At 51.6% G+C, this 70,654-nt stretch overlaps 1 protein-coding gene across 1 annotated transcript; it reads right to left on the reverse strand.

Moving 5' to 3' along the window:
- Window positions 1–4,691: 4,691 nt before the first annotated feature.
- RASGEF1C (RasGEF domain family member 1C) lies at window positions 4,692–43,925 on the reverse strand. The gene is made up of 13 exons (XM_077746316.1): window positions 43,788–43,925; window positions 42,058–42,240; window positions 41,780–41,902; window positions 40,444–40,581; window positions 32,470–32,670; window positions 31,336–31,410; window positions 20,319–20,408; window positions 18,683–18,785; window positions 18,133–18,212; window positions 17,954–18,049; window positions 13,379–13,474; window positions 11,425–11,548; window positions 4,692–4,768 (listed from the first exon to the last, which is right to left on the reverse strand). The coding sequence occupies exons 2-13, from the start codon at window positions 42,232–42,234 to the stop codon at window positions 4,692–4,694; spliced, it is 1,380 nt and encodes a 459-aa protein (XP_077602442.1). The 5' UTR covers window positions 42,235–42,240; window positions 43,788–43,925.
- Between the last annotated feature and the right edge of the window lie 26,729 nt (window positions 43,926–70,654).

Raw genomic sequence — 70,654 nt, forward strand, 5'->3', positions numbered from 1 at the left:
CATCTGGGTGCCTGGGTTGGACATCTGACTCTTGATTTGGGCTCAGGTTTGTGAGATGGAGCCCTGCACCAGGGCATGGAGCCTGCTTCGGATTCTGTGTCTCCCTCTCTCTCTGCCACTCCACCACTCGCATTCTGTCTCTCTCAAAAATAAATACATTAAAAAAAAAAAGAAAAGAAAAGATTTAGCTCACATAATTATGGAGGCTGAGAAGCCCCAAGATCGGCCGTGTGCATGCTGGACACCTAGGAGAGCCGATGGTGTAAATGCCAATCCAAATGCAGAAGACAGGCAGAGAGCAAATTTCCCCTTTCCTCCACCTTTTGTTTTGTTCTGGCCTCTAGCTGACTGGATGAGGCCCGCCCGCGTTGGGGAGGGCACTCTGTATTACTTAGTCTACAGACTCCCATGTGAATCTCATCCAGAAACACCCTCACTCACACACCCAGAATCATGTTTGGTCAAATACCTGGGTACCTTATGGCCCAGTCAAATTGACAGCAAATTAACCATGACCTCGCTCCCTTAAATTCTTCAATGCCCACCCTGCTCCCTTGCTCCCAGAGCCTTCAGTAGTATAAACTCGGTTTCATCACTTACCAGATGGGATGGGGACAGAGGGCAGTTGTTAGGCTGTGTGTGAAGAGACAGGCTTGGGGCATCTGAGTTTCTGGGTGAAATGAAGCTTTCGGCTGAGGCACTCCCTGACTGGGACCCTTGACTGAGTTACTTGGCTTCTTGCCCCCTTGGCCCATCAGTGGCTATGCCAGCAGTTGAGAGTTAGAGACTGGGGCATTGCTTGGGGTTATCCATTCCTCAGGAACCTCAGATGGCCCCTGCAGTGCATGTGTGGTGGTGGTGGTGGAGGGACACAATGGCCTGAGGTCTGATGACTGCTTGAGAGGTTCCAAGGACCAGGGGCCATGCTGGCGGCCATCAGTCCCTAAGTTGTCAGGGGAAGGGAAGGCGGGGGAGGGGGGGAATGTCTGTGGGATCCTCTGGGATGGCTTTGGCCACACCTCTAAGAACCACGCTGGGTTCTATCTTGGGGTCCTGCCCTGGAGGGCTGCGGGGTGGGACAGCCAGGCTTTTGCAGAGGCCTAGATGTGGCTAAGTTACTGGGATAAGTTGCTGGTCATGACGGAGATGCCCTCACCTCAGGGACTGTGGGGGGCTGGGGGTATTGGGGCACATCTCCAGTGACACAGCGATGCAGGGTCAGGGGTCTCAGCTCTCCCACGGGTCCCCTATGTGAGAATGAAATGATTCTGAATCCCAGTCAGGCCCAGGGGCCTCTGAAACAAGCCGAGTCAGGGATATCTTCCTGTCCTCCCCCACTTTGCCCTCTCTGGAGGGCTCGAGAAAAAGCGCTGGAAAGAGACCACAGCCATGCCCTTTCCGTGGCCTCCTGGACACAATCGGGCTGCTGGCTTCCCCAAGGCCCTGATGCCTGACTCACGGATGAGCTGGGCAGCTTCAAACCCTGGGCTGCATGTTGGGGGCCTGGGTCACCCACCTGGCACTGTGCCAAACCCACGGCCATTAGCCATGGGTGCCACCTATCATGCTGACACTCACCCCACAGGTGGGGCCCCACCCTAGGGACCCCCTGTGGGTCATCTAACCCAGCGGTAAGGACTGAGGCCGGATCGGCAGGAGGACAGAAAGGGCCTCTATGGGGAAGGGCCATAAGTCTTGGTTGCAGCTAAGGAGCTATCTGGGAGGCTGTAAGCAGGGGACCATCCCTTTCCGGGCTCTGAGGTGGCACCTGGAGAAGGGCCACCACGATCCTCGCCTCAGGGCTCCCAGGCAGGTCTCTGAGAGAAAGCCCCTCTCCTGGCTGCACTAGGGCCTCGACCCAGCAGGTTCAAGAAACACACTCAGCCTGAGCCCCCTCTGGCCCTGCGTTTTCTGTGGGGCTGGTCCTGGACTTCCTCCTTCTCACCTGCCCAGCAGGGGTGAGTCCCGGCCTCACCCTGCCATCCTCCCAACACCCACTCTGCACTGAGCCACTGAGGGGCTGGTGGGAGCAGACATGGAGACAGGAGCTGCGTGTCAGGAATCCCTCCCCTGAGGCTGCACTTCTGACTAGATGGACAGGGCAGGGAACAGCATGCCAGGCAGTGGGAATAGCATTCACAAGGTCACAGAAAACAGGGAACAGTGTGTCTTTTGCCTTGGGGCTGCGGGCTTGGGGGCGGTAGGGCCAGCCAACCCTCTATCTGCACCCACAAGCTTGATTTGCCTCCTGTCTTACTGCTGGAGTTGCAACTGTGGTGCTGTCCTGCTCTCTCCAATGTCCTTTCTTCATGCTCCCCGCAGCCTGGTGGGGGAGAGGCTGCTGCCATTTCCGAGCAGGAGAGAGCAGGGACTGAGGTGGGCCTTGGCTATGGGGAGGCATGGCTGTTGGGAGGCATTTGGGTGCTTGGCTTTGGAGAAAGAGCTGGAACCCTGGGGCCTGAGGCCTCTGCCAAAGCTTGGGATTCTGGGGTTTCCTCACAGATCCCTGCAGCAAGTCACTCGGAAACCAGGAGATGGAGCTGGGTGACTGGCAAGGGCTGGGGTCCAGACCATCCTGTCTCCCCGTGGCTGGGGTAGGACACAACCTTCTAGGGGGGGACCTGGACCCTGAGTGGGCCTCCCTGAGCTTCATGGGCACCAGCCCCGGACCTGCCATTGTGTGTCCCAGAGGCCACTAACTCTGTGACACTTGCTCCCCGCCTCTGACGGGCAGGACTCAGTGTGGCCAGGAGGCAGGGATGGTCCCTGCTGATGCATGCAGAAGGTCCTGTCTACTGTTGCCCAGGGATACCAGGGAGCGAGGGGATGAGGTGCTTCTAGCCAGGACTCCTTGAAGGCTCCATAGAGGCTGGATGTGGCCTGAGGCAGGGCGGGAGCTGAGCCCAGCTGCTGGCTAAAGCCCATGCCTGCTCTGATCCCTGCACTACTCACCCTTTCTGGGGTCTCAGATGAAAAGGGGTGGGCTGGGCAAAGAGCAGTTCCTGCCCACCCCTAATGTTCTCATGCCTTCTGTGGCCTTGCCGACATCCTCAGTTCACCGGGCAGATTTCCCTGAGTTATATTGTCTCTGCCTGTCCCTCAGATGGGACCCAAGTCCATGCCACCATGCCACCAGGTCTGGGACCGAGCGGGGCCCAGGAGCTGGCCAGGGTGGGTCCGTGAACTCCAAAACACACCCCCCTCGGCACAGTAGGCCCTGGCTGGGTGCAAGGTACACATTATAACCCTGACCTCTGGCTGGGTGACGTGGTCACATGCCAGGTGGGGGCTCAGCAGCTCCGTGGCCCATCTGCTTCCTGGCACAGAAACATGACTGTGTATGAGGGTCTGGGGGGTAATGGGAGGAGCCTCATGTGAGTTCATCAACCCCATCTCACCCTCCACCCCTCCTTAAGAGAGGTGTCTGGTCATATGCAAGGCTGCTGATGTCCATTCCCCAGGCCCTGTCAGCATGACATGGGGTCTATGGAGTGGAAATGGCTACCACATCCCCCTCCTGACCCAAAGCCACCGTGTCCCCAGGCCTGAGCTGGGAAACGGGCCTGCAGCCTAACAGAAGCTGATGCCGGGCCCACGAGTGAAAAGCACCAAGTGGACATGGTATAGGGTGTATGAACATGTTTATACCAACTCTAGAGTTTACAATGTACTGTACATGGTGTCATTTTTGTGACTCAAATTTGTCCCATGACCTTGTCACAGCTGTCACCAAAAAGCTATCCCCTGATACCAGCAGGATCCAGAAAGGGAGTGAAGTGGGCTGCAGAAACCAGCCCATCTAGGGGTGGGGGATGGGGGGCAGGGTAGGGTCCATCGAATGGCAGGGGTCAGCGGCGGGGTGTCTGCCGGAGATGCGGAGGCTCCCAGGCCACCTGGTGACAGACTGGGGGGCAGCCTCTGTGGCACTCATCACCCAATGAGAGCGACACTGCAGTCACCCGGCCCTCTGGGGTGGTGCCCTGTCCTTGCTGAGGTCACAACAATGTGACCCCCACCATCCTGAAGGCAGGACCCCTGAGGCACGCGCTGCCCACGTGTCAGGAGACCCCTGGGCCTGCCGGGGCGGAAGTTCCACAGAAGGTGGAGGAATGTCTCCTGTGCCGCGTGGTCGCTGGGGCTGAAGCCAGGCCGCGGGGTCACGGCTTGCAAAGCAGGGAGGCGTCAACACCTCTGCTTTCTGCTGGGCCGGCAGAGGCAGGGCTGCGGAGGCTGNGCAGATTTAAACATGCCCGGGGTGGTGATTTTACTTCCCTCCAGCGAGTCACCTGCTAGGTAGGCGACTCCCACCCCAGAGGGTCTCGGTACACCCCTCCTGGGTTCATCCTCAGAGCCCACTGCTGCGGGTTCCGGTTCCACCTGACCTCCGCTGGGCAGTGTTATCAGGCAGGAGGTGGTGTCTCACTTTCTGGCATAAGAATACGGACCGGGGTTTCCTGGACCTCGACTCGCATCCTGACGGCCCACAGGGGCAACCTCCAGCCGGGGGTGGGGGTTGCAGTACTAGCCTCCCTCCTACCCAGTGCTTGAGTCACGCCCCAACCCCTAAGAGCCTGGCCTGACCTGCCCCCTCCGGTGGACCTGGGTATCAGCTAAACCCCTTGGCCGGCATGGCCCGAAGCACCCACCTGTTTCCCCAGAGCCGGTCCTCACCCCTGCCTTCGCACACAGACTCACCTTAGAGATTTCCACCTCTCTTTTTCTGTTTGGTTCTCTGGGCTCTCACTTTCATAAGAAGCCAAATAAAGACCTGGTTGGAAAACAAGGTGAAATCACACAGTTACGCCTACGATCATAGCCTGCTCTGCCTGCCCTACACTGGGGTTTGACCTGCTTTTTATTCTTAAATTGAACTTGTGGGGAGGTAATTTGTAGAGTCACATGCAGTTGTATGAACTAATTAATACAGAGAGGTCAGTGTACTCTTTCCCTAGTTTCTCCCTCCTCACCACCAGGATCCCTTAAGCTGCCCTTTTAAGGCCCACCCGCTTTCTTAATCCCCACCGCTTTCTTAATCTCCGGCCACCACTGATAGGTTCTTCGTGTCCAGATTTTGTCATTTCAAAAAAGTGATACTGGACCGCCTGGGTAGCTCAGTCGATTAAGTGTCCTACTCTGGATTTCTGCTCTGGTCATGATCTTGGGGCTTGTGAGATTGAGCCCTGCGCTGGGGTCTGTGCTGACAGCATGGAGCCTGCTTGAGATTCTCTCCCTCTCTCTCTCTGCCCTTCCCTCACTCTCATGGTCTCTGTCTTTCTCAAAATATACATAATTTTAAAAGAAGAATGTGATATAAATCAAATCAGCATGTAACATATAGGATGGGCTCTTTTCACCCAGAGTAATTCTCTAGGTTTCATCCAAGCGGTAGTATAAATCAATACTTCATTCCTTTTTCTTGCTGACGACTACTCTGCGGCATGGATATACCATAGTGTTTTTAGCCGCTCCCCCACTGAAAGACATCTGTGTTGCTTCCAGTGTTTTGCTAGAATGAATTATGCTGCTGTAATCACTGGAGTGTGGGTTTTGTGTGAACATGAGTCTTTGTTTCTCTGGGATAAATAAACGCCCAGGAGCCACAATTTGCTGAGTCGGACAGTAGGTGCATATTTAGTTTTATAAGAAATTCGTTATCTAGTTCTACATCCTGAAGATTTTCTGTTACTTTTATTCTTCCTAAAAGTTGTGCAGTTTTACAGTTTACATTTGAGTCTGCAATTCATTCTGTATTTTTTGTATAAGGTGAGGTCGAGATTCATTTTTTGGCTTATAGATGTTCAAATGCTCCTGCTCCATTTGTTGCAAGGGCTCACTTTCCCCCACTCAATTGCTTTTGCACCACTGTCAAAAATCCCTGTGTGTGGTGGGGCACTCGGGTGGCTCAGTCAGTTGAGCATCTGACTTGGGCTCAGGTCATGATCTCGTGGTTCATGAGTTTGAGCCCCGCATCCAGCTTGCTGCTCAGAGCATGCCTCTGATCTTCTATCCCCCTTGCTCTCTACCTGGCCCCTGCTCATGCTCTCTCTCTTAAAAATGAATGAACATTTAAAAAAATCACTGGGCATATTTGTATGGGTCTATCCTTGGATTCTGTATTCTGTCCCATTGATCCATGTATCTGTTTTACCAATACTACACTGCCTTGATTATGGCAGCTGTATAATATCAAGTTTAATATTGAGGAGAGTAATCCCTCCCATTTTATTCTTCTTTTTCAAAATTGTTTCAGCTATTCTAATTTCTTTGTCTTCCTGTATATATTTTATTTTTTAAAATATTTATTTATTTTTGAGAGAGAGACAGAGCACAAGTGGGAGAGGGGCAGAAAGAGAGGGAGACACAGAATCCAATGCAGGCTCTAGGCTCTGAGCTGTCAGCACACAGCCTGACATGGGGCTTGAACTCATGAACCATGAGATGATGACCTGAGCTGAAATCGGACACTCAACTGACTGAGCCACCCAGGTGCCCCCCCATATACATTTTAGAATAATTGTGTCTTTATCTGCAAAAAAAATCCCATTTTTTGATAGGAAAATCCTGGATTTTGATGGGAATTGCATTAAATCGGTACCTAAATTTGGGGAGGAGAATCGGTATCTTTGCTATGTTGAGTCTTCCAATTCATGAACATCATGTCTCTCCATTTATTTAGATCTTTTTGATTTCTTTCATTAGCATCATGTAGATTTTGGCATGCAAACCTTGGACATGTTTTGTTAGATTTATACCTAAGTATTTCATGGTCATTTTGAGTATATTGAGTGATGGTATTGTAGTTTAATTATGGTGTCCACATATTCATTGTTAGCACATAGAAATAAGATAGATTTTTGCATCGGGGCGCCTGGGTGGCTTAGTCGGTTAAGCGTCCGACGTTCGCTTAGGTCATGATCTCGCGGTTCGTGGGTTCGAGCCCCGCGTCGGGCTCTGTGCTGACTGCCAGCTCCGAGCCTGGAGCCTATTTCGGAGTCTGTGTCTCCCTCTCTCTCTGACCCTCCCCTGCTCGCGCTGTCTCTCTCTCTCTCCTAGAAATAAATAAAAATATTTAAAAAAAGATAGATTTTTGCATCTTTTCTTGTATTCTGCAACTTGTGCCAAACCCACTTAGTTCTAGGAGTTTGGGAGATTCCTTGGGAATTTTTACATTTTCTGTAAATAGGGGCAGCATTAATTTGTCCTTTCTGATCTGTCTTTATTTTCTTTTCTTGCCTTATTGCATAAACTGGCTCTCCATTACTATCTTGAACAAAAGTGGTGAGAGTAGATATCCTTGCCTTGTTACTGATCTTAGTGAGAAAGTATTCAGTCTTTCACCATTAAAAAATGATGTTAGTGTAAAGGTTTTTGTAGATGCAGCTTATCAGATTGATAAATTCCCCTTGATTCTTATTTTCCGAGAGTTTTTCCCATGCATGGGTATAGAAATTTGTCAAATGCATTTCTATATCAGCTAATACAATCAAGTCATTTTTCTCTGTTAGCCTGTTAATACAGTAGATTGCACTGATTGATTTTCAAATATTGAACAGCATTGGATCTCTAGAATATACAACTTGGTCATGATATGTAACTATTTTTCAATATTGCCAAATTCTATTTGCTAATATTTGTTAAGAAATTTTTTCATCTATATTCACAAGGGATCTTGGTCTTTACTTTCTTTATTTTACTGCCTTTATCTGGTTTTGGTGTCAGGGTAATACTAGCTTCATAAAATGAATTTGGAAGTTCTGTCCTCTTCTATTTTTTGAAAAAGATTGTGCAAAATCAGTATTAAGTCTTCCTGAAATGTTTAATAGAATTCTCTTGTGTAACTGTCTCAGCCTAAAGATTTCATTTTTGGGATGTTTTAAAATTACAAATGCAATTTCCTTAATGGTTATAGGGCTATTCAAATGATCTATTTTGTGCTGAGTTTGTGGGAATTTGTGTTCTTTAAGAAATTGGTCCGTTTCATCTAATTTGTCAAATTAATGGGTCTACAGTTGTTCACGGTATTTTCTTATTAGTCTTTCAATATTGGCAGAGGCTATAGTGACATCTTCCATTTTATTCTTCATATTAGCATTTTCTGTCTTTTTTTTTTCTTTGTCAAGAGGTTCTTTGCTGGAGGATGGCAAAGTTACAATTCTTTTCAAAGAACCAACTTCTTGTGGGTTACTTGAACAGTTTTTAGAATTCCATTTTGATTTATCTATAGTAAATTCCTGAATGATATTTTCACTGGATCTGCAGTTCTGGGTTGGCAGCTTTTTCTCTTTCAGTATGTGAAAAATATGCTGCTGCCTCTGGCCACCATGGTTTCTGATGAAAAATCTACAGTCATCCAAACTGTTCTGCCACTATAGGTAAAGTGTCATTTCCCTCCCAGTGCTTTCAAAATTTGTGTCTTTTTATTTGGTTCTCAGAAATGTGACTATGGTGTATCTTGGTATGGGCTTCTTTGGGTTTATCCTCTTTGGGATTCACTTGGCTTTTGAATCTGTAGGTTTACATCTTTTCCAAATCTGGGAACTTTTCAGCCATTACTTCTTAGAGTATTTTTTTCAACCCTGCCCATTTTGTCCCCTTCCTTCCCAGACTCTGATGACAAGAGTGTTAGATCTTTTGTTAGAGTCCTATAGGTCCCTGACACTCTTTGTTCAGATCGTTTAGTTTCTATTGTTCTATCTTCTAGCTCATCAGTTCTTTTCTTTGTCTTTTCCATTCTGCTGTTGACTCATCCACTTGGTTTTTTACTTTAGTTATTATATTTTTCAGTTCTATAATTTCCACTTGGCTCTTCTTTATCTCTTCTGTTTCTTTGCTGATACTTTCTATATTGTTGCATGTTTCAGGGAGCCTCAAGGCTGACTGGACTGCTAGTCGGATCCTGCCATGGGAAGTCTGGAGCTGAATGCAGGGCAGGACTTTGTCAGAGGCTGTGACTGACCCAGTTGGGGCTCAATATAGCTTAGGTTCCTTCTCTTGCTTTCTCCAGTTATTATTCTTATCATTTTTTGGTAGGGGGAAGGGAGAGGAGGAAGAGAGGGTCACTAGAAGAGCTCCTTTCTTTTTTGTTTTGTTTAAGTTTATTTATTTATTTTGAGAGAGAGACATAGTGCGAGTGGGGGGAAGGGCAGAGAGAGAGGGAGAGAGAGAATCCCAAGCAGTCTCCATGATGTCAGTGCAGAGCCTAACACAGTGCTCAGTCCTATGAATCGTGAGATCATGACCTGAGCCAAAATCCAGAGTTGGACACTTAACTGACTGAACCATTCAGGCACCCCTGGAAGATGCTCCTTTCTAAGGGCATTTCATAAGGGCTAGGTTTTTTTGCTGTATACTCATGGTAGAATCACTGCCTCACACACAACAGGCTCTCTAGATGTACCATTGGCTGAAGGAGTGAATAAAATGCCCTTCTCTTGGGGCACCTGGGTAGCTTAGTTGGTTAAGCCTCCAACTCTTGATTTTGGCTCAGGTCATGATCTCACAGTTGTGAGATGGAGCCCCGTATTGGGCTTTACACTGGGCATTGAGCCTACTTAAGATTCTCTCTCCCTCTGCCCCATCCTCTGTTTGAGCCCTCTCTCTCTCTGTCTCTTTCAAAAAAAAAAGAAGAGAAATGCCCTTCTCTCACTCCTCTCCCTGCCCGGAACTCTCTCCCCCCTTTCCTAATATGCTTTTGACACATTTCATTGCCCAAGTTCTATTGGCTAATGACAGCAGTTATCACAGTAACTAGTGGTACAAGTTAAATAATGGTCCCCAGAGGTATCCAGATCTTAATCCCTGGGACATGTGAATATGTTAGCTTCCATGGCCAAAAGGGACTGGGCAGATGAGATTAAGTTAAGGATCTGGAGATGGGGAATTATCCTGGATTATCTGCAGGGCCAGACAGAAGGAGACTTGACCACAGAGAGAGAAGATGATGTGATGGTGGAAGCAGAGGTCGGAATGATGTGCTTTGAAGATGGAGGAAGGGGCCACAAGCCAAGGATTATGGGTGGCCCGTAGAAGTCATAACAGGCCAGGAAATAGTCCTCCTCTCAGAGCCTCCAAAAATAACCAGTTCTGCCAGCACCTTGATGTCAGCACAGTGGAACTGACTTTGGACTCTAACCTTGCAGGATAAATCAGTGTTGCTTCGAGCCACCAAGCTAGATGCAGCAGGTGAGGCTCAGAGAGGGCATCTGCCTAGGGTCACACAGCTTGCTGGGATGGGAGCAGCCCAGGCTGGCTTATCCATCAGTCCGGGAAGCTTTTTGGTGCCGGGAGGGATTCTGTGAACACTCCCTTGCCCTGCCCCCACACCTGGAAAAAAAGTTACTGACTCCAAAATGTAACAAATAAAATGGGAAACTTGAAAGTATTAACAATTAAGAGCAAAATCATTAAAAAATCCTTTTCCCTTAAGTTTTTGTTTCTGGCAGAAAAAGTTCTCCCGGGCACGGGTGTGGGTCCCTTTAAAAAACACTTGCTGTGGGGGTGCCTGGGTGGTTTGGCTCAGGTCATGATCTCACAGTTTGTGATTCAAGCCCCACGTTGGGCTCTTTGCTGACAGCTCAGAGCCTGGACCCTGCTTCAGATTCTGTGTCTCCCTCTGTCTCTGCCCCGCCCCTGCTCACTCTCTGTCTCACCATCTCTCAAAAAAAATTTTTTTAAATGTTTGCTGTGATGAGGAGTCAGGCCTCCTTTGTACTGAGTGGGGACCTCCCAGGGTAGGTTAAGGGTCTTGGATCGAGAAAGCAGCCAACCATGGGGCCACATTGCCTCCCCTGGGATGATCAACTCAGGACCAGATGACCACTTGCTTCCAGCACTTTCTCTTCCTGGGTTATGCTTGCTTAGCAAATTCACAAGCAAATTTGTCACGTTTGATAAATGATCAGATGGGAATGCTGATTTACCGGAGGGCACAGACACTAATGGGACTCTGAGCAAAGATGCTTCATCTCACACACACACACACACACACACACACACACATGCACACACACGTGCGCGCGTGCATGCAGGCACTCACACAGACATGCAGACATGCACACCACCCAGCTGTGGAAAGACCCACAGGGAGCCCAGGGCTCCGCCTTCCCTATGTGAGCACTGGGAGAGTAGTTCTACTTACATACGTTACCAGTGAGAACACGGGCCAGATGTTTTCAATTTATGATGCCCAACATAGCCCTCTGTGTCCAAGGGGAAGCCTGAACCTCCAGGGTCCCCAGCCTGCAGCTCCTCGGGCCCTGTCTGGAGCTCAGCCACAGGACACAGCCTTCTCTGCTCCCTCTCACATCCAGCAAACATGGGTGTGGTGCGTCCCACTCGCAGGAGGAGCCCCATGTGAAGATGAGACTGGGAAACCACCCGAGAGCCCCAGAGCTGGGGGTGACAGAGCCCATGGGGCCACCTTACCATCCTCGCTGAAGATGGGGGCGGTGTGCAGGTAGTGGGTGATGCTGGGGTCTTGCTCAAAGGGACACTCCACTTGTTTCCATGTGATGAACTCTCCAACCTGCTTGGCCAGCTCCAAAAATTTCTGCCAGGGTCATAGAGATATGAAATGGGACACCCCCTCCCCCCCCGGTGTCTGGAGGTCACCTGTGAGAGTGGGCCAGTCTCACTCATCTGTCCCTGGGGGCCCACTACTGGGAAGGGCAGGGCAGAGCACTGGGCAGTAAATGACAGACCCCACCCCTCATCGGGCAACCTGGGTGTTCCCACATCTCTTCGTTCCCTCTGCAGAGTCTGGGGGGAGAGCATCTAAGGTCAGGTCATTGACAGGCAGCACATGCAGGAGAGGCGAATGTTACTCTAGTTTCATTCTTTTCTGTGATTATCCCTGCAGGTTTGTTTATCTAGAGAATGATGCAAATAAATTTAAATAAATGTATTTAAGGAAGATTTAAGTGAATCCACTTAGAGCAGAATTTTATTTAAGTAAAATTTAAATACATTCATTTAAATGAAAAAAATCTGTGCTGATTTAAAGAAGCGTTTTAAATAAATTGTAGCACCAAGTCATGACCTGGTGGGCACAACACTCTGTGGCATCTTTCATCAGTCCCGGTGGCCGGCTCCAGCCCGCTGTGGCCACAGGAACACTTTGGAGCCTTCCCTTCCATCCCTCCGTCTCAGATCTGAGGACCAGTTCAAGAAGGGAGCGATACAGAGCTTTCCACAGCTGGTACGTGTGGGGTCACCTGGAGAGTGTGATCTCGGCCTCCTGGGCCCCCATGCAATCTTACCCAAGCCCAGTCTCCTCCGCGTCACCTCCAGCCTGGACTGCCCTGGGGACGGGCGCCCAGGCCGCCTGCTGGGGTGGACTTCTGCCTGCTACACAAGCCCTCAGGGCTAACCAGGGCTGCAGCCAGCCTGGGAAGGTCTGCAGGGGTCTCTGTGTGAGGCCACACAGCAGAGGCAGCTCAAGGCCAAAAGGACTGGGCATTGGGTGGTAGCCCCATCAGTAGGGGGCGCTGTACCTACAGAGCCCTTGGTGGGCTCTGTGCCAGAGTCCCCTTTTACAGAGGGGGAGACTGAGGTTCAGATAGAGCAGGGGCCCAGCCCAGAACTGACTGCCCTTGGTGTTGGAGGCTGGGTGGGGCCAGCACAAGGGTGGGCCAGCCCTCCTAGGGAGAAGAGCCTCCTCCTTCCTGCAGATTTGGGGGCTGCCCCTGATGCTTGGCTTGTTTTGTCTGTCTGACTCAGTGACCACTTGCTGTCACTACCCAGGGCTCTCAGGGCTCCCGGGCCTCGGCCCCCACCGTACCTAGCCCACCAGCCACCTTGAGACATGTGTGCTGGGTGATCCCATGCGGGGGGGTGGGGGGTGGTGGTCAGCCTGTCTTTGCTTCTAAGGAGCTCAGGGACTGGAGAGCTGTGACCAAGGAATGCCGGTCCACTGAGTACAGGCCTCCCTCTGTCTGGGAGGTCAAGGGGAGCTTCCTGGAGGTGGGGGACACTTGAGCTGATGGCAGTGAGTGTCCTCAGAGGGAGCGGAAATCTTCCTCTCCTCCTGCCCACGCTACTTGCCCACCTCCTCCTGTGCCCAGGGCCCCTCCTGCAGGAGGCCTCCCCTGACACATGTTCTGTGCCCTATGCAGGTCATAGCACCTTGCTCGTTGTCACTGTGGGTCCGTGGGGCTTTCTCACAGCCTGGGGCTCTTCCAGGGCTAAAAATGAGTCTGCCTCACCTGTGGTGGGCAGTGGGGGACCAACACCTGCATGAGCCTCAGTCTCCTCCTGTGGAAGGGGTGGGGTGGGCTGGGGAGACCCCGACAATTCCGCCGTAATGTCTTGTGAACTGTCCCCCATTAGTCCAGCACCCCTGCCCTGGGGGCTTTGATTGTCAGGGGCCCCTGGACCCTACCTCAAAGTTGACGTGTCCGTTGGGGAGGCGGTTGGCACAGCCCTCGTTCAGGAAGTAGATGTCCTTGATGAGTAGGCTGAAGAAGGGAATGACGATCTGGAAGGGAGAGGGTGCAGGTCAGCCCTCAGTCAGCAGGAAGCACAGGCCCCTTTACCCTGGGGCTAGACTCTTTCCTCCCTGGCCCCATCAGACTCCAGTGCTGAGCACGTACTGTATACGGCACCACTCCCCCCACCCCCTCCGTGTTGGGGCTGAATGAAAGATGCACGGTCTCCATGCCCCTTGAACATTTCTTCCACTGCCCGTTGGGAGAGGCTGGTGGCAGTTCCCCCCAGACCCCCCACAATCCAGGGGTCCACAGATCTCTTGGTTCAAGTGCACCAGGAGGAATTCAGGTGCGTGCCGAGTTTACCATGAAATACGTATGGACAGTGAGTCATCTGTTGTGAAATTCTGTGGCCTACTTTTAAAAATACATATTTCATGATTTGTCATTTTATGCCTTTCTTGATGCCTGAAAGGACAGACTTTGGAGCCCAGCCTGAGCAGGGTGGGGGTCTCTGTGTCTCACTGCTGGGTGTCTTGTTTCTCCCTCCCTGCTCTGCACATGCCCACTGCTGGCCCCTAGGGAAGGGACACCCACTGCTGACAGCTCAGGAGACCCGAGGGGAGCTGGCTGGGTGCACTCGGCTGCTGTGGGTTGGACTGTGTCCCCCCAAAAGATATATTTGAGTCCTAAGCCCTGGTGCCTGTGAATGGGACCTAATTTGGAGATAGTCTTTGCAGACAGAATCAAGTTAAGATGAGGTCATACGGGATAGAATGAGCTCTCCTCCAGGGACTAACGTCCTTGTGAAAAGAGGGAAATTTGGACACACAGAGGAAAGAGAGCCGTGGGAAGACAGAGGCAGAGATAGGAATGATGTGGACACTGGCCAAGGCCCCCCCTGGGCTGTCGGAAGCTGGGAGGGCAAGGAAGGGTGCTCCCTCTGGAGGTAGCACGGCTCAGACTACCTTGATTTTGGCATCTGGGGAGATAATATGTTTCTTTTGTTCTTTTTTCAAACACTCTTTAATGTGTATTTATTTCTGAGAGAGATAGGCCATGAGTTGGGGAGGGGCAGAGAGAGAGGGAGACAGACTCTGAAGCAGGCTTGCTGTCAGCACAGAGCCCAACGCGGGGCTCAAACCCATGAACCGTGAGATCACAACCTGAGCCGAAGTCGGACACTTAACTGACTGAGCCACCCAGGCACCCTAGATTCTTTTTTTCTTTTTTAAGTAGGTTTCACACCCAGCACAGAGTCCAACACAGGGCTTGAATTCATGACCCCAAAATCAAGACCTGAGCTGAGATCAAGAGTCAGATGCTTAACTGACTGAGCCCTCGGGCGCCCCAACATTTCTGTTGTTCTAAGCAGTCTCCGTTGCTGGGCATGTGCTGCTAGTCCGGCCAGGAACAGCCTCCAGCCTGTCACCCGTGGGACCCAGCACCGGGCCCTGGAATTTCTGGCTCACCCCTTATCCAAGCTGATAAAGGCTTTGAGGTCAGGACCTGGGCATGACCACTCTGCACAGTACAGATGTGTGGATGGTCCAGCGGGGCAGGGCAGACGGGAAACTGAGGCCCACAGAGTGGCAGGGCCTGGCCCAAGGTCACCCAGTGAGTGAACGCTGAGGCTGGGACCAGAGCCAGATTTAGCAGGGAGATGAATTGCCTGGTTTGTCCAGGACTGAGGGGTTACATGAGATGCAGTTTCAGTGCTAAAACTGGAGCCATCCCAGGGAAACTGGGACAAACTGGTCACCTTAGATTTATGTCAACTCCTTAGACATTTGCTCAGGTCTTCACTGCGCTGGGTGCTGGGGCTTGGGGAAGACTGAGGGTACGTCAGACACATCCACTGTAGTGGAGCCTTTTCCCAGAAGTCCTTGCTACCTACAGACTGGGTTTAGGTCCCATTTGTGACCCCCCAAAGAGCCCTCCACTCACGCCCTTGTCGCAGGGGCATCAGTGGCAGGCTGGAGGGCTCTGCTGTGCCAAGCTATACAAGCACGGGGATCGAGTTTCATCCTCAGCAAGTTCCGTGCGCAGGGTTCTATTACCCCAACTTACAGACAAGGAAGCCGAGACCCAGAGAGGTTAGGCACCTCACAGAAGCTCACACAGCAGTAAGTAGCAGAGGCAGGACTAGCCCCTATCCTGCCTGTTTCCTCCCTGTGCCAGGAGGCAGGGTGGTCTCTGTGCATCTCCCTTCCACCTCCCATCATGGCTGCTGAGCCCCAGACTCAGGGTTGGGTTGGAATGGGGAGATGTGCCAGGACAGGGAGAGGATTAAGGGCAGCGGGACTCTGTGGACAGAGCGGTCCTCAGGGACTCTGTGCAGGCTTCCTAGAGGGTGGGCATTGGAGCTGATCCCCAAAGAGGTAGCATTTTCTGAGAACTTCTCGCCATTTCTGCCTGCCCACGTGGGCCCATCCCATCAGGTTTTAGCATCCTGGCTGGTCTTCCTGCCCCCGTGGACTGACTGTGACCCACTGCCCTTATTTTCTGGAGCTAAGCAGTGCCATCAGGGAAGGCTGTGTGGAGTGGGCCCCATCACAGAGATGGGAACAGGGAGGGGCAGACGTGGGAAGAAAACACAGAATGTTATCACCACTGAGACCTCCTGGCCTCAAAATTTCAGCTGTAGCAGTGAGGAACTGCGAGAGCATCTGCAAATATCCTTCATTCCTTCCGTCCATCCATCCATCCATCCATCCATCCTCCAATCTCCCATCCATTTATGAAGCACCTTCCTTGGGCCCAGCCGATGATCCATATCTCTTTGGAAGTTCGAGGAGAATGCAGCGAAATGAAACGCACAGCTCTGTAAATCACCCACCTTGAGCCCCAGACCTAAACCACAGCGTCCCCACACCCCAGAGCTGGGAGAGGGCTCAGCGTGCAGGAACAGACATCACTGTCCACCCCACGGCCTCCTGGTGAGCACGGATGGAAGAAAAACAGTGCAGGGCACCTGTGCCGTATTGACATCCCAGACCAAATGCGGCAGCCAACTCTATACGCCCCCACTCCTGGGTCTGACACAGGACCCCAGTGACTGCCACCCAGCACCTGCTCTCTGGGAATAAAAGGCAGCCTGGTGGTGTACTGGAGAGGCTGATTCCCAGCTCTGCCGCCAACTTGCTGTGAGACTGGACAAGTGAGGTCTCCTCACTGAGACTCAGTCTTCTAATCTGGGAAATGGTACTGTTAGAATCCGCTTCATAAGTAGTCATCAGAATTCAATGGAGGGGAGGGACAGAGTCAAGTGGCCCTCACATGGTAGGTGTTCAGTGAGGCACGATCTCTGTCCCTGTCTCTCTGGTTTTGCAGCTTCCTAGCTCCTGGGGGAGAGGCTTGCCTTCCCGGAATTTTGAGGTCCTGTCCCATTGAATGCTGCTTCCCAGCATCAGCCCTCCTCGGACCAAGAGCGGCTGAAGGGCTCGCAGCCTGAACAGGAAAGGCCAGCTGGATAAGACATGGCCATCCGTGGGGCCAGGGTCTGTGAACACCCCCACCACCCCTAGGTGGGGTGTGGGGGCCCAGGAGGGCCTGCTGGGTGGCATAAGTGTGCAGGTCTTGGCTTCTCCCCAGACTTAACCCCTGGTACCCATCCCATCCAATTCCACAGTGACTTTGAATTTCAAGAACAGCAGCTTGTTCTCAAGCTGGAAACAGACCCCCCAAAATCACAGCAGAGACCTAATTGTACCAATATTCCTGCCAGGAGACCAGGCGGAAAAGGTCTTCGTGTTTCCTCCCCATGGATATGATCACTCTAATCATTGGGCTGGTGACAGGTTTTAAGCCAGAGGCTCCCTGCAATCCCAGGGCCCAGTTTCTTGTAATCGAGGCCACCAGGAGAATTTGGGAGACAAATGCAATTCATCAGGATCACGAGGCCCCCCAAATGCAAATGTATAAGAACAGAACCCGTGAAAAGGTGGTTTTAGTGAGCAAGAAGCTTGGTTCAGTCATTGCCAAACCCGTGGATGTGATCTGAAGCTATATTAATGAAGGTATTGCATTTAGAGTAAAGAGGTGTAAGATTCTATGTACTTGTGAACGATTTGATCTGAAACAGAAGGGACTCTGACAAATCACACTGTTCAGGGACCAAAGAGATGCAATGGGGAGGGGACTGGAGACTGAGTTTGGTGGGGCAGGCCTAGGCTGTTGAGTTAGGAGGGAGGGGAAAGGGGATCTGGGGGCACTGAAGGACTGGTGGGTGGAAGAAGGAGTCTCACTCTGCGTGGTCCTCCAGGGAGGACAACCCCAGCCCCATGAGGGAGCTCTTCCTACCGGTTAGAGCTGCCATGGGCTTATCTCTTCTGTAAGGTGGTGAGTTCCCCAAATTGGACGCATGCAAGGAACACAGCTGCCTATACGGATGCTGTAGAAGGGCAGGGTGTTGGACCCGGTGAGCTTGGAGTCGGCATCCAGGCCCTCTGATACAGCCCACTGCGCCAAGGTAGGGAGTGGGAAGGAGTAGGGAGGAGCCCTAAAGGCCGGGCAAGCCTCTGACCTACCTTCTCCCGGCTGCTGTGGGCGGTCAGGGAGCGGTGCGCTGCCCCTCGCAGGGCTGTCCTGTAGTTACAGAAATTCCCTGTTGGGTCCATCTGGTGCTGGAAGGAGACAGGGAGGCATGTGGGGGAGCTGTGTCCCAGGGCCGGCCAGTGCCAGCCGGCAGCTGGGCAGCCTTGCTCACCTCGAGGATGAAAAACTTGGCTGTCTTCACTTTGGCCCAGGTCTTCTTCAGCCTGGAGACAGGGCTCATGTTCATGCCGGCTGGAAGAGGGAGGGTGGAGCTAGGGGCATGTCTCTGGGCTGCACAGTCTGCTTATTTCCCTGGGGCGGGAGGCCTGGGGGTGGTCCCACATGGCCACCTGACCAAGGTTAAGGCTGCTGCAAATGGGTCCGATGGGCATGTGTGGGTGCTGGGTACACTGTGTCCGGGCCAGCCTGGTTTGTGTGTGCACAGGCCCCTGTCCCAGTCCCCACCAAACTGGCCCCACACGGTGACCAGGGTCTGCTCTGGGCCCCCGCTGTCCCTGGTTCTGGGGACACACCACAGCCCTCACCGAGCACCCTGGGAAGGAAAACCTCAAAGGGGGCATGTCTCCAGGACCTGTGGGACAGGGGAGCATGGGGTCAGCAGCACCGATCTTGCTCAGAGAAGCACCCTGGCTTGCACCCCACCTGTGTGCATGTGCGTCTGGGGACACTCCCCAGGGCCCAGGCCTGGCTGGCCTACTCACAGATAATGGCCATCAGGGAGTTGAAGTTGCCAATGTTGAAGCACTCACGGGCCACGTCGATGAAGAACTCCACCACCTGGGCCCTCTGCTTCTTCTTGGCCGGCTGGGGACAAGGCATCTGAGCCTCAGTGGTGACATGTCCCCACCCCATCACTAGGCCAGTCCCTCATCAGTGTTCTTTCAACCCAGTTCACGGTGGAGATGCTTGATGCCGGGCAGTCTGCCACCGGGGAACTCGGATCTCCACGTGTCCTCAGCAGAGCCGGCAGAGCCTACTGCCACGGAGGGCTGGGGGTTGGGGGGCCCGGCAGGGCTGGGGAGTGCTGGCAGGTTGCCACAGGGCATCCGTAGTGCTGATGGGCTCCCCGTCCAAGACACTGCTCCTCCCTGAGGCCCAGCTCCGGCATCCTCCATGGCTCCCTCGCCTGTCCCTGTGCATCGAGCTTGCTCTCCCCACACTGGGGCCACACTGACCCAAGCGCTGTCCCAGGACCAGCCCCTCCACTGCTTCCTGTTGACAGACTGCATGACCTCACCTCCAGCTTGTGGCCAAGTGCTTGAGACCTTCACTTCTCTGATGGCTCCAAACAATGTCATCCCCTGGCCTGTCCTGGGCTGAGGCACTAGTGGCCCGACTCCCGGGAGGGCTCAGTCCAGCTTTGCCCACATAAAAACAGCCACCTGAGCTGCCAGGCCAGTGATGCAAGTGCAGGAAGCAGGTGGGGCCCGTGGAGCCCTACCCTGTGTTCTTCCCATGCGGATTTTGCTGTATGTGCAGCAGTGGTCTTGGCTGCCACCAGGAGGCAGGAGAGGTGCTGTCCAAACCCCGTTCAGAAAGCCTCCCACCCAAGGTCCTTCCCGTCCCACCTGGGCCGAGCAAGGTGGGGAATGGAGACCAAGCGTTTCAGCCACTGTGGGCGCCCAACAGGGAGCACTCCCAAGGCTGCACATCACAGGCCAGCTCCTCCCTCTGAGCAGCGCTGCCTCTGCCCCTTTCTCTGTTACCCCAGTTTCCATCTAGTATTTGCTTCTGGAGAGCCCAACCTGGCACCTGCACTGCCTTCAGTCTTTCCTTCCCTGACACCAGTGGCCCGGGGCTTCACCTGTCGGTAAGAGGGGGCCTGGAAGGGACTCCTCTAAAGACGAGAGGAGGGCTGGCAGGGTCTGGCCCCGAGGGACTGTGACTTGGTGACAAGGGCGCCCGGCTCAGTGTTGACAAGTCTTCCTGCTTTCTGGGAGAAGCTGGCGACCTGAGCTTTGCATGTACAATCTCCCAGTTCTTAAAGGTTGGGGCACTTCTACTCTACATCCTGAGAGAGCCAACACAGCATGGGGGAGGGCCAGGCCACCCAAGGCAGATAGGTGGAGACAGGGGAAGCAGAGCCACCTGGCAGATCTGACTCCTTTGGCAATCCATCTCTGACACCCTCCATCAGGGTCCAGTGGAGACGTGCCAGGCTCTATCCAGAGGGAAATGTCACTGCAGGCAAGCTGTGTGGTGACACCTGGTGTCCCAGGGAGGTGCCCAGCCTGGTCCGGGGCTTGGACATGGACAGGCTCAGATGCTCTTCTGGTTCCCTCCCAGGCCCCCCCACCTTTGGCTAAGCCAGGTCACGTCCCCCTGCTTTCTACGCACCATGCAGATCTCGGTCGCCACGAGGTAGCACAATCTGTTGAACCATTTCACGTAAGCCTCCAGGTTGTTAGTCTTGTCACTGAAACACGGCTGGGAAAAACACAAGGACCGTACTCAGTCTTTCTGTCAATAACTTCTGGAACATGGAATCAGTTCATCGATCATCATTGAAGATAATCTGGAAAATGTTGAAACCTCAAAACCATCCATAAATAGCAATGCTTTGAGGTGTGTCCTTCTGGTCTTTTTTCTATACACTCAAAGATGTCATTTAATATGATGTACATATATAAGTATGTATGTATCTGCAAACTCCCGCACACAGCTGATTGTCATTATTCATGGATTCTGTATTTGTGAATCTGTCTGCTTCCTAAAGACGTATTTGTAATCCAAAATCACTACTCATGTCACTGTCACTCACTGTCCTTCATGGATATGTGCAGAGTGGAAAAAAATTTGAGTCACGTGGGGCCCCTGGGTGGCTCAGTCAGTTAAGCATCCGACTTCGGCCATGATCTCACAGTTCGTGGTTCGAGCCCCACGTTGGGCTCTGTGCTGACAGCTCGGAGCCTGGAGCCTGTTTCAGATTCTGTGTCTCCCTCTCTCTCTGCCCCTCCCCTGTTCTCCCTCTTTCTTTCAAAAATAAATAAACGTTAAAAAATTAAAAAAAAATTGAGTCACTCAAAGTAACTTTTTGTTCCCAGCAGAGGTTGAGCTAAGGGACACCTTGCCTTTTTGTTTCATTCCCATCTTGTGAACAACTGTCCTTTTTGGTCGTCTATTCAGCATGATGAAATAGCAGGCTGAGTTCCCTGCTGAATGTGGCTCCAAGCACAGTGTGGCAGTTCCTGAGCACATGAAGGCTGCGATGTGCCCTCAGGAGAAAATATGTGTTAGATAAGCTGCACTCAGACATGAGTCATGGTGCTGCTGGCTAGGAGTTCAATGTTATGGGAAGAACACTATATATTAAATACAGTGTCTTTGAACAGAAACACGCTCAGTGCAAGGCTATGTATGGGCTGCTCGATGCAAATGTGGTGAGAGGCTTGCAAGGAACTTACCCCTGTATTTCCCTCGGCAGCAGTGGCATTTGCTAATTCTGCGTTCAGGATGACTTCATGGATAAAACATGTTAAATAATGAGAGTCAACTGTATGTATCTTTCTATCTATACATAACTATATATACATGCTTCCATATTTTTCCACATGAATCTTTTCATGTGCCATAAAATATCCTCTGGAAATGTCATTTTCAATTGATGTAGAATATTCATCTGTATAAATGTGCCAAAGTTTAAAAGATTTAACTTAAGTTAACTTAAATATCCATGTTGAAATTGCCAGGGTGACTTGCAAGAAGTGGAGGGAGATATGGAATTCGGGATCTATTAACCCGTAAGAAGTAAAGAAAAGAGGAAAAAAGTCAAGGAGGAGGTGGGAAGATAAGTCAAAGGTGCACAGAAAGTGGTAAAACCTAATCCATATGTGTCAGTAATTACAATTCCTACAATTTTATTTTATTTATTTTTAAGTTAAATTAAACTTAATTTAACTTATTTTATTTTATTTTTATGTTTTAGAGAGAGTGTGTGTGTGAGCAGGGGAGAGGGGCAGATGCAGAGAGAGAGAAGATTGTGTTTTTAGTGTTTGTTTATTTTTGAGAAAGAGAGAGACAGAGTGCAATCAGGGGAGGGGCAGAGAGAGAGGGAGACAGAGAATCCAGGCTCTGAGCTGTCAGCACAGAACCCACATTGGGCTCAAACTTATGAGCTATGTGATCATGACCTGAGCCAAAGTTGGATGCTTTAACTGACTGAGCCACCCAGGTGCCCAGAATGTTTTTGTTTTTTTTCTTTTAATTTTTATTTATTTTGAGTGGGAAGGAAGGGCAGAGAGAGGAAGAGGGAGAGAATTCCAAGCAGGTTCTGTGCTGTCAGTACAGAGTCCAATGTGGAGCTCAATCCCACCATGAACTGTGAGATCACGACCTGAGCTAAATCAAGAGTTAGATCCTTAACCGACTAAGCCACCCAGGTGCCTCAAGAGAGAGAATCTTAAGCAGGCTGCACGCTCAGTGTAGAGCTTGACTCAGGGCTTGAACCCATGGCCAGGAGAAATCAAGAGTTGGATGCTCAACCAACTGAGCCAGCCATTTACCCCAATTGCTATAACTTTAAAACTCCAGCTGCTTGTTCTTTTCAAGTGGCATACCCCAAATCCAAAGATACAGGTAAAAAAAGGAAAAATATATATGAAAAATATCACATAGCTGTACTAATATTAGCCAAAATAGATTTTAAGGCAGAAAAAAAGACTCTAGGGCAAAAAGCATCAGAAGAGATTAAAGGGTAACCGCATAATGATAAAGGTTTGATTAATCGAGAGCATGTCACAAAGCCAAACTTGCATACGCCTAACAGCATAGCTTCAAAATATGGAGGCAAATGTCATCAGAAAGTAAACCTCTTTATAGGGAGAAATCACATCTTACCACAGTGGAAGATTTTCACACATTGGCAGTAATCCTTAGGTTATGGAGATAAACAAGACAGTATAAATATAAATTTGAGCAACACAATTTACATAGTCGAGGTAATGGACAGATAGGGAAGTTTGTCTACACTCAATCCTATGAAAAAGAGTATTCCTTTCAAATAGTTGGAAATCTAAAAACATATTTTAAAATAATCTAATAATTTCAGAGATGAAATCATCGTGGAAATTAAAATGAGAACGAAAATGCTGAAAAGCAAAATGTGGAGGATGCAAATAAAAAATATAGTTAAAGGGGCACCTGGGTAGCTCAGTCAGTTGAGCATCGACTTTGGCTCGAGTCATGATCTCACGGTTGGTGGATTCGAGCCCTGAGTGCTAACAGCTCAGAGCCAGGAGCCTGCTTTGGATTCTGTCTGTCTGTCTCTCTCTCTGCCCCTCCCCTGCTCGTGCTCTGTCTCTTTCTGTCTCTCAAAAATAAACAAGAGAAAATATATTTAGAAAGAAATGGATATTCTTTCATACTCTTATTAGAGCAGGGGCTCCTGGGTGGCTCAGTTGGTTGTGCATCTGACTTTTGATTTTGGCTTGTGTCATGATCTCGTGTTTTGAGATTGAACCCTGCATCAGGCTCCATGCTGAACGTGAAGCCTGCGTAGGATTCTCTCTCCCTGCCCCTCCCCCACTAGCGCCTGCACGTGTTCTCTCTCTCAAAACGAAAAAAAAAAAAAAAAAACAGAAGAAAGGATAACAACAGGTTGAACATCCAACATACAAAATAATTAGAGAAAGAAAGAATCCAAAGAAAGAAAGTAGATGGAGGGAAATAATAAAGATTAGAGAAAAAAATGAAACAGTAAAGAAAGATGCAACATAGACAATCAAGGAAGCTAGAAGCTTTTTATTTGAAAAGACTAATAAAATTGACAAACAGCAAGAGGGATGAAGGACAAAGAGAGATGTAAATACAAAGAATATTAGAGGTGACTATGACTTGTTTGTCAAAACAAGGAAGGAAAATCTTGAATCGGTACGTAAAAGTCTTCCCTAAAAGGAGACACCAGGCTCACATGGTTTCACTGGCAAATTCTAGCCCAATGATCCAGGAAGAGGAAATTCAGTCTTTTACACAGAAGAGAGAAGAGACAAAGAGAAAATAAAGACTAGAAAGAACAGGGACAGGCAGGAAAATAAAGAGTCCGTCTCATGATGACAGTTGCAAAAATCCTAAACAAAACAAGAGCAAACAGAATCTTAGGATGTACAAAAAAGATAATAATCATGACCCACTTTCATTTATTCCAGAAATGCAAGGTTGGCTCACACACTGGGGAAAAAAGAAACAACTACTACAGTTGTTCCCCACTAATCTGAGTTTGTTTTCTATGGTTTCAGTTGCTTGCCATCAAACACGTCTGGAAGCAAGATGATCCTCCTTCTGACATGAGGTCAGCAGTGGCCTAACGTTACATCATCATGCCTATGTCATTCCCCTTCCTCCATTGCCTTGTGTAGGCATTGTGTCATCTCACATCATCACAGGAAGGGTGAGCACAGTGTAATAAGATATTTTGAGACAGAGGCCACATTCACATAACTGTTGTTATAGTATGTTATTATAATTGACCTATTTGACTATTAGTTGTTTTTCTCTTACTGTGTCTGATTTATACACTTTATCATAAGTGTGTATGTATAGGATAAAACATAGTATAGAGTTCAGTACCATCTATGGTTTCAGGCATCTGCTGGGATTTTGGAACATATACCCTATGGATAAAGAGGGCGACTACTGTATAAATAATCACTTAACAGTTTTTTTTAAATTTTTAATGTTTTTATTTATTTCTAGGAGAGAGAGAGAGACAGAGTGAGCAGGGAGGGTCAGAGAGAGAGGGAGTCACAGACTCTGAAACAGGCTCCAGGCTCTGGGCTGGCAGTCAGCGCAGAGCCCGACGTGGGGCTCGAACCCATGAACCGTGAGATCATGACCTAAGCGAAAGTCGGACGCTTAACCGACTAAGCCACCCAGGCGCCCCCTCACTTAACAGTTTTTAAAAAATCTTTTGTAGTTTATTTGTTATTAAGACAGAGAGAGACAGAACATGAGCGGGGCAGGGGCAGAGAGAGAGAGAGGGAGACACAGAATCTGAAGCAGGCTCCAGGCTCTGAGCTGCCAGTACAGAACCCAATGCAGGGCTCAAACCCATGAACCGTGAGATCATGACCTGAGCCAAAGTTGGACGCTTAACCAACTGAGCCACTCAGGTGCCCCTGCTTAACAGTTTAAAAGAGAAGAGAACATACGGTTAATCAATACAGAAAAGGTAGTCGAGAAGGGCACCTGGGTGGCTCAGTCAGTTAAGTGTCTCGCTTGATTTCAGCTCCAGTCATGATCTCATGGCTTTGTGAGTTCAAGCCCCATGTCGGGCTCTGCACTGACTGCAGAGCCTACATGGGATTCTCTCTCTCTGCCCCTCCCTGGCTCGCACTCTCTCTGTCCCTCTCAAAATAAATGAATAAACTTAAAAAAATTTTTTTAAAAAGAAAGAAAAAGTAGTCAATAAAATGCAACAAACATTCCTGATAAGAACCCTCTGCCACGTAGGACTACGGTACTTCCTTAAGCTGATAAGGGGCATCTAAAAAAAAATATAGCAAACATCATACTCTATTGTGACATGTTGAAAGCATTCTGTTTGAAATCAGGACAAAAGAAGGATCCTGGGTGGCAACACTTCTATTTAACATTTTACCAAATGTCCTAGTCAGCACAAGAAGCAAGAAAGAGACATTCTTCTTAGTCAGAATTAGCAGGGTTATTCTGCAGTAACTAATAGTCCCAACACTTCAGAGTTTAAAAAACAGGATCTGTCTGTCATGTTCGTCTCCTATCAGTGGAGGATTCTTTGCATGATTGCCACAGAAATAAAAAGAATAAGGATTGTAAAGGAAGGAACAAAACTGTCATTATCCCTGGATGATGTAATTGTCTACATGAAAAACACCAAAGAATATAGAAAAACTGTTAGAATTTACAAGAATGTACAATACTGTCAGACACAAAGTTGACCTACAAAAGTTAATGACATTCCTTAAGCTATATAAGCAGTTCAGACACAAGTACTATAGAAGATGCCATATAGAATAGTAGAAATAGGCATAAAGTGGCGCCTGGGTGGCTCAGTTGGTTAAGCATCTGACTTTGGCTCAGGTCATGATCTCATAGCTTGTGAGTTCGAGCCCCGCGTCAGGCTCTGTGCTGACATTGCAGGGCCTGCTTGGGATTCTCTCTTTCCCTCTCTCTCTGCCCCTCCCCTGTTCACGCTTTCTCTCTGTCTCTCAAAATAAATAAATTAAATAAATAAATAAATAAATAAATATGCATAAGGTACTTAGAGGAAAAGATCTAACAAAATCTGCTTAATATTTTTATGGAGTAAGTATAAAGCATTAGAAAGGTACTAAAGAGGGGCACCTGGGTGGCTCAGTCGGTGAAGCGTCCGACTTTGACTCAGGTCATGATCTCACAGCTTGTGGGTTCAAGCCCTGCATCAGGCTCTGTGCTGACAGCTCAGAGCCTGGAGCCTGCTTCAGATTCTGTGTTTCCCTCTCTCTTTGCCCCTCCCCTGCTCATGCTCTCTCTCTCCCTCAAAAATAAATAAACATTAACAAAAAGAAAGGTATTACAGAGTAGACCTAAGTAAATGGAGGGACTCAACATTTGTATGGGTTGGAGGACTCATCATCACGAAGACGGTAATTGTTTACAAATTGGTCCACATGTCATATATCTTAACAAAATCACAGTAGGATTTTTCATTGAATTTGACAAGGGATGTAAAAAGTCGAATAGAAGAACAAAAGGCTCAGTCGATTAAGCATCTGACTCTTGATTTCAGCTCAAGTCATGATCTCTCAGTTTGTGAGATCGAGCCCCATGTCAGGCTCTGCTGACAGTCCAGAGCCTGCTAGGGATTCTCTCTCTCTCCCTCTCTCTCTGCCCCTCTCCCGCTTACATGTGCGTGCACACACACACACACACACACACACACACACACACAGAGTCTCTCTCTCTCTCTCTCAAAATAAATAAGTAAAATTAAAAAAAAAAGAAAAACAAAGGGCCAAGAATAGCCAAGTCACTCCGAAAGAACAGAGTTTGCTTCACCAGACAGTGAGACTGAGCACACAACCATAATAATGAAGACTGTGTATACTGTGACACAGGAGTAGAAAGTTTGACCGGAGGAACAGAAAAGACAGTCCAGGAATGGACCTACACGTGTGTGGAAACCTGACATATGATAGTGATGGGACTGTCTGGGCCAAGGCAACCCATAAATCATGGTGTAGGAACAATTGTTATTTATGCGGAAAACCGTGAACATGGATCCCCACCTTAATCCACATCCACAGAGTGAATTTCAAGTCCAAGACATAAATGTGAAGGGCAAAAATTTTAAAACCTCTAGAGGAAAACATTGGAGATTATCTTCATGACCTGGGTAGATAGTAGAGAGGAATTTCTTAACAACCACCCCAAAACCTAACTGACAAAAAGTAATCACCTACTACATATTAAAAAAAACCCAACAACACAGCAACTCATTAAAAAAAAAAAAAAGCTCTTGAAAATCCTTAAGAAAAAGCCAAATCACCAAAAGGAAACTGGCATTTCATAGAAAACAAGAATGTGCAAAACACATGAAAAGATACTCCAACTTAATAGTTTGGCATTTAAAAGTCTGACAATTTCAGGGGCATCTGGGTAGTTCAGTAGGTTAAGTGTCCGACTCTTGGTTTCAGCTCAGGTCATGATCTCGCAACTCGTAGGGTTCGAGCCCTGCATCAGGCTGTGCTGATAGAGGGGAGCCTGCTTGGGGTTCTCTGTCTCCCTCTCTCTCTGCCCCTCCCTTGATCTCTCTGTCTCTCTCAAAAATAAATAAGTAAACATTAAAAAAAAAAAAAAAGTCTGACAGTTTCAAGTGTCAGTAAGGATATGGAGCAAGAAGAATGAGTGGAACCTCACCTGGCACTGCCCCGTAAGGCTGGCCATGGGCCCAGCCTGTGACCCGGTGATTTCCCTCCTAGGTATGTGTGACGCGACAGTTCTCCAAGGGCACAGCTATTTTCATACTCATACAATGTCACTGTCTTTTCATTGTGTTGACATTTGCACTGACGTGTAAAAGAAAAGCATGTAAAATGGCTTCCCTCTTAGCCTGCAAGGCAGAGTCAGCAAACCATACTCAGTGACCCTTGTGTTCCTCACTATCACACGCATATAGTCAAAGAAAAAAAGTGAGTGTGACTTCAGAATGTCCTTGAGGAGGCAAACACTTCAATTTTATTAAATCTCAATCCTTGTGTACACATTTTTGTTTTTTTAATTAAAATTTTATTTTTATTTTTATAATTATTTTTGAGAGAGAGAGAGAGAAAACATGAGCAGGGGAGAGGCAGAGAGAGGGAGACACAGAATCTGAAGCAGGCTCCAGGCTCCGAGCTGTCAGCACAGAGCTCAATGTGGGGCTTGAACTCCCGAACCATGGGATCATGACCTGAGGTGAAGTTGGAGCTTAACCGACTGAGCCATCCAGGTGACCCTCTTTTTGGTACTCTATGTAACGAAACACAAAACACGTCTGCTGCATACAGAAGTCAGGTCTTGAGGAAAAGTACTGGTGTGATTTGGCTTGTGAGCAGAACTGGCCACTGTTCTGAGGAGACAGCATTTTTACTCAAAAGAAGGACTGACCAGCTATGGTTTTCCAGACTTCTGTATTTGGCTGATATTTTCTTGAAATCAACAAGATGAGCCTGTCACTTCAAGGAAGCAATTGATAGCATTTGTTGCCAATGATAAACTTCAAGTTTTTAAGAGAGGGTTGCAAACTTGTAGAACATATATCTTGTCTCTGTGACCTTGACAGTTTCCCAAGACTTAAGGGCTGTTTGGAAGGATGAGATCAGTAGTGATATTAATGGATATGACTTAAAAATATTGTATGATGAGGCCTGCCTGGGTGGCTTTGTCCGTTAAGTGTCTGACATTGGCTCAGGTCATGATCTCATGGTTTATGAGTTCAAGCCCCAAGTTGAGCTTTGTGCTGACAGCACGGAGCCTGGTTGGGATTCTCTCTCTCCTTTCTCTCTCTCTCTGCCCCTCTCTCCTTTCTCTAAATAAACTTTAAAGAAAAAAAAAGATTTAAAAAATATTGTATGATGAAAGGTTATCAACATTTGAAAGATTTGCCTGATTCAGCAAACTCCTATTTTCCAAATGACCAATGTATGATGTTATAAAATCACGCATGAGCAAAAGATACATTCAAGATGCAAGATGAATCAATAGATTTTAATATAACATAGAAAATCCACTGTTATATTTTTGGATTCCAAATTGCAATTAATCTTAAAAAAACTACCACCTGCTGAGTTTTAGCATAGTATCAAGGAAAAATATTCAGAATTATCTGAAAAAGCTGTAAAATACAATCCCCTTTTCCAACTACATATTATTTCTGGGGGTTGGATTTTCAACCGAAATAATGTATGTTAAGAGATTGAACGCAGATGCATTCTCTGATACGAGAATCTAGCTGCCTTTCTGTTACATTGTCATTAATGAGATTTGTAAAAATACTGTAAAACATCACTCTTCTCATTTTTTTTTACTTGGAAAATCTAGTTATTTTCATAAAATATATTATGTGAACCCATACTAGGTTGTTATCGATAATTTGAATAAATAAATATCTTTAAAAGTTATCATTTCTTTCAAGTTTACTTATTTTGAGAGAGAGAGACAGCATGAGCAGGGGAGGGGCAGAGAGAGAGAGGCAGAGAGAGAATCTCAAGCAGGCTCCACGCTGTCACTGCAGAGCCCAATACAGCTCACAAACCACAAAATCATGACCTGAGCCGAAGTCAACCGCTTAACCGACTGAACCACCCAGATGTCCCTAAAATGTATCAATTTTAATGGCTAATATGATGAATATCGGTAGATACAATCTACATGACCAAAAGTTCTTTGAGGTCCTTCAAAAGTTTTAAGAGCATAAAAGGGGCTGTAAGACCAAGTCATTTGAGAACTGAGGACCTAGAAAAATATGCCCCGATGTACATGGAAACGTGTAGGAGTGTTGTAAGCAGCAGGAGGCTGGGAAGACCACGCACGTCCCTCTACCATAGAGTGGGTAAGGAGAGGTCACCTGCAATCTTGATGTCATTCTGGGAGATGGCCAAAACCCAAACCCAAACCCAAACCCAAACCAAATGTGGAAAACGATCTGCTAAGAGGCAGTCTCCTTCCACCGCCCTGCCCCACCCCGCAGGGCTTCCTAGAGATTGTCTAAGCGCATGTGCAGTGCAAACAGACGTAAATTGCGCAGCCTCCTTTTTGTTGTTTCACAACAGCCACATACTCTTTGGCTGCTCTTCACTCTCGGTTTTTTTTGTTTGTTTGTTTGTTTTTTGTTTTTGTCTCTACAGTCGATCTGCGGGATCATTCTATACTTCTTGTCACTCTTACTCTTTGTTAAGAGTCGCACAGCATTCCACGTGTGGATGGACCGTGATTTGTAATTGAGCCCCCATGGTTGATAAGGTATTTCGCTTCCAGCCTTTGGCCATAACAGCCCCAGTGTATCCCAAATATCTTAATGCATGTGCATACAACTTTGTGTACATGGGTGTGCACGTCTGTAGGATACGTTATTAGGCGTGGAAAGATGAGGTCAAGGGTGTACATGTCAAGTGTTGATGCTATTGCCAAGCGGTCCCCCAAGGCGGCCGTGCTAATTTCATACCCTACCAGCAGTGTGTGAGGTTGTTCCTACATACCCACAACGTTTAATCCTTGCTTGTCTGAGAGGTGAAAATGCATTCTTATTTAGTTGCTCTTCTTTTATTGGGTCAGAGAGCAGATGACAGTGTTTCCAGTTCTGATTCCAATTGACCCCGGTTGATAAGCCCCAGGCACCCTGCTGGTTGGGCTGTAAAGGACGAGGGGCAAACCCGAGATCCAGTGTGCGGATGCTGTCCCTAGTGCGCGGCCCAGGAGCCATCGCACCACTTAGAGGGAGAGCACATGGTTACCTTTCCTGGGCAGGCAGCGGGCACTAGCACGCGATACCCCGGGTGGCCGCTGGAGGGCACCAGCGCCCACCGAAACGCGCTGGGAGAGCATGTGGGGCTTGGAGAGCCTCCGGTGTGCCCTCCCCTCTCCTTCTCACCCGGGGCCTTGGCTCCCCGCCTGACCCTCCCCTCCACCCTCGCTGGGTGGGTGACCAGCTGGCTTCCCCCGGACTCAGGGACTGTCGGGGTCTGAGGCCCTCAGGCTGGGCGGCAACGTGGAGGGACACAGGTGGAGTGGACAAAACCCCTCCAAGCCCATCTGCTCTGCTCTGGGCCCCTCCGAAGCTCCTCCAGCTGACACTCGTGACACTCTCCAGAAGGGCCAGTGGGTGGGGGTGGCTGCTGAGACAGCCCGTCTAAGGGCCTTCTACCTTTGTGCTGGCCAAAGCATCCTTGTTCACAAAAGCCTGGACAAACTCCTCAGGCCCGATGTGTCGTAGGCGTTCCTGCACGAGAAGGGAGAGGAGGCGTCGGGAAAGGGGGCAGGGATGGAGGGTGTCCACTGGGGGCCTGGCATGGTGCTCCTGTGGGCTCCCTGCCTCTCAGCCCAACCCAGAGGGTCTCTGGACACCTGTCCTCCTCACTAGGGGTCCACATTCTGGGTTGTCACGGAGCTCAAAACCATCCTGAAGGAGGCACCCACCTTTCCCATGCCCAGGGGCTGCCGTAGTTCATGGGGGGCAGGAAGCAATGTCCCCAAAGGGACCACTTGGGGAGTGTGGTACCCAGGAAAGTAGCCTCAAAACCGGGTAATTGAAATGACTAGCTCCCTCCAGGGGAGGCCTAGTAGCTCAGAGCATGGGGTCTGGGTCAGAATTAACTCCCTGCTCTGTCCCTTCTACTGTGTGACTTCTGGCAAGTCACTTAACATCTCTGGACCTTGGTTTCTTCATTTGTGCAAAGAGGAGAATAATAGCGCCTATGGGGCAGGGTGGTGGGAAATGAAATGCAATGGCACACCTTACGTGTTGAGTCTAATGCCAGAAAGTAAGGGAGACGTACACGGTGGAGGTTTAAAAGGGAGGAAACCTACTCCCCTACCTCCCCCCACACCCGGGGCAAGCCCCTTACCCTGCATCTACAGGGAATGCACCATGCTGAGGTATCCCCCCACAAGCAGGAAGGCCTGTCTGGACTCCTCCGGAAGGCTAGGGTGGGTGCGGTATGTCTGAGTCCTGGCTGGGGAAACTGAGGCCCTAGTAGGGAAGGCACTAGGTGGCGGAAGATCACGCAGCAGGTGGTAGCAGAGCCAGGATTTGAACCCAGGGCCTCTGCACTAGGCCCAGACTCTCAGGAGGCCGAGCGTATCCAGCCCTCCTGCTGGAGTGGCGAGACTGTTCCAGAGCTAGGGAATCCTGGAGACACCGGCCGGCCCTGCGGTGACAGGCTCAAGCCCTGGGTTATGGTGGCACAAGGTGGAGGGGGGGGGGCGGGGATCAGGGACAGCCGGTTGTCAGCTGTTCCCGGCTCTGGGTCTGGGTAGAGGATGGCCCGGGCCTGCTCACCAGCTCCACGTGGGTCAGCTGCTGGGCCAGAGTGTAGGGGTCACTGCAGACGCCAAGGAGTTCCCTGTGGAAGGAGGCCGGTGGCTTGGTCCTGTAGGAGATGGGCTTGTCGGCCCCCGGCAGCCCTTCCGGGCCCTGGCCCTGGGCCGCCAGCTTCTGGTGCAGAGCCTGCAGGAGCTGATGCATCCTCTTTCTGTACGCCTGCAGAGGAGGCGGAGAGAGAGGAGCTCGTGCCTGGACACCTTTCTCCCCACACCCAGCGTCTGGGGCTCCGGGCTGGCAGGGATGAGCTGTTGCTAGATGTGCCCTCACCCAGTCCAGTGGAAGCTAGAAGATCACACATCGGGGAGGGTGACTGGGGTCCAGGGCCACCCCGGCTTTCTGGGAAGGGGTGCACACTGCCAGGGAGACAGGCAGGGAGAGAGGAGGGAGATTTGGAATGGGCCCTGCCGCAGGTGCTGGCCTTTTGTTGGCTTCCACGGGTGCCCCTCCATCGGGGGCCCCTCTACCGGGTGCCCCTTCCTCCTGACTCAGAGCGGTGCTCCTGACCAGCTGTGCTGTCCTATCTCTGCTCCGACAGCACTTCTCCAGGTCACCCCCTGTGACTTCTCTATGGGGCCGCTGTGGGAGGTGATCAGAGTTGTTCACTGCCCCATCAGAACGACCTCGGGCGGAGGCAGGGAAGCCTGAGTCGCCACCTCTGTGGTGTCAGGGCTGGGCCAGGCTCTGGGCACACGGTGGGCCGTTCGTAAGTACTGCCTGTACCCACAAAAGTTCTCAGAGACGCCTTCTTGCTGGGCTTCCCTGGATTGGGGAAGAAAAGGCCGTGGCCCCACCCTGAAGGGGCACCCATCCTCCCCTCCCACAGCCTCAGGGAGACTGATTATTTCCCCCCATCAGAGACCCCTATTTCCAAGGAAGGCACCATCAGACTGGCTGTGCTTACCAAGTCTGACATCCACCGTTCCCCAGGGCTTGCTCAGTAATCCACAGAAGGAGCCCCTGAACTTGTCAGCAAATGCCACCCCCCCCCCCCACCAAGGGGTTGATTCAACCCCTGAGCCAGCTTGAGAGTGTCTGGAGCGATCAGGCAGGGTGCCCAGAGGGCCCAGAGAGCTTGGAGAATAACGGGTGGTCAGTCGTCAGGACTGCTAAGTAATCTCATACATTTTTTTTAATGTTTATTTTTGAGAGAGAAAGAGAGAGAGAGAGCATGTGCACGAGCAGGGGAGGGGCAGAGAGAGAGAGGGAGACACAGAATCTGAAGCAGGCTTTCCACACTGACAGCACAGAGCCCGATGTGGGGCTTGAACTCTCGAGCCATGAGATCATGACCAGAGCCTAAGTCGGACGCGTAACCAACTGAGCCACCCAGGCGCCCCGGGCCCTGCCAGGCCATTTCAGATGGCAGAAGTGTAGTTTCTTCGTGCTTCCCTGATGCACACAGATCCACAGTGTTTTGCAGGTGGGGCATCCGGCAAGCTGGGCTGAGTGCACATGGCAGGCCCTCAACACTGAGTCCGACGGGGCTCCAGGGGGGCCGTTGAGGCCTAGCACTGCTGTGGCGCCCAGGGCTCTGGGGGACGGGACAGCATCCACCCAGCACTCACAGGAGTGCTTCTCTGTCGGGCGGCCGTGGGCAGAGCTCTCGGGACGCGGGAGGCTGTCAACCCTAACCCAAGCCGAGCCCTAAGTCCTGCTCCCAGAGCCACAGCGGGCAGAGCCACCGGTTAGCTGGGCGGTGTGTGCATAAGCTGAGGTTGTCTGCAGACTGGCTGTGCCGGGTCCAGAAGTGGGGTCAGCCTGTCAGGTCTTTTGTGTGTGCTGGGAAAATGGGGATTGGGGTCCATCCTGTGAGCCCTGACACCCGCACCGGCCCCCTATGTCTCTCCTCACTCAGACTCAGACTCAGGCAGCTACACTGCCGTCATGTGCCCTCCTTCCCCACTCACCCCTCCCCCACCCCACCCCACGTCACCCACTCCTGTCAGCCTCCGGACTGGCCCTTGCCACCTCCCTGTCGGGAGAGCCCAGGGCCCTTTCTCAGGCAGCATCTGTCTTCGCCTCAGCCTCCAGTTCCTCCTGCCTCAGGCTGTCAGCAGGCTTGTCTGATCATCCTTCAGTGGGAGGAGGGGGGAGTGATCCTCCCTGTCTCCATCTGGTCCTCCCCTTCCCCTCACTCTGTACGCTGTCTTGAGTGTCATTTAGTGTTTGTGAGTGGACAGCATCCAACTTCTCTGATCTCCAGAGCTGCATGGGTCAGGGGCCATCTTGACCCCATGCACGTAAGTGGAAGTCACCCTCCCCTTGCCCAGAGCTGCCCCCTCTGTCTGTCCGGCACGAGGACCTGGAGCCATCGTCAGCCACCCTCCCCCCACACCCCTCCTGGCCATCACCAACCCTCTTGATCTTGCTTTCTGCTATTTCCTTGCTCTATCTCTGTGTCTCTGTAGCCCTAAGAGACCTTATGGGCCTCTTAGGCATCCATGCCGGCCCCTCTAGGCTCCACCCTGCAGCCAGAGCCATCTGTCGAAAATGCACGTCTGACCCCTGCCTCTCCCTTCCTTAAAATGCCTCCACGGCTTTGCAAAGACAGAAGCCCTGCAGGGCTCCGGGGTCCTGAAATCAGGCTCTGGCTGCACTCGATGGCCTCCACACGGGGCCCTGCCTGCCTTCTGTGCTCCAGACACATGCAGCTCCTTCATCCCTTGACCCCTTCCCCGCCCCCCGCAGGGCCTGTGTAGCCCTCTCTCCGCACATTCTTCTCATCCTTGGGACCTCAGAGCACCAGGCTTCCTTCGAACCCTCGGCCAAGCCTCCATCAGGAGACTGAGTATCTCCTCTCTGCAGACTGTCAGCTCCATGAAGATAATACCACATCACTCTTTGCTCATCGCCAGTGTGAAGGACAGGGAAGGGGCTCCTGCACATGCTGACTGAATGAACGTGGCCTTCACCTGCTTCTCCTTGGTTAGCCTCTCCAATGTAGAGCTAGGAGCCCTCCTGAAGTCAAGGATGCAGCACGTCCGTGCCTGTAGTTTGCTAGAGCCACGTGCTTACCCTATTTTTAAAATGCACAGGGTGGCTCTGTGGGTTATGCGTCTGACTTTGGCTCAGGTCATGATCTCACGGTCCCTGGGTCCGAGACCTGCGTCGGGCTCTGTGCTGACAGCTCAGAGCCTGGAGCCTGCTTCAGATTCTGTGTCTCCCTCTCTCTGCCCCTCCCCTGCTTGTGCTCTGTCTGTCTCTGTCTCCCAAAAATGAATACATGTTAAAAAAAATAAAAAATATGCAGATAATTTAGCACAATTGTTTCTACTGAACCCATATTCACTCCAAATGATTATCATTTTCCTGTTAGCTCATTCCTTTAGAATATATCTGGTGGTGTTAACCTCAAGCTTATCTGTTGGTTCTTTCTGGAATCTTCTGCACCCCTTCGGAATATGGGGATGGTATTTATCCTTCATTTCCTCGCTGATTATCCCCTTGTGGATGGGGCTGAGAGATCTTTTAGGTGCATCTGAGCAGACCCAGAGAGCACTGATAATGTTAAGGCCATCGTTGCCCCCATCAGGAATCCACACTGAGGAGAATGTAGCTTCCCCGCATGGCATCCATTTCCACAGAGCCACCTGCTGTGTGCACAGAGCTGGGTTTCAAGGGCAGAGGCCGTCCAAGGGTGAAGGCTGTGCCTCTCTAAGGTGCCTCCTGGACTTTCGTGATTAGAACTCATCTCTTGCTGGATAGTCCTGGGCCTCTGTTCTTCAGAGTTCTTGCAGATCCCACCTGAGCCAGCCCAGGGTCCTTGCGATAGGCTCAGCCCACCCTGCATGGGCAGGAGCTCTGCACCTGCCCCCAGTTTGTTCTTGGTATCAGCCTTCCACTACCTGTGCCCTTGGGTGCAGGGGAGCCTCCAAGGGCAGCAGGTCAGCCCAGCAGACAGTCATGTGAATGGGAAAGCAAGGTCAGTCCCCAGGAGATTCAATGGTATCAGATTTCGGTGAAGCCGGCTCGGGGGGTGTGGCCAGGGCACCAGGATCCTCCTGTCCTGTCTCCCTTACTGGAGCTGTGACCTCGGGGTCTCCCCTGGCTTCCCCCTCAGCCTCAGCATTGGCTCCCTGAGCCAAAACTGCTGAGTCCAACCCACCGGAAGCCCCTCTAAAGCAGGTCCCCTCCCTAGCACAGGGTGGCCCTGAGCAGGTCCAATGCAAGGGCCAGGTGCTGGGAAGACTTCCATGTTCAGTCACAGAGAAAAGCCTTTTCAGCAGCTCTCTGGCCTTTTGTTCCCAGGTACCGAGAGATGGTGGGCAGTGCAGGGAGGGACATGAGGGTTCAGGAGAGGGGGCAGCGCATAAGAGAGAGGTGTCACCTTTCACAGTCCTCTGGTGGGAAAGCCCCCTTGGCTCTGGCCCTGTGATGTTTCTTCTTCTTCCCTGAGTTCCATTATTATGTCACAGCCCTTATCACCCTCCCTCTTTATAGAAAGAAATTTAAGGCTCAGAGAGGTTAAGTAACTTGCCCAAAGACACACAGCTCTGAAAACACTCGTGCTCATTTCATGGATTTGTGCACGGCACTTTATATCATTTGATCCTATCCCTGTGTGAGAAATCTTTTATAGGATAATGCTGAAATATTTTTGGAGCCAAAGATATAATGTTTATAATTTGTTTAAAAATAATTTGGGTGGAAGGCACCTGGGTGGCTCAGTCGGTTAAGCATCCGACTTCAGTTTTATGGTTCATGAGTTCGAGCCCCACATTAGGCTTTCTGCTGTCAGCCCTGCTTCTGATCCTCTGTCCTCCTTAGAGGGGGACTCTCTGTCTCTGCCCCTCCCCCTCTCATGCTCGCTCTCTCTCTCTCTCTCAAAAATAAATAAACATTAAAAAATAATTTGGAGGGAAGGGGAAGTGTGTAAAGGGATAGAAGGAACGAATTCAGCAAAATGTTGATCATTGTTGAACCTAGGTGATAAATACACAGGTGTTCATGGTTACTATTCTCTGTGTTTGTGTATGCTTGGAATGTTCTACAATAAAAGCTCCATTAAAGCTAAAAATAAGCCCCATATGCCTGAAATTTGGAAATAATTTGTTCCCCATCACAGCTCACATTTACCAAGTGCCAAAACATGAACACACGTGACTTCAGGAACTCTCTGCTGCAAAGTTGTGTGGTGGGAACAATATTTTTACTGATGAGCAGACTGAAGCTCAGAGAGGTGAGGTAACTTGCCTGAGATCACAGAGCTGTGGTTTCTGAGCCTGGATCTGTGTGGGGTCACATGGTATGGTCCAGACTCCATGCTCTGAGAGGCCTACTGGCCCTGCCTTATCAGTCTGGTCACCAGCTCCTTTCTGAGCCCAGCCCTTGCTCCTGCTGGGGGGCGAGGAGCAACCCATACCCACCTGCAGCATCCAGGGGAGGAGAAGTAGGACATAGAGGACATACCCTTTGGATGGGCTTCTCCTGTGCAAGGGCAACTTGGGGATCTCAAAGACACATGGAAGCACCCTGGCCTGGGCCTGGCTGAGTGGGGTGGGGACCGGGGAACCTCATTCCAGCCCATTCCGCTCACCACACCTGACTGGATCCCAAGCTAGGGAATGAGAATGTCTGCAATGAGTTATTTCTCTCGAGACACCTGCACCTGGTGGATGCCTGCTCCTGACAGCCGCTCCTAGGCCTCCGTTATTCTCATCCCCGGGTGGTTAGAAACGATTTCCCAGCACAGCCCTGGTGGCATGCCTGGCAGTTTCTCAGCCTGGGACTTACACCCATCCTCACCACTGCAGCCAGAAGGGCAGGGTCTGCCTTTGAAGTGGCTCCACCAATGGCAGAGGCAGGCCGGACAAGGTGGATAATTCTGTCGATGGTTTAGATCTCATTCTGCTGAAGGCCTCCTGGGGAGAGGCGACTGAAGCAGGAGACTGGGCCCTCATCCCCCGCTCCCCTCCACTCCACCCATCCATCCATCCACCCACCTGCATCCATCTCTTCTCCCCTCACGTGCTATTGCCCGTCTGCCCTTTTACATAGTCCCCCACCTACACACAGATCCATCAGTTCACACAATCCTTACTCTGTCATTCCTAATGTCACTCATCCAACTATCTATCCATCCATCCATCCACCCACCCACTCACCCTCCCACCCATCCATTCATCCACCCATCCAACCTTCTACCCACCTATATATCTACCCACCCATCCAACCTTCCTTCCACTCATCCACCCATCTACTCCTCTACCCATTCATTCATCCATCCATTCACCCATCTGTCATCTATCCATCCATCCTTATTCACTGATCCATTCACTCAATCATACACCCTTAATTCATCCATCCACATATCCATCCATCTATCCCTCCCTCCATCCACCCACTTGCTCACCCTCTCACCCATCTATTCATCTACCCATTCACCCACCCAACCTTCTATTCACCTATCTACCCACCCACCCATCCAACCCATCCATCCATCCCTCTACTCATCCACCTACCCATCCACCTATCCATCCATCCATCCCCCCATCTATCCATACATCCATCCTTATTTGCTCATCCATTCACCCAACCATACACCCTCATCCATCCATCCATCCATCCATCCATCCATCCACCCATCCATCCCCCCATCCACCCATCCATTTGCCCATCCATCCATATTCATCTATCCATCCACTCACCCACACCCACATCGGCCCATCCACTACCACTCACCAACTCTCCCATCCATCCATCTATCCATCCCCCCACCTATCCATCAACCTTTCCACATCCACTCACATCAGAAGTCCATCTGTCTATCAGAATACCCAAACATCTATCTTCCTCCCTCCACCCATTCATCCAAGTAGCCAACTACCTATCCAGCCAGTCAGCCAGCATCTCCCTCCCTGCTTCTACCCACCCTCCTGATTCATCCAGTCATTGAGCTTCCTCTGGCCCCATTTCCTGCTGCATCCTAAGCCAAGTGTCAGGATCCTCAGATGGATTAGGGGATGAAGAGGAAGAGGAGGAGGAGGAGGAGGAGAAAGGGGAGGAGGAGTAGAGGGAGGAGGAAGAGATGACCTTATTTCGCTGAGCCCTCAGAATGGCTAAGTCACTTGTCTGCTATGTGAAGTGACCCACAGGCAAGGCCTCCCTCTCTGAGCCTCAGTTAAGTCATGGGCCTTGTAGCTTCTTATTGCCCTGCCTGACTTTGTTTTCCTCTGTTTCACAAGCACCTGGTTCTGCCATGTCCAGACCCACTGTGAGGCACATGACTAGCTACCAGCTTGCCACATGCAGTCTCCTCCCAGGGCAAGTGATGTGCATCCCCCCAGTGTTCTCTCCTAGGTAAAGCAATATCAGCACTGGCCAAAGTGTCGTCCTGGAGATTCTGATAAACCTGCCCCTTCTAAATGTACCAGAAGATCTCCATCCCCTGTTCTGCCACTAATGCTGAGAGATGGGGATTTTTGTCCTCCTTTTACCTTTAAGTGTCTTTCCCAGAGTAATGCGGCTGGAAGAACAGGGCAGGGTGTGAGGTGCCGAGGCACCTGATGCCCAGTACACTGGCTGCCTTCCAAGCCACTAGAGCATTTACCCTGGGATGAGGTTTTAGCCACACGGGGGCGCTCTCTCCTCCTCTGTCCCTACCAGGGCCCTCCGGGCCAGCCTAATGGATCACTGACCAAGGGCCTGATCACAAGAGCCCAGGAGTGGGTCCTTCCTCGCCTGCCATCTGATGCCATGTATGAATGCAGGACAGGAGCGAGGTCAAGAGACGCCTGGAACCAGAGACGTGGTTTCCGTGGCAGCTGTGCAGGGCCTGATTTCCTGATGGGGCAGAAAGGGGCTCATTTTAGAGGAGCTACAGTGTACAGATGGGAAGATGAGGGTCCTGAGGTTGGCCCCAGGAATGGGCTCAGGTCCCGGGTGTAGGGGTGCAGACAGGGGTGTAGGACTTGCGCTAGGCCTGCCCACCTCGTCACAGGGGGCAATGCGACCCATCACGTCCTTCAGGTGCCCGATGGTCGACTCTTCCTGGAAGTCCCGCGGGAATGTCTCCGTCCATTCGGCCAACAACTGGAGCAGTTTAGGGCCAAACTTCCGCACCCGGGCCTGCAAGGCAAGCCAAGGAGCATGTGCGCTCGGTGAAGGGTGCCTGGAGGCCTGGGTGCCACATGGGCCGCTGCATCAGCGCCTCCTCTGCTGGGGTCTGGGCCACTGAGGGAGCGGCGCTGGTGGCCAAGGGAGGTGTGCCAAGTGCCTTCTCTGTGTCAGGTGACAGGGATGCGACATGGGGATGGGGCTGACCACAGGGGAACAGACAGGGACGGAGATACCTTTGGGGCAGGGTCCTCTCTTGTTTTCCCTGCCGGGCATCCGGCCTCCCTTCCTCTGGTGATAACATCTCAGTTTGCTTTAGGGATTTCCCCTCTCACTCATTCCCAGCCCTTGAGGTTCAGGGGGAGCTTACCTTGCCTCAGGCATCGAGGCATGGGCCCAGATCAGTGCTGGCCAATCAGAACACAGTAAATACCCATGATGCACAGTGATTGGTTCACACATGGGCTTGTCACCTAAGCTAAGCCAATGAGATTGGGACTTTTATTGGGACCTATTTAGAACATGGCTTGCTCTTTCCACCCAAATTGGGAAGAATAGATGGTGAGCCTGGGGCGGCAGAGGCCACATGTCTCTGTGCAGGGAGAGGTGAGGCTGGCCAAGAGGAAAACAGAGGGAGGGTCTGAGGGAGAAAGATCACGTTCAATGGGAGTCATTTGAGCCCCTGAAGCCGGCGATACTAGAGACTTTGCAGTTACATGAGCCAGTAAAGTCCTTTGTTTTAGGCCAGTTGCAAGTGGATTTCTACCACTGTACTAGCAAAGTCTGATCGACACACCTCTGAATAGTCATAGCCCGCGGGATCTGGCCAGGAACAGATGTGGGGAACAAGAAGAGTAGGCCATCAGCAGACTCCACAGGGGAGGGAAGGGTGGAACGGAGTGTGCGGAGGGCAGGAAGCCCAGCAGAGGCTGCAGAGACATCCGGCATGGCAAGGGTCCTACTGGTGGGGCTCTGGGAGCCTGGGCCTGGACTTGGGGTGAGCCCAAGGGCTCCCACAGAGCACTGGAAAACAGCACCTGGTTAAAGGTTACAACTTTGTCCCTTCTGTCTCTGACCCTGGACAAGTCAGAAACCCCTGTGGGCTCCTCCTCAGGAGAACGGGGCAATCACTGCCACTCCAAGTTGTAGATGCGTGAGGGCAGTCAGGGGAGCGCCTGCGTACTGAGAGGGCCCCTGCCCTGCCCCTCACCTTGTCCAGCACCGGCTGGTCCAGCTGCTGCTGCTCAATGCACAGGTGGCAGACCCGAGCCAGGAGCTCCTGGGGCTCGATGAAGAGGCGGGAGCTCAGAAGGAAGGTGAAGATGTAGGCTTTCTGGGGGGACACAGAAAAGGCAGTGTGTGCTCCCAAAGTCATGGCAGGGATGTGACCTCAGGCCCCAGCCCAGCCCCAGCCCTACCTTCTCCCCCATGCCTGGTGGAGGAGAGCCCACTCTGAGGCCCCTCCTCCCCACTGGGTGGACCACCCACCTCGGGGTAGTAGTCAGTCGTGGGCACCAGGTGCTGGATGAGGGTGTCCAGGGAGGCTGATGAGGGAGCCCCGTCCAGCAGGTGCTGTCCAGCCTGCTCGCCATCCGTGGGCTCCGTGGGGGGTGGGCCGAGGCTGCCCGGGGTGACCATGTCGGAGGCATTCAGTGTCCGGGGCATGCCTGCCTGCAATAACAAAGAGAAGTTGAGGTACACCTGAGCTGGGGCCTGCTGGTGTTTTGGCTCCTGGCTTCGTGGCTCTGCCTCCTACAGGCACTCTGGTGCCCACCCAAGTCCAGTGATCGCTTCCTGGGAGGCCTGCCAGGAATCCTTACCCCACAGCACAGCACCCCTCAGGAACCACCCTCTACTCTTGGTCCAAGCCATTTAGGAACTAACCCCTTCCACTCCTACCTCAAAGCAATGAGGGTTGCTTTTGATAAGACTTGGACAATTAGCATATGTCCTCCCGCCTGGCCACAAAGTGATTAGTTCAGGGGTGCATCTGATCCAAACTGGAGGGCTCAGGTGCAATCCTAGAACTTCCATGGCACTCAGAAGCTCTCTGCCCTATGGGGTCCCTGAGCAGGCGGAATGGCACCGTTGGGGCCATCTTGGCTGCACAAGGAGCCAAGGAGGTGGACACATTCCTGAATTCCTCGGGTGGGGCCTTGCATCCTGCCTGCCTGAAGCTGCCGTGTGGACTTCTCCATTGCACGAGCTTGTTTAACCTGCCACTCTCTCAGGTACCCCTCTGCAGCCTGGCGCTCCAGGCTCTGTGTGATTCAGATCCACTGGCCTATCCAGCTGTTTCCCCCACCGGAAGGCTCTCCCGCCATGTGCACTTGCCCATCGCACTGCACCTGGCCGAAATGCCGCCTCATCTATGAAGCCTTCCCTTCTTTCTTACAGCGACCCCCGCCAAGGCAGGGCCTGACCTCCAGTGGGCAGCACCAGATTCTCCTTGTCAGCGCTGCTGGGTGCTTGAGGTGCAGCTGGTGGTGCCTGCTGCAGAGAAAGGCCACCTGTGGCCTGTTTGCCCCCGGAACCTCCTCCGGAGGGGCTCAGGGCACATGCTCTGGGCTGGCACTGATCAAGGGCTGGCCTGCAGCACGTGCCCATCTGTGCGTGTGCCGTGGACTTGTTTCCTCTGTCAGGTTCTTCCGCATATCCCTGTAGGCCAGTCTTCCTGAACCAGACCTTCAGGGCACTCATGGCTGTGCGTCATGGCCACACCTGTGACTGTTTAACCATCCCCCATCCTGGACATTAAAGTCACCCCACATTCTTTTTTATTTACGGTTTATTTATTTTTTAGAGAGATAGAACATGAGTGGGGGAGGGGCAGAGAGTGAGGGAAACACAGAATCGGAAGCAGGCTCCAAGCTTCGAGCTGTCAGCACAGAGCCCTACGTGGGGCTCTAATCATGAACTGCCAGGTCATGACCTGAGCCAAAGTCGGACGCTCAACCGACTGGGCCACCCAGGTGCCCCTCTTTTATTAATGTTTATTTATATATTTTGAGAGTGAGAATGAGAGTGAGAGAACATGAGCTAGGGAGGGGCAGAGGGAGAGAGAGGGAGAGAGAATCCTAAGCAGACTCTGAGCTGTTAGTGCAGAGCCTGACCTGGGGCTTGATCTCCCGAATTGTGAGATCATGACCTTACCTGAAATCAAGAGTCAGACACTTAACCAATGAGCCACCCAGGCACCCTCACCCCCACATTCTTACCCAGGGAGTCCTGTGGGATTACTGCAGGGATCTTCCAGGGAACAGAGTCTCCCCGTCACCTTGCTCACACTGCCTATGCGGCCCCATGGCAGACAGGAACGCAGGCCCATTTCTGTCCTTCCTGATCTCTTGGGTGACCTGGTCCTGGGAGTAGACACAGGGATGTGCAGAGTCAGAGCTGATGTTGGGGGCTGGAGGGAGCCCCACGGAGGGCTGTACAGGGACTGGGTCACAGCATGGGGCGGGGGCAGTGTGGGAACCAGTGTGGATGTCCGCTGGCACAGCCCTGGCCCTAAGGACAGTGACGACTTTATTTTCACCTCCCTGGCAAAGCTCTAAGTGCTCAGTTTTCAGCTGGTGAAACTGAAATGTCACAAAACCACCTCCTACCAACCTGGGGGGAGGCAATTATGCAGGTGGGCACGCGGGGGCTGCCTGTGATCACTGGGGGTGGCTGTCAGCTCTGCCCCGCGCCCAGGGCGCAGTGTCTGACCCTAATTCCACAAGACAACATGCGCCAGGCTGGAAAAGCGTGGTCTTTCCTACTGGACAACTGGCACCTTCGCTCTCCGGGGATCCCAGTCCAATTTTCTCTAAGATGGCCAGTATCTCGGGTGGAGGTGATTCTGGAGACCTCTCTGCAGGGCAGGGTGGGAGAAGCCCTTCTGCAGAGGCCAGGATGCCACTCCTTTAGGAGGTGAGCTGGGAAGCCCCCAGGTCACCTCCAGCCTGAACTGCCACAGGAGGCGGGACATGGGCTCAGACTCAGCTCTGCTTGGGAGCAGTAGGCTCAACAGGAGGCCGGAGCAGAGCTGGGGCAGAACCATCGTGATCCACAGGCATGCCCAGAGAGTGGACAGGCTGCCGGCATCATGCCTGCAACCTCCAGCAGCCCGTTGTGGCCTGGGGCTCGGTGGATGGGCTTGTGTTCGATCCTGTCTCCGGTTCCCCCTACACCAGTCTAGGCACCATGGGCCCAGTGGGGTCTCTCAGAGCTGGTGGTGGGAAGCAGATGACGATCAGACCAACGTGTGCAGAGACGTACGTGCTCCGCAGGGTGTGCCCAGGTGAGGGGAGAGGGGAGGGACGTCAGAGCTACGGTGGTACCCCACCAACCTTCCTGGCCCTTCCTGCAGCTGTGCTGGCCAGCATGGCGCTGTGGGGGCCCTGGAGGCACAGGCCAGCCTCCTCCTTCCTCCAGCAGGTGCTGCAGCCTGCCTGGAACACAGAGCAGGGCTGGGGGCGGGGTGGTGCTGGCTGTGCTGAGCACTGAGGGCAGGAGGCAGTCCGTCTGGACACCTGCCCGGCCAAGGGGGTCAGTGTGTGCAAAAGCTCAGGCAGGCTGGCGGGTGACATGCTGCGGTCATGAGAGTGTGTGCCTGGGATAGGGGGAGGGGGCGGGAGCCAGGCTGTCGTTCCTGGGGAGATAAGGGTGAGGGACCTAGTAGGGGATCAGGAAGAGTGCGGGGTGGTGGGGGCACCCATGCCCGTGTGCAAAAACACAGCCATGGGAAGACAGACCCCCCCCCCCATGCCCCAGTCCCATAAGTACTGTTTGTATTAGAGCTTCTTCAGGCAAGGATGAAGAAATATATATATCGTCCCTTTTCTGTCTTTATTAGAATATTGTACACATTTTCCTGTGCTCTTTTTAAGTTTTTAAAACGTTTTTATTTATTTTTGAGAGAGAGAGACACACAGAGCACCAACATGGGAGGAGCAGAGAGAGAGGGAAACACAGACTCTGAAGCAGGTTCAGGCTCTGAGCTGGGAGCCCAGAGCCCGATGTGGGGCTTGAACTCACAAACTGTGAGATCATGATCTGAGCCGAAGTCGGAGGTCTGACTGACTGAGCCACCCAGGTGCCCCTGTCTCCTATGCCCTTTTTACTAACAAAGATTTGAAGCTCTTTCCATGGCAGGAGGGAGCATCTTGGTTCTTTTTATTTATTTTTTTAACGATCTCATGGTATTCCATGGTTTGGATGTCCAGGGAAATTTTTTAAAGTTTATTTATTTATTTTGAGAGGGAGAGAGAGAGAGAGAGAGAGAGAGAGAATGCGTGAGCACAGGGGAGGGGCAGAGGTAGAATCCCAAGCAGACAGAGCCAGACGTGGAGCTTGAACACACAAACCATGAGATCTTGACCTGAGCTGAAATCAAGAGTTGGAGGCTCAACGAAATGAGCCACCCAGGCTCGCCCAGGGATAATTTTTAAAAGCCTGTGTTGCAGGGGCACCTGGGTGGCTCAGTCAGTTAAGCATCTGACTTTAGCTCAGGTCATGATCTCACTGTTTGTGAGTTTGAGCCCCGCATGGGGCTCTGCACTGACAGTGCAGAGTCTGCTTTGGATTCTTTCTCTCTCTCTCTCCCTCTCTGCCCCTCCCCTGCTTGCTCTCTCTCAAAATAAATTAAAAATTAAAAAAAAATTTAAAAAGCCAATGATGCAGCAACTTAAGTGTCCACTTATGATGAAGGAATGAACAAAATGTGGGCTATCCTTACAATGGAATATTATTCACCCTTAAAAAGGAAGGACCTTCTGACATGCACTACAGCATGGATGAAGCTTGAGGACATTATGCTAGGTGAGAAAGGCCAGCCACCGAAGGACAAATACTGTGTGCTTCCGCCTATGTAAGGTACTAGAGTAGTCACTTCATAGAGACAGAAAAGGGAATGTGGTTGCCAGGGGCTGGGGGGAGGGGGAAATGGAGAGTTAGTGTTTAATGGGGACAGAGTTTCAGTTTTGCAAGATGTAAAGAGTTACTTGAATGGATAGCAGGGATGGCCACACAACAATATGAGTGCATTTAATACCATTGCACGGTGCCCTTATAAAGGCTGTGATGGTACATTTTATGTTATGTGTATTTTACCACAATTGAAACATTTTTTAAATGTGTATTTTTGAGAGAGAGAGAGAGAGAGACAGAATGTGAGTGGGGAGGGGCAGAGAGGGAGATACAGAATCCAAAGCAGGCTCTGGGCTCTGAGCTGTCAGCACAGAGTCCCACGTGGGGCTCGAACCCACAAACCGTGAGATCATGACTTGGGCTGAAGTAGAACCGAGCCATCCATGCATCCCTACCACAATTTTTTTTTTTAAAGGCCAGTGATGATGGGAAAATTGTCTAGTGTCACAATTTTCCTTGAAAAATCCTTGAAATCACCAGTAAGTTTTCCAATCTGTGCTTCTGTGAACACAGCCTGCATGGTATGTGTGCGTGGGGGCTGGGGGCCTGGGGCCAGCAGAGACAGGGTCTGAGCCTGAGGGCTTATCCCGGCTGGGGACACTGCTGGCACGCTGTTCCCCCTGTGCCCTCCGAAGAACGGTTTCATTCTCTCTCCTCTGCTCTGCTGGGGACCTGGGGCTCCACATGTGTGAACAGACATGCACAAGGTATGACTCTGGTGGGCTTCTGCTTTACACCCAGTAAATGCACAGGACTGCATGAAACAGCCCACGTCGTCAGGTGTGTCGGAGCAGCCCATTAAGTACAGCCGGGCAGGGGTGTACCTTGTCCCAGCCCCTCTGAATTGTACAAGGTCTGGCTCCATGTGCCAACAGCCTGAACTTCAATAGTGTCCTTTCACTTCAGTCAAACCCTTGGAAACGCATCCCAAGAAAATCATCTGAAGGGGAGAAGCGGGGGAGACGGGTTTGCTTTGGCACGAACTAAGCAGCGGATGAAATCCAGAGCGCCACAGATGAACGAAAGGAGAGGACAGGACATTAGCGTGCACCGGTTAGTAGGGTGTCTGCTATCACCGAGGTGGGGTCATGAAGACTTGGTGACAACACAGAAGAGGTCGTGGTATAGAAGGAGAGGGGCATGCCCTCTGGAAAACAGTGTGGAGGTTCCTCAGGAAACTAACAATAGAACTCCCCNGTTGGTTTCTGCTGAGGTCATGATCTCGAAGTTCCCCAGATGGAGTCTCGTGGAGCCTAATTGGGATTCTCTCTCCCCCCTCTCTCTGTCCCTCCCCTCACCTCTTAAAATAAACAAATAAATGTTAAAAATTATATTAAAAAAGGAGAGACCACTGCACACATAGCGCAATACAGAACATATTATAGGAGCGAATAAGATACAATGGGGCACTGAAAAGGTGTCATTGATATGCATTCCCACCCCCTTCACTGTTACTGGTTTAGTGTCCTTCATTCCAGCCCAGTCATCAAACAAAGCCTCTGAACCAATCCCAGGGCTGCAGTGGGTGCTGTGGTCGGGGCATGCCCACCCTGTGATGATGTCACTGAGGGGCACAGATACCTTACTTCCTCAAACAACCGAGAGTGGCCAAGCCACTCTTTGCACTCTTTGACCTGCCAGGGGAAGACCCTCTTGTCCTGGGAAAAGAGACTCACCAGGCCTTGGTACACACCCGACCTGCCTGCTGGGTGGCCTCCCGGCCCCGCGTGGCTCTTCCTGTGCTGCGCCCCCTCTAGGAGGGGACTGGCTTGCTCACTGCTGCACCCCCAGGGTCAGCCCTCCCACCCAGTAGATTCTTAGTGGGTGCTTGGTCAAGATGCGTTCTGTTCAAGTGACTCAGTGATGCAGGTGAGAAGCAGTGAAGCCCGAGATTAAATAGCACAGAGGCGGATGTGGCTGACATACCAGCCATTCAAGTGGTAAGTCCGTGCGGAGGAAGGAGCAGGAGAGAGACACCTGGGGTCCTGGCCTGGGAAGGATGCGGGGCCACACCCCCCTGCCAGACCCCTCATCTCATCCCTTAGCCCTCCCTTCTTACAGACGAGGAATGTAAGGCTCAGAGAGTGAGTGGCTGGTGCCCAGCTCACACGCTGAGTACCTGGCAGAGCTGAGACTTGAGCACAGGTGTGTTTGAGTCCTGGGTCCTGTTCTGTCCACCAGCCTGTGCGGGCACTGATGCTGGCGTCCCCAAACCACAGCCTTCAGGGGACTTGGTGTGCTGGCTGGCGGAGGGATCACCGCGGCCCCTCCTGGGACAGGCCAGCCCTTCTAGACATCGTGTTTGGCCCCTGGGCGCCAGCCTCAGGTGCTGCGTCTCCTTCCCACCCCAGACCTTAGTTCTGGACCCAAGTCCTCCCCCTGCTTCCCCAGTGCCGCCTCCATCTGTTGAGTCTGCCTTCTCAGCATCCATTTCCTTTCCTCTCCTTCTGGCCAGAACACCAGGGGTTTGCTTGGGGAAACAACCACACTCTCTAACGAATACTGAACATACTGGTGAGTCTGTCAGGGAGGCTCGGCCCTCAGCTGGCCAAAGGGTGGGCACCAGCCCAAACTGAGCCAATCAGACGCTGCCATCCTGAAAAATGCTCCTGAAGCGAACCTGGCCTGAAGGGGCCTGACCCCTGTAGGCAGACTTCAGAGTCACAGCTTCCCCCAACTAGGCATGCACTTCTGCCTCCATTTTCCCTGCTCATGTCCCCTACTCTGGCTGCCCAGCCCCCACCCCTCAGATGCATCTGTCTCTTCATGTTCAGATCTCCAAACCCAGTATCTGGAGGTCCTGGGGCTCTCCTGACAGTTATAAGGCAGCCAGTCTGCATGGTGTCTGCAGAGGAGGTGGGAAGAGGCCTCCCTGGAGAGCCATCCTGCAGGTGGCAAGCATCCTTCCTTCTTGTGTTGCTCATGGTTCAGACCCAGAGCCCACTTGCCGCCAGGGTGTAGTGCTGGACAATGTTTTGGGACTGTGTGGCTAAACCTAACTCCTCTATGGGAGACAGACAAGTGTTGGATCAGGTGGGATTATAAGATCGACCCAGACCCAGACCCAGAGGATAATCTTTCTTCCATTCCCTGTTGTTGTTGTTGTTGTTTAAGAGGGAACAAGTGTGAGCGGGGGATGATCCCAGAGTCATGGGATCATGACCTGAATAGGACACTCAGCCAACAGAGCCACCCAGGTGTCCATCATCCCCCAACTTAAAAAAAATTTTTTTTTAATTTATTCATTTTTGAGAGACAGAGAGAGACAGAACACAAGCAGGGTGGGGCAGAGAGACAGGAAGAGAGAGAGAATCTTAAGCACCCAGTGCAGAGCCTGATGTGGGACTTAATCATGAGATCATGACCTGAGCCAAAATTAAGTTGGACACTTAACTGACTGAGCCAACCAAGCACCCTAACAATTATTTTTAATTTTTTAAAACATTTATTCACTTTTGAGAGACAGAGAGAGAGAGAGACAGAGTGTGAGTAGGGGAGGGGCAGAGAGAGAGGGAGACACAGAATCCGAAGCAGGCTCCAGGCTCTGAGCTGCCAGCACAGAGGCTGACAGGGGGCTTGAACCCACGGACAGTGAGATCATGACCTGAGCTGAAGTCGGATGCTTAACTGACTGAACCACTCATATGCTCCCCCCCTTTTTTTTTTTTTTAATATTTTTATTTATTTCTAGGAGAGAGAGACAGCATGAAGAGGGGAGGGTCAGGGAGAGAGGGAGACACAGACTCGGAAATAGGCTCCAGGCTCTGAGCTGGCAGTCAGCACAGAGCCCGACGTGGGGCTCGAACCCAAGAACTGCGAGATCATGACCTAAGCGAAAGTCAGAAGCTTAACCACTAAGCCACCCAGGCACCCCCTCTCTTTTCTCTTTCTGGGACTCTCACAACATTGTGGTTTATTTAGTGGTGTCCCCCAGGATCCTTAGGTTTTGTTCATTTTCCTTCAGTCTTTTTCCCCCTGTTCCCTCAGAATCAATAATTTCAATTATCCTATCTTCAAGTTCACTGATTTTCCTGTCTCTTCAAATCTGCTTTTTAGATACTTGCAGTGAAATTCTAATTTCAGGTATTGCATTGTTCTTTTCCAAAATTTGTTTTTGGTTTCTTTTTATGCTGTCTCTTTGTTGATATTTCTATTTTACTTACACATAGTTTTCTTTACTATCTACCTTTTTTCAAATGTTTATTTATTTATTTTGAGAGTGAGAGAGAGAGAGAGCAAGAGAGAGCGAGCACAAGCAGGGGAGGGGTAGAAAGAGAGGGAGAGAGAATCCGAAGCAGGCTGCACACTGTCAGCATGGAGGCTGACGTGGGGCTCAAACCCACAAACTGTGAGATCATGACCTGAGCCAAAATCAAGAGTTGGTTGCTCAACCAACCGAGCCACCCAGGCGCCTAAGGGATGGCTTCTTTGAATAATCTTCTCCCTTTAATGGTTCATACTTTCCTGTTTATTTGTAGGTTGTGCCTTGTTGTTGTTAACAATGGGATGTGTGAATCTTATAATGTGGTAACTCTGGAAGTCAGATTTCTGCAGGGTTTTCTTTCTTTTCCCCCCTTCCCTTCCCTTCCCTTCCCTTCCCTTCCCTTCCCTTCCCTTCCCTTCCCTTCCCTGCCCTCCTTCCTTCCTTCCAAAGTTGTTGTAGGGTGCCCCTAGGCTGGGATAAGACTGAGGTATACATTTACAATCCTTTGGGTGTTTTCTGAGCCTATGCCCTTCTCTGGGCATATGCAGTAACTTTACAAATTCCCTTGTATACATACATGGTTGCTTCTGAATATCCAAATCCTTTAAAGTCCAGCTCCCAAACAGGGAAAAATGAAGAAATGAAGGGGAAAACAATAGGCCCTTTAAATCCCCTGGAAGCTTCTTCAGCCCGTACCAATTGCAGCAATGGTGGCCTTCCTCTGTATCCACACCTCTGTGATCAGAAACGGCGATAAGCATCAGAATTTGCAGGACAAGGCCCTTATCGCCCACCTTGGCTCCCATAACCTGGTTAAGCTATCCCAGGAACCTGTGCATGGCTGCCTGCCAAGAAGCTGGGGGGTGGGGTGGCATGGAGATGGGTAGCTGCTACTGTGCTAAGATCTTAAATGACCAAAATTAACCAATGGGAGCTGCACGTCTTTGAAGAGGCTCTGTAGTTCTAAGATAGTTACACCAGACGGATTCTGCCAGTGCAGCTGTCCGGCTGAAGAGTCTTGGTGCTTCCTGCTCCCCTGTCTTCCCTGATGCCCTCCTCTCCCCATTATATCTTTAACTGTATATTGCTATTGGATTTTATATGTGGGTTTTTATAACTCATTAGTCCTAACAGTCTTGTTTTTCCAGAAGACAATTATGTCTACAATTCATGGTAATTTAATCTCTTCCTTTCTGGTAGTTGAAGCTCACACACTTTTCTTATCATAACACATTGGACAGAACTTTTCAGGAGAAACAGAGAGAATAGTGCTGGGGAGAGTAAGCATCCTATATTGTTCGATCTTTCTGTCAGGGCTGGGGTGTGCTCTGGAATAGAGCTGAGAGCCTTCCAGTATGATGTTCCTGGTCCCCCTGCAGCTTTGTGGGAGGAGCTGAGGCACACAGCTCCTGGCGCTATGTGTGTCCCAAAAACCCCAGCTCTCTTCCTTCCCCTGTCGTGAGAAAGAGTGCCTGCTCCCGTCCAGCTGGACCTCCTCAGAGCCCATGTTTCAGCCTTGTTCTGTTTACTTCTGTCTGTTCAGGGCCTGCAGAAGCTCCAAGAGGAGTCTTGAATTACAGGTTTCCTCATGAAACTTGCTCCCCAGGTAGCCTATCTGGAGCTCCAGCCAGATCAGGGCATTATTAAAGGAGTCAAATGAGCATCTTTGCTTGGGGCTGCTTCTGCAGGAACAGGAACAGTCCCTGTGTCCTTGGTTGGGTGGTGGTGGTGGTGGGACTGAACTTGGGGTCTTTTCCAAACATCCTGGGCAAAGTGCCCGTTCCACTTCACCCAGACAGTTTCTACATCCCAGGTTTCAGTTCACATGCTTTATGTGTCTTTTGTTCTCACATGTCACTTAATCCTTAAAACAGCCATATGGGAATGATTACCCACTTCATAGATGAGAAAACCTGGACCCTGAAAGGTAAAGCAGAATGTGCAGGGGTACCAGCTCAGTGACTAGTACCCCAGGCCCCTGGGCTTCTGACTCCAGGCCCAGCTCTTGGCCCTGTTCGTGGTAGAGGAAACTGGTAAAAGCTGAGCGGAAGAAAGCTTTGGTCTAGAGATTCAGCAAAGGAGCAGGGCTGAGAGGTGGGGAGCTGAGGGAGGGCAACCTGAATATCGGGAATACCAATGTAGCTTGACTTCTAGGAGGCAGGGAGCCCGGTGAGCAGTCCCTAATGGATTCAGCTGAGGAAGAGACCTCAGCCTACAGCCAAGTTCTTCCTGACTCTCAAAGAAACCTTAGGGGAGAAAGTTTCCACCCTGGGTAGGGCCCAGGACCACGTCAACTCATGCCTGCTGCTCTGAGCAGTGGCAGCATCTTGTCCAGTGTCCACAAAATGCCCCTACTGCTTCCTCCTCAACAAAGCCTGGGTCTGAGACGTTCACCTCATTCCAGTTTGGGCCTCATAAAGGGCTCCTCTCTGTTCCCTGGTGTCTGAAGGGATGCTGTAGGTCACGAGGGCCTGAGCCAGGGATTCTGCTTGCCTCAGCTGGGAATGCACCGCCCTTGTCTTCCGGAGGCCACCCAACAGACCTGGCTGTGACGGGAGGACTGGCCTGAGTTATTTTTATATGCCATATGGCCCTCAGCTCCTGCTGACAGAACCTGCGGCTTCCTCATCTCAGGAAGCTCCAGGTTCTGAGAGCTCAGGGGCCAGCTTGCAGCCAGTCCGTCGCGCACAGGTTGAGAGCACCAAGACCTGCCATAGGCTGGTAACCAAAAATAGAGCTCTTCAAAGAGGGAAAAGTTGGCCTCTCTCTTGCTCCATAATCCGTACGGTCCCTCACTCTTGGTCTACATCCTTATTTCCTGAGGACACATGTCTATAAGGAGAGCCATTGGGCTTAAGAACACCAGTCCTTTCAAGGGAATCAAAATATACTGCCCGATTTCTCCCCCAAACCACAGAGAAGGGGTTTTGTTTTGGGCTCCCAATCGCCATGCTTCCTTACTTCCTGGAACCACCTCTCCCCACTGGCTGGACCCCTGGTTAGGGTGGGGTTGGGGGTTAACTGGGTCCTGGCCAGTGAAAGTCAGCATTCCTCTTCCTGTCCCTGAGCAGGAACCTGGGTTATCTAATCAGGGTAAACCCTGGGCCTTGTCTGGAGATCACCCCATAGAGATGTTCTCTTGATATTTTTCCTTTCTATATTTTTAATATTTTATTAAAATTATTTTTAATGTTTATTTATTTTTGAGAGAGAGAGAGAGAGAGAGAGAGAGAGAGAAAGAGACAGAGCATGATTCAAGAAGGGGCAGAGAGCAATGGAGACACAGAATCCAAAGCAGGCTCCTGGCTCTGTGCTGACAGCTCAGAGCTGGATATGGCGTTTGAACCCACGAGCTGTGAGATTATGACCTAAGCTGAAGTCAGACGCTTAACTGACTGAGCCACCCAGACACCCCTTATTATTACTGCTTAAAGTTTATTTATTTTGAGAGAAAGAGTGTGTGTGTGCGTGCAAGTAAGAGGGGGAGGGGCAGAGAGAGGGGGAGAGAGAGAATCCCAAGCAGGCTCTACACTCTCAGCGCAGAGCCCCAGGTGGGGCTTGAACTCATGAGCCATGAGACCATGACCTGAGCCAAAGTCAAGGGCTGGACACTTAACCGACTGATCCAGCCAGGTGCCCCTCCTCTCTTATACAAAAATTAAACACAAAAGAGTTTATAAACACATCTGCAATTTAAATTATAATAATTTTTAATTATTATAACTAAATGAACCTCTGTGAACTGATACCCAAGCTCATAAAGAGCATTATCAGCACCTTAAAACCCCTTACAAAGCTTCCACAATCAAGCTGACCTCTCAACCCTCAACTCTAGCTGATGATCATCCTATCGTGCTAATTATTTCCTTATTTTTCTTTATACTTCCACCTGTGTATCCATCCCAGACAGTACACCACCTGATCTTGAAAACAGAAGGTAAGCACACCGGACAGAGGCTCCAGGAGGGGATGAGAACAGTCTCCGGGGTCGTGGTCCGACTTCCCCTTGGCTGGGAGCTGACGAGGCCCCTCCCGGCAAAGTGCTGAGCAAGGTCACACGTGAGTCTGGGGAAAAACAGGGCTCTCCACAGTCGGGGGCCTGGCAAGGCTGAGGTGTGGACCAGGCACTGGATAGAAGTACGGTCAGAGGCATCCACTGCCGAGCCCCCATGGCCTGCCTCCGGCTGGAGGGGGGGCGGGGAGGGGGGAGCTGAGAACTTCCAGGAGTGATACATGTGTCCTCAGCAGAGCACGAGGGGAGAGACCCTCAGCAGCACATGGTCAGGACCAGCCAAGTCCTGATGAGAATCTGGGCCAAGCTCTCCTGGGCGTTCTGTCCTTGGGTTAAGAGGATGGCCTGATGGAGGGGCGCCTGGGTAGCTCAGTCGGTTGAGCGTGTGACTTCGGCTCAGGTCATGATCTCACGGTTTGTGGGTTCGAGCCCCATTGGGCTCTGTGCTGACAGCCAGCTCAGAGCCTGGAGCTTGTTTCAGAATCTGTGTTTCTCTCTCTCTCTGACCCTACCCTACTCACTCTGTCTCTCTCTCTCTCTCTCAGAAATAAATAAAACATTAAAAAAAAAAAAAGAGGATGGCCTGGTGGAAGAGGGGAGGGTCTTAGTGATGACTGTCTGTCTGCCTGTCTCGGGTCACACAGAGGCAGGACAGCTCAGCTGCCCTCCACATCCAGAGCAGAGCTGTTGTTCTGGGATCGCCCCAGCATCCTCTGAGGGATTCCCTCCTCATCTCTTGTGTTGGGCTCCCGCTTCCTGTATCTTGTCTTCCCATTTCTCTTGGTTTATTCTTTCATTCTGATGGAGCATGTCCCAGTAACTTCTTGAGAATAGATGCTTACGAAAAAGTTCTTGAGACCCTACATGCCTGGAAATGTTCTCCCTTTACCATCACACTTGCTAGAATGACTGAAAGCTTAGCAGGGTATAGAATTCTAAATCAGAAATCATATTTCTTCAGAATTTAGGAGACATTGTCTTGAAGACATTGTCAAAGCTCTCTGAGCTTTGTAGATTTTTTTTTCTTTTGGTCCCAGCAGGATGACCAGCCATTCTGGCTTTCCCAGGACCATCCTGGTTTTAGCGTCGAAAGTTCCATTTCCTAAGAAAGCCTTCAGTCGTAGGCAACCCAAGATGGCTGTTCATTGCAGCCCTGAGTGTCCTGAAATTTTACAATGATGCACCTTGGTACAGGTCATCCACCCCTCATATGGAGCCCTTTCCAGACAGGAACTCACGCTATTCAGTGCTGGGATATTTTACTAAGTAATTTCACTGAAGACTTCCTCTTTTTTCTTTGCTTGGAACTCTTAGTACTCATATTGGACCTCCTGGACTTGCCTTCCAATTTTTTTATCCTTTCTTTTCTATTTTCCATTAAAAAAACCTCATATCACTCTACTCTCTGAAAAGTTTTTAATTTTGCATTCTGAACCTTCTATTGTATATTTCTATTGACATGTTTTGAATTTCTGTGAGGTAGTTTTCTTTTCAACTGTTCCTTTTCAAATGTATGACACTCTGTTCTTTTCTCATAGATGTAAAGTCTTCTCTTACCTCTCTGAGGATATTAGTAACCTTGTTTTTGTTGTTGTTGTTGTTTAGTAACCTCGTTTTATTAGAAATTCTCTTCTTCCTTCATTGCTTTTGTCTGTCCCCGTTTGCCTTTCCCCCCTCATTTGTCTTGGTCAACATGGGCCCTCTCAGCAGGATTCTTCAGGTGTCTGGGAATCCTTGGCTGTCAGATAGAGACTAAGAAGCTGACTGGATATTCTGAGGGGAAGGGCAGGGCTTCCGGAATAGCTCATGGTGGGGAAATCAGGGTGGGCTGCTTGGGGGAGGAACTCTAACCAGAGGCTGGGAAAGAAGCCGTGGGCCTAACTCCTGACCAGAACCAACCCCCTTACTTAGTCCGTGGGCTGGGCTTTGACTTTTCAGGTCTGTTCTATCATTGGTTACTCATCCATCTGCTTTCCAGCTTCCTAAAGGTTCTTGCTGTTGCTACTCCTACTGCTATTCTGTGTGTGTGTGTGTGTGTGTGTGTGTATGTATGTATGTTTAACCACAGTGTGTTTCAGTGGAGGTTTCAGTGGGCGCAGGGTGGTCAGCCTGCCCTCCTGATGGTCTCTTTCCAGCAGGAATGGAGATTGAGCAGATGAAAGCCTGAGCTGCTGGTGGCCATCTAGCCACCAAAGAGAGGCTGGGAAGGCCCCTTTCTGCCCCTGAGAGGGGGCAGGAAGAAAAGCCTTGAGCAGTGTTTGGATTCCTGCTGCACCCAAAGTTAGCCCTGCTGTTAGGCTTAAATAAATTTTTTTTTAAAATGTTTTATTTATTTCTGAGAGAGAGAGAGAGAGCATGAGCAGGGGAGGGTCAGAGAGAGAGGGAGACACAGAATCCGAAGCAGGCTCCAGGCTCTGAGCTGTCAGCACAGAGCCTGACGCTGGGCTCGAACCCATGAACCATGAAATCATGACCTGAGTCGAAGTCGGACGCTTGACCGACTGAGCCACCCAGGCGCCCCAGTTAGGTTTTTTGGTATGTGACACAGTTGATTCCCTTTTTTGTTTTGTTTTGTTTTGTTTTGTTTGGGCCAATTTGACCTGGGCCGGTATCACCGGAAGTGGAGAGAATCTTGATGCCAAAAAATTGCTCCGGCGACAGTTCCGCCTACAGGGCTCACGCCCGCCCACCGGTGGTGTCATTTATCCCATGGAAGGTGGACGGGACATACTGGTGGAACTCTTTGCTACCTTGGAGATATTTCCTGCAGATTCCCCCTAGTTCCTGGTGTCTCAGCCCAGCACCCCTCCCGGGTCCCTCCTGCAACGAGCCATTTGGCTCTGGCTGGGCAGAGAGGAGCAGAGATGGGTCAGTGAAGGCTCCGGGGTCCAGTTAAGGCACCACTTGCTTCCATGTGCACTTGGCATCTGGGTACCCCCGGCCTGGGTATGCTGCTGTTCTGTGAACTGAGACAATTTTCTTCAGGCTGTGTGAGGGGTGGGCTCCACGCTGGAAAGAATGTCCCCTGTGTCGGTGACACACACTGGCCCCTGCTTCCCCACCTGGGCTCACTCCACCTGGCTCCCTGTAGCACAGATTCCAGGGAAAGACCCTCAAGCCGCCCTTACACAGATCCCTACCCCTAATGCAATTCTAGCATCATCGCCATCATCTGTGCCAGCCTTGCGTCTGCAAAGAAAAACCTGGCTCCCTACTGCCCATAAGCCACACACTATATGCCCGTCACCCACAATACAGTGTTAGGAAAGCTTTCAAGCTAACAAATGGAAAGTTAACCTCAGGGCGCTGCAGGTGACTCAGTCAGTTGAGCGTCCGGCTCTTGGTTTCAGCTCTGGAGTCATCATCTCTGGGTACGTGGGTTCGGGCCCCCCATCGGGCTCCATGCTGGCAGTGAGGGGCCTCCTTGGGATTCTCTCTGACTCTCTCTCTGCCCCTCCCCTACTTGTTCTCTCTCTCTCAAAATAAATAATAAAAAGGGGCACCTGGGTGGCTTAGTTAGTTAAGCATCCGACTTTCGCTTAGGTCATGATCTCACAGTTCGTGGGTTCGAGTCCCACGTCGGGCTCTGTGCTGACTGCCAGCTCAGGGCCTGGAGCCTGTTTCAGAGTCTGTGTCTCCCTCTCTCTCTGACCCTTCCCTGCTCACGCTGTCTCTCTCTCTCGCCTAGAAATAAATAAAAACATTTAAAAAAATTTAAAAAAATAAATAATAAAAAGATTTAAAAAAAAAGAAAGTTAACCTTTAGCTAGGAGCACAAGAGGGGGGAAACTGAAAAGAGTATTTCCTTCGTGAAGAGTTTCTCAGCAGCAATAATCCACACGCAGCATGAGAACTTGCCTGTGAAAACCCAGTGGATCCGGGTTTTAAGGCATGTTTGCCTTGGCGTGTTGCTATTTACATACACATCCATGGCATCCGTATTTATGGTGTAACACAAGGTGGTGGCATTAGAGAAGTGTGTCAACAAGATGGATGACAGAAAACCTGAGCAGGGGTACCTGCCTCTGTTCGGCCCCTTCCCCTGAAAAGTCATGGATACTGAAAGGAGGAGGGGCATCACTTAAGAGAGTGGCCGGTTTCCCCACAGCGGCCCCTACCCCGCCTGCCCCCAGCCAGCCTGTGCTCCTTTCCCCAGCCCCAGAAAGGAGGTGAAACAGGTCTCTCCCAGGCCTCTGCATTTTACATGCCTGGGACAGACACCGTGGGGACAGGCAGGTCTCCTCCACAGCCTCCAGGCTAGAGAAGTGTCTCCCAGGCTTGCAGAAGAGAGGGAGGGGTCGCAGAGAGCCACGCGGCTGAAACCTGGTTCACCTGCGTGGCCCAGGTGGGGCTACGATCCCCAGGCTGAGGGGCCTCTGACCTCCAGTGCCTCATCCTGGCTTCCCACACTTTAGTGCCTTGGATGCAGCCGGGAGGGCAGGGGTCCAAACAGACCTCCATCTACACTCCCAGGTGGGGGGGTGGGGGGAGAGGGGATTGCCAGGACTAACGAACAGCTGGAGGGCTAGAGAGGCCAATCAGATACCATCTGCCCTCCAAATGGCTCAGCTCCGGAACACAATCGGCCAGGAGCTCCCTTCCTTCACTCCAGCTGGCTGATTCCCCTCATTCAGGGCTTGCTGGGATGTGTCTCCCGGCAAGGACCTCTGTGGTATTGTGATTCATAATAAGGAATATATTCATCCCACAGGGCCCCTGGGTGGCTCAGTCCTTAAGAGTCCTACTTTGGCTCAGGTCATGTTCTTGCAGTTTGTGAGTTCAAGCCTCACATCAGGCTCTGTGCTGACAGCTCAGAGCCTGGAGCCTGCTTCTGATTCTGTCTCTCTCTCTATGCCCCTCCCCCACTCATGCTCTCTCTCTTTCTGGCTCTCTCTCTCAAAAATAAATATTTAAAAAATTTGGGGGGGCGCCTGGGTGGCTCAGTCCATTAAGCATCCGACTTGGGCTCAGGTCATGATCTTTCAGTTTGTGGGTTCTAGCCCTGCATCAGGCTCTGTGCTAACAGCTCGGAGCCTGGAGCCTGCTTTGGATTCTGTGTCTCCCTCTCTCTCTGCCCATCCCCCACTCAAACTGTCTCTCTCTCTCTCTCTCTCAAAAGTAAACGAAAGAAAGAAAGAAAGAAAGAAAGAAAGAAAGAAAGAAAGAAAGAAAGAAAGAAAGAAAGAAAGAAGAAACAGATATTCACCCCTTTTCCTGGGGCAAAGAGCTCCTAAAACCATTTGAATTTCCTAAATGATAAGAGTCATGCAGGCCTTGAGAGATTCATAATGAATCCCTTTCAACCACACCTGTTTATGTTAATAAGATGACTTTTTTTTTAACATTTATTTGTTTTTGAAAGACAGAACACAAGCAGGGGAGGGGCAGAGAGAGAAGGGGATACAGAATTCCAAGCAGGCTCCAGCACAGAGCCTGATGTGGGGCTTGAACCCACAAACTGGGAGATCATGACCTGAGCTGGTTGGAGGCTTAACCAACTGAGCCACCCAGGCGTCCCATGAGATGACTTCTGAAAAGTGCCTAAGTTGGGGGGTGGGGTGAGTGGTTGCCAATGGAGCCAACCATGTGATTGGAGCTTTCAGTCCCGCCCCCTGACCCTGGGGGTATGGAAGAGGGCTGGAAGTTAGACCACTTGCCAGTGGCCAATGATTTAATGACTCACACCTATGTAATGAAGCCTCCATGCAAACCAGAAAGGCCAGGGTTCAGAGAGCTTCCAGACTGGTGAACGGAGACCTGGCAAGTTCTGTACTTGGAGCGGGCAAGCAAGCTGCACCCCCTTTCCCCAGACCTTGCCCTATGTGCCTCTCCATCTGGTTGCTCCTCTGTATCCTTTACCATACTTTAAAAAAATGTTTATTTTTGAGAGAGAGAACATGAGAGAGTGGAGGAGGGCAGAGAGAGAGGGGGACAGAGGATCTGTGGGCTCTGACTGACAGTGCAGAGCCCCATGCGGGGGTCTAACCCACCAACTGCGAGATCATGACCTGAGCCGAAGTGGGATGTTTAACCGACTGAGCCGCCCAGGTGCCTCCAGAAGAGAGATTTTTTAAATGCATATTTTCAGACTCTGAGTAATAAGAGACCCCCTTCCTGCTCTTTGAGCCAGAGCCGGAGGGCTTCTCCTGCCTCTCTCTGGTGGCACAAGATCCCTCCTTGGTTTCAGCAGGGGGGGTGGGGAATGCCAGCAGAGGGAAAATGGCAAACTCACTGTCAGTTTGGTGGCACTTCAAATTCTGCTCTTTTTCCCCAGCCTGCCTGCTATTATTTAGTTTTCCAAGTCCCCACATAGCTGTTCGGTGCATTCTGTCAGATTTGAAGTTGTATTCACTGGGAGAGGTAGAATGGAGCCATCCTAGAACCAGAACTGAGTGCTTTTATTTTTAATTTTATTCTTAAAAAAATTTTTTTTAATGTTTTATTTATTTCTGAGAGAGAGAGAGATAGTGTGAGCAGGGGAGGATCAGAGAGAGGGAGACACAGAATCTGAAGCAGGCTCCAGGCTCTGAGCTAGCTGTCAGCACAGAGCCTGACACGGGGCTCGAACCCATGAACTGTGAGATCATCACCTGAGCTGAAGTCGGATGCTTAACCGACTGCGCCACCCAGGCGCCCCATAATTTTATTCTTTTTACAAATTAATAATGCTTGTTTTTGTTACATTAGCGTTTTTTGTTTTGTTTATTTTTTATTATTTTTGAGAGAGAGAGAGGCAGAGAACATGAGCGGGGGTTGGGTGGAGGAGAGAGAAGGGGAAGAGAATCTAAGTGGGTTCTGCGTTGACAGCCGCCCGTGATGCAGGGATCAAAGTCACGAACCGTGAGGTCATGACCTGAGCCAAAGTCAGGCGTATAACTGATTGAGCCACCTGAGAACCCCTGTTACATTAGTTTTTACAGTCACTTTCTAGTTATGGTGATTCAGGTAGGAACATAAAATTTCATTACAAGATACATTCATTTTGATAAATGAGTCGATTTTATAAAAAAACATAGCAAGACTACACCGGACCTATCTGCTTGCGTGCTGTGCCCAAAACATGCCATCCACACTGCTGCCTCCAAGTCAGGCTTTTCACTCTCCTCTGCCTTAGAGCACCCTTCTCTTGTTCCCCTGGGAGGTCCAGCTGCCGTGTCCCCTCTTGGAAGAGACCTTCAGAACTGCAGTGGGCAGGGGGCCCTGGCCAATGCATTTGGAGGACGCACAAAGGGTGCTCTGAGCCACTGGGGTCCCGGAAGGGGACATGTCCTAGGGTTGGTCTGCTGGGAGAGAAGGAGCTGTGGCAAGTGGATGTGTGGGGCAAGGGGGTGTGCAGGCATCTCCCTGTGCCTCAGTTTCCCCTCATGCACAAGGAGGCTAACAAGCCTGTGTAGGCTGTGAGTGATGGTTGGTACCAGCACTGGTGAAAGCTGGTGACACCCCCGGGCTCTTCCCTAAAGTCCTTCTCACGGCCCATGAGCTCCCACCTCTCTGACCTTGTCTCTAGTCCCCCCTCCCATCCCCCACACCGCCCTCTGGCACACGCTGCACTCATTCCTGCCTCGGGGCCCTGAGCTTGCTGTGCCGCCACTGAATGCTCTTCCTCCAGGCCCTCACCTGGGTGCCTCCCCATTCACCTGCTTTCAGAGTCCACTCACTGTGCCCTGGGCCTCGTCTTGTGTGCCTGTGGCATTTAGCCAAGTGTGAAGTTGACAGGCATCTTTTATCTACTTGTTCATCTGCCGTCCTCCCCACAGGGCTGTGAGCTTCTCTGGGGCACAGATTTGTCTGTCCTGCTCACGGCATCTGGAGCAGGGCTCAGGCAATCAACACTTGCTGGCTGAATGAATGCATGCACGGATGGATGGACGGATGGATGGGCGGCTGAATGAACAACAGTCGCCAGGAGGTGACGGGATGCAGGGGCTGATGGAGGAGAATGGAGAAGGGGCTCCTCAGCGTCTGGCCACCGGCTGAGGCCGACAGTGGTGACCAGGCTGCTCTGTGCCCCGGCCGGCAAGGCGGCAGCTGTCAGGGAGCAATGTGGCCTGTTTTGTGCGGGAAAACAAGTGTCTTATTTACCATCATGGAGAATGAATATCAGACTGTGTGAAAAACACATCTGCCGCTGAGACGTGTGAAGGGAGGGCCAGGCATGAAAGGGCTAACTGTTCCTCCTCTGAGATGATTTTAGCTCCCCCGGCCCCCCGCGAGGCCACTCTCCCTGCCTGCCTCATCCCTGCGGGACTACAGCCAGGCTAAGCTGCTCGAAGTTTCCTCTCCCGCCAAACCTTCTGATGGCTCTTATGGCCTCAGCCCTCCCCGGGTGCCCTCCCTCCTCACCATCCTGCACTGGGGGTGCCCAGACCTCCGCCTGCCCCCTCTGGCTCTGAGCCCCTCTCTGTGCGCCTCCTGCTCACCAGCTCTCAGTCCTTTCCTGCTCCCCTCGTCCTCAGGGCTGAGTCTCCAGCATGCTGGCAGCTGTGGGGTCTCTCCCCAGGTCCAAGCTGAGTATGTGTGTCGCCCTCCTGCGAGTGGAGTCAGGACAACCCCTCTGTGGCCCCTGCCCTGTGTGGGCCTGGAGGGAAGGGGCTCTTGCAAGCACCGCAGAGCCTCTCCAAATGGAAGCCCTTGGCGGGGGACGGGCTGGGTCAGACGGCCATGGCCTGGATTCCAGGATGTGGGGACTACACTGTGAGACGCTGGCCACTCCCTCCAGTCTGGCTACCCCCACTGTCTTAACCTCTTTGGGGAGGGAGCACCCAGTGGGAGCACTGAGGAGAGAAACCACTCTATGCTCAAGATTTGGGATTTTCAGTTTCTACAGCAGCAGCCACAGAGGCAAGTCTCAGACGGATCTGGAAGAAGGCGTGGGCCACCTGGGGGCACACAGCCTGGAGCCGGCAGGGCAGGGGGCAGCTGCCAGAGTCACGGTCCTCCCTCCCCACAGCCTGGAGCCAGCATAACCGCTGAGAGGGCAGGCGACCCTGGGGTGGACAGGCACCCCAGCCATCTCAGAGCCTGCCCTCTGGGCCGCCTACAGCCCTGGGTACGCTGACTTCACGGCCCTGTCCCCCCTGCTGTGGGTCAGCCTGGGCCACCCGCTCACCCTGCAGAGACGCTGCCCACAGCTTGTCAGAGTCTGGGACAAAAATAGCCAGTTCCATCTCTGCGTGTCTGCATGAGTCACCCACACCTCCTGACAAACACCTCTCAGGCGCCTTCAGGGAGGGGGAACAGTTGGCAAAAATAAATGCTTTGTTTTCTCCCTGCAGCTTCTGGGAGTTGTTTGAAAGAATGGTCTGGAGAGTAAGCCTGTGGGACCCAGAGACCGGTTCTGTGGCTGAAGTGGAGGCAGTGTGTGGTCCCCTGGGGGTCTTCCCTGCTGGCTGGCTGTGAGACAGCCCGCTCACCTGGCTGAGCCTCAGTTTCCTCATCTGTAAAGTGGGTTCATAATACCCTCCAATAGGTGGGTCTACTGGGGATGGGAGCAGGCATCAGTATGCCCTGCCCACTACACCCCTCCCTGCCCCGTTGCACACGAAGGGGGGGTGAGGAGGACCAGTGGAGCCACCTTCTTTCTAACAGGACACACCAAGGCCCCTGTCATGCCCAGATAGCTGGGTGGTCGCCCCAGCCTGCTCTACCCATGCAGGAATAGCCCCCCAGCCCAGGCTTTCTGACCCTCCACTGCCACTTGTGTTGTCCCGCTCTCTCTCTCTCTGAGTCCAGAGCCAGGGCCTGGCCACATGCACCTGGGGCTGTCCCTGTCAGGGCCCAGGGATCGCAGGATGGCTAAGGATGTGGGGCCCAGAGGTCTGGGGGCACCCAGCAGCCAGGACAGAGTTGATGCTGCACAGACATCACTCTCTGGAGCCATTCATTTCCTTCTAACTGGTGATGTCTGTCAAGGTTCTGGAAAATATTCAAGGACAGAGAAATCATTTCGTCTCTGCCCTGAATTTGGAAATCTGGGGGAAAGAGTCGGAAACTGCACAGCTTTTTATTAACAGTGACCTGTGAGTACGGGGGCCACTCACATGGGATGGTCCCAGGGAGTTGGGGGCCGAGTGACCAGGGCAGGGGCTCCCAGCCCTTCTCCTGTGGACAGTGGGAGCTGGAGACCCGCCATGAGCCCAAGTGGGGTTTGAGTGACACCGGGGAGGACCACTTATCTGAAAATAGCTCCAAGAAGCAAGAAGCCGCCTTTAAATACTTCTCATTCTTGCTTTAAGAGGGGGCTCTCGCAGCTGAACTTTAACAAATTCGTCATCATCTTTTCTGGGAAGAACAAGGCTGGATGAAGTCATCACTGTTATAATAAAACAAAGAAACATACTGTTTTTCTCTGGCTTCTCTCAGAAACATCCAGCAGACAGAGAAAAGGCCGTTGTCAGAAAGGCTGGGACGATGTGTGCATGTGTGCGTCTGAACCCTCCCCCCCCCACAGCCTGGCGGCTACACTCGCAATTGTGGGTTCAGTCCCTGTCCTGGGCCGCAGCCAACACCGGGGCTGCATGTACACAAACGCACTATTGTGAATCTGCTGCCCCCAAGACTTGCCAAAAAGCAGTTTCATCCTTCTCTGCATTTCACACAAGGGGAAACTGAGGCTCAGGGAGAGGACCTGATCTGTGCTAGGTCACCCAGCTGGAACATGACAGGGACACAATGGCCCCCACTGCTTCCAAGGGACTCAAACTGATACCAGGCATTTACCGTCTTCTGCAAGTGGGTCCGGAATGGCCCGAAGCAGGGACTGACTCTGACTTGGGAGGGTCTCTGCACAGAGACCCAGGCAGCGCGTGTGGGGAAAGGCCCAGGAAGGATGGTAGGCTACTCTGACCGCAGGCCCCAGAGGCTGTCCCCCTGCACAGAGTCAAGCCCAGGGACCTGAGAAGAATGCAGTCTCCTTGGCCTCTGTCCTGAAAGGTACTCAAGGAGGCAGCTGGGCTAGAACTCGAAGCCTGTCTAAAAGGCCACATGGCCATGTCCAGCACTGCAGAAGCCAGGGAGCCCCTGCCTCAGAGGCCGGGACATGTCACCACTGGGGGAAGAGCCACCTGGTCAGCTGCGGGCATCGGACATCTGCCCCTGCTCTCTGCCTCCAGAGGGCTCACAGATGCCTCTGCTCCTGGTCACCCTGCTTAATTCCGATGCTCAGGCTGGCAAGAACCTTGACCAGCGAGGTTGCTGATTTGAGGACACACAGACCGGCTCTACCACCCGCCCGGAGCCTCCTAATATAGTGGCCACCACTGCACTGCCTCGTGCTGGTGGAGAGGGGGTAAGGGTGTGAACCAGCCGCTCTGCTTCAGAGAAAGTCATAGTCCAAACACGGCTAACACACACGTGCTTGAACATGAGCATGTGGGTATCGGAGAGCACAACGGTGCCTTGGCAGAAAGGGGTCTGGAGCAGTCGAGAGGGGGAAGGGCCGTCAGCGTGATCATGACAGCAGGAGCCTGGGCTCACTGTCTCCTCTCGTGTGGCCCACGCCATCACCTGCACTTGCTCACCTGCACGAGGCTGCTCTTGTTCTCATGACAAGAACTGTGGCGAGTGACTCATCCCTGGCTCAGAACCCAGTTCACCCCACTTCCTCCGTGCTGGACCCTGGGTCACAGGTGGCAGCATGTGGAATACCTGAGGGGTGCTGTAGGAGGGAGGACACCAGCCAGGAGGGGGGCCTTCCCAGGACCGGGGATACCTGTATGCCAGGTACAGGTGGGTGACACGGATGGGGCTTCTCCTGGGCACACCTGTCCTGGGTGCACCTGCCTTGTACACCCCTCCTGGGCACACTTGTCTTGGGCAGCATCTAGCATCCCTCCAAGAGCCCAGCCTCAGGCTTAGGGACTTTGGGATATGAAACCCCCCATTTCAGCGTTAGTTGAATGAGACATTCCAGGGTCACTTTTGGGATATTTCCAGGCCTGACTGCTTCTTGCACAGCTATTCAGCTAATCACGTTCCTCCTATCAATTCACATTTTAAAATTAGCATTGTCCTGGGGCACCCGGGTGGCTCAGTCAGTTGAGTGTCCGTCTCTTGACTTTAGCTCAGAATCATGATCTTGTGGTTCATAGGTTTGAGCCCAGCGTCGGGTTCTGTGCTGACGGTTCTGAGCCTGCTTGGGATCTCTCTCTCTTTCTGCCCCTCCCCTGCTCAAGCACACACACATACTCCCTTTCTCTCTCCAGAGGAATGAATAAACTTAAAAATGTTTATAAAATTTGCATCTTCCTTACCAACAATATATATGACCTCCTAGGTCTACTGTGCTGGCTGTCTGCTTTTTACCATGTGTAAAATAACCACATCCACATGTAACAATGACTGAATGGGGAACAGACACTTTGCTGTGTTTAATCCTCAGTCCAGCCTGAAGAGGCCGCATTGCTGGCTGCCGGTGGGATGGATTTGGGGACCTCCTACGCTGGGGTCCCTTGGGCAAACCAAGCTGGCTCCGGGACATGCCTGAGCCCTGCAGGAAGCCTGGACCTCAGCCCGTGACACTCACGGGAAGCAGGTGGCCCTTGAGGCAGAGGCCACACTCTCCCCCTTCCATGTGGGCTCCTGCAGACAGATGGCCAGGGAAGGCACTGGATAAGCCAGACTTGCTGATGGCCTGCTTCAGTCTTGCAAAGACTCAGCTTGAGCGGCCGTCCATCCGGTCATCAGGAAGACGACCTGTGGGCTCTGCGTGGGCCGCAGGCCAGGCCAGGTGTCGCTCGGCTCATCACACCGGGGAGGAATAGCTGCTGGTCCAGACAGGCCCCGCCCACAGGGCCCCACCCTGACAGACAGGCCCGCCTCAGGGCTCAGGTGACACGGGGGCCCTGGCTTGCTCAGGCGAGTATCTTTCTTCAGAAAAGATCCAGCCACACAGATGCTATGACAACATCGTTGCAGTGGCTTGGCAGAAGTCAGTTCCTGCCTATGTCCCCTTCTGGCACACCTTGGCCACAGACAAGAGGAGCTTCCAGGGACAGAAAGGACCGGGGTGAGGGCAGTGAGACCCTCGGGGTGAGGAGAGGCTGGGTGAGAGGCAGTGATGGCGAGGCTGGCCTAAGGGCCACAGGGCGACTGGGGGATGCTTCCAGAAACATCCACTCTGGGGGAAAGCGTGCCTTTGGGGCCAGCTGCTCATCAGACCCCAGTCCTTATCCTCTTGGGGCCTGGCCCCCACTCTGCCTTAGTTCCTTGTTACTCACGCCGAGTTCACTGGGTGCGCAGGCTCTGCTCACCTAGAAGCTTCCCTAAGGAAGTAGGCTGTTAACTGGCTCCGTTTTTAGCCTCCTCTCAGCTCCAACAGCCCCAGTGGGGACGCTCAGGTGAGTGTCTGCATGATCCCTCCACCAGGCTTCAGCGGTTAATGGACGGAGGAAGGCCAGGGGGTGGCAGGTGCCAGAGGGAGACTGGGTTTGCCTCTGGGCTTCACCCCAAGACTTGGGCCTACTGAGGCTGCCCAGGGTTCCCGGCCTCTGTGGCCTCTGACTGCCCAGCATCTGCCCTCCTTCTTCTGTCAACAAAACCCATTTTGCCCTTCCTCTCTTGCCTCAGGTAGAAGGCTCATGCGGCTCTGGGAGCCACTCCGTGCAGGAACTGTGTTGGCCTGCAACAGTTTGAGACGGGCATGTGATCCAGGCCTGGCCACTATTTCATTCCTCCAGATTCTGAAATGGATTCATGGTAGACATGTTACCTGGGTGGGCCACTGGACTCTGTCCTTGGAACATATATTGAACTGTCAGAACAGACACTCTTTCTTTCTGCTCAGGTAAAGGAAAGCATAGGAAATAAGTGGGAAGCTGATGGGGCCTCCTTGTAAAAGGAACCCACATGGAGAAAGCAGAGTCAAGAGGCAGCGAGACTGAAGCCATGTCCTAGATCTAGCCATGCCTGAAGTCCACCCCCTGGGCTTTTTATTTATAGACACAAACACATTCTCCCTTTGAGCTTAAGTCTGACTGAGCTCCTCTTCTGCACATGCAATACAAAGAATCATACTACCCCAGACTCTTGAGATGGGCGGAATATGCCATCGCCAGTAGCCAGGAGCTGTGTTGAATTGGCAGTGGGCTATGAGACCAGAGGGCAGATGTGAGCTTGGTCCTTATTGGCCAGGCCACTCTGAGGAAGTCACTTTCCCTCTCTCACATTCGTGTCTGTAAAATGTTCCTAGCGACCCCAGTTCCCAGGCTGATGTGCAGAGGTGACATCTGGTCAAACTCAATGGCAGGAAGAACCAGCCTTGGGAAGGACATCCGGGGACTGGGAGGCAGGTGTGTGGAGGGGCCACCTAGTACCAAGGCCCAGAAGAGGGAGCTCATATGGCTGCATCAGGGTGATAGGGACCCTCGCTGTGGGGCACAGGATGGGGAGGAGGTGGGTTTGGTCAAGTGCTGCAGGAGGGCCCTGGGGGATCTCCGACTGCTGGGAGAAGACCAGGTGGAAGAAGAGTCAGGGGTGTGGAATAAGCTGGAATCAAGGGGTGGAGAGAAGTGGCTACAATCAGGACAGATGTGGGAAGGTGACTCCTACAGGGTATGCTTATGTTCAGATAGCAGGGGCGTCACTGATGAGAAGGGCACTCAGCTACTCAGCTAAGTGGATGGCACTTGACCACCTGGATGACTTGATGAAGATGAGATTGGAGGGGTGGGTGGGGGGAGATGGGCACCACATCGGGAGGATGCTTGGGAAGGGGGTCTTGGAGGCCTGTAGGGCGGCGCTGCAGGATGGAAGGGCTGATCAGTGGGGCAGGGGAGCACAAGGCACAGTGACCCCATGGGTGATGCCTGAGGCTTTGAAGACCCTCCCTGGACCACCTGTTGGATGGCATGAAGGCAGAAGCCAGGCTGGAGCAATACCCTTGACCTTAGATGCAGCAATTACTTGGGGACCCAATCGGCGGGGAGAGGGGGGCAGGGAGAGTGTATAACCATAAGTAGCACCGCACGGGGCTTAACATGAGGGGTGCCCAGAAACAGAGCACTGATCAGCAAAGTGTGAGCGCGCTCTTCATACCACCTGGCCGTGTGAGCAGCGCCAGAGCCTCTGAGAAGAATGTCAGCCAGCGGTGGAGTGAGAAAAGCCAGTGATCATTCAGGCTCTGCTTTCATGCGAATGGATCTTTGCAAAAGAAAATTACATGCACCCAGAGAAAAAGCCCCAGTATGTTTAACGATGAGAGGGACCATCTCATTTAATGGGCTAGTGAGTGCTTTTACTTCCTCCTTTACCCCTTTCTGCATTTCTGACTTTTTTTTGTTTTTCTTCAAAAAGAAAGGAGAGACAAGGAGAGAGCCAACAGGTGGTGGGGGTGGGGAATGCGGGGCCTCTTGGTGGGCGGGAGTGCTGGTCACCCTGCAGGCGCCAGGTGGAGGCCACCTGCTGCAGCTGCACCCGTCTGCCATTCCGGAAAACCAGTCAGTTCCACTAAAAGGCAATGGACGCTGAGTGGCTCAGTCGGTTAAGTGTCCAACTTTGGTTCAGGTCATGAACTCACGATTCCCGGGCACTGACAGCACATAGCCTGTTTGCGATTCTCGCTCTGCCCCTTGCTGCTGTCTCTGTCTCTTAAAATAAGTAAGTAAACTTAAAAACAAAAAGGCAACAGTCTTCTCTCTCTCCAGCCACGTGTAGGGCTCATTTGTGTTTAATAAAAGCCAGGAATGACCGATTCCAAGTCATCTGTCAAAGCAGAGGCTGGCGTACAGAGTGGCCTGGCTGCTGCCTTCAGACACAGCAGCTGCAGAACTGTCTCTCTTCTAAAACCAGAGCTGCCACCACTGACCGGAAGTAGTCAGAAGGCAACCTGCCATTTGGGGGTTCGGATGGATGGGTGTGTGCAAGCACTTTATAGTTTGCAGAGTCCTTTGACAGATGTCATCACCCCTGGGTCCTAGGTCCCTGCCTATAGGCTCAGGGAGATAAGTCTCGGCCCCAAG

Source organism: Crocuta crocuta, unplaced genomic scaffold (genome assembly GCF_008692635.1).
Source record: "Crocuta crocuta isolate KB4526 unplaced genomic scaffold, BGI_CrCroc_1.0 scaffold218, whole genome shotgun sequence".
NCBI classification, from domain to species: Eukaryota; Metazoa; Chordata; class Mammalia; order Carnivora; family Hyaenidae; genus Crocuta; species Crocuta crocuta.

Coding starts and splice junctions, on each gene's coding strand:
- RASGEF1C (XM_077746316.1), bottom strand. CDS start 42,234: ATGCCCCGGACACTGAATGCCTCCGACATGGTCACCCCGGGCAGCCTC. Junction 41,903..42,057: donor CGACTGACTACTACCCCGAG/GTGGGTGGTCCA, acceptor GTGTCCCCCCAG/AAAGCCTACATCTTCACCTT. Junction 18,050..18,132: donor CCAAGTTTTTCATCCTCGAG/GTGAGCAAGGCT, acceptor GTCTCCTTCCAG/CACCAGATGGACCCAACAGG.